This window comes from Panicum virgatum, chromosome 3K, assembly GCF_016808335.1.
Source record: "Panicum virgatum strain AP13 chromosome 3K, P.virgatum_v5, whole genome shotgun sequence".
NCBI classification, from domain to species: Eukaryota; Viridiplantae; Streptophyta; class Magnoliopsida; order Poales; family Poaceae; genus Panicum; species Panicum virgatum.
The window spans coordinates 45,742,164-45,812,816 of NC_053138.1; the positions used below are offsets into that span (position 1 = coordinate 45,742,164).

The window sequence follows — 70,653 nt, forward strand, 5'->3', positions numbered from 1 at the left end:
TAAAAAAGAAAAAATGTCCGCCAGACGCGCGGCCGACGAGTAGCGCCTTCGGCCCGCAGCCTTCGGCTCAACCGGCGGCGGGATTTCAGACTGCGAAGCAGCGAGCGGCACAGCTTCGGTCCAACGCCGAAACCTTGGCCCGGACGTGCGCGGACTACTTCGGTCGAAGCAGCCCGCGGCCCAGCGGCCGCCACCTTCGGCCTATGATGAGCAGGCGGCCCGTCTACGACTCGTTCTGCGGCCTCCAGTACGACCAGCGGCGGCCTTCGCCCGCAACACGCAGCTACGGCCACGACGAACCCCGCGCCTGGCTTCGGTCCGTGGCAGCAATGCAAAGCGCCAGCCCACAACAAACTCCAGCCCAGCAAGGTGGCACTTCGGCACACGTACTTCGGCACATCATGCTTCAGAGTCAAGGTACATCATGCACGAATAACAGGCTTTTGCAAACAAATTAATCTCATAATGTTATGGACCAAATCGGAGAATTCATGGTCTTCACTTCCTGTCAAGATTGGTCTTCGTTCGAGAAACCAGGCTTCTCTTCGGTAATGAACCGACAATGGCTATATTGGGCTTCGGCATTCAGCCTTGGGAGTGCTTATTTATTGGACTTCGTCCATACCATCTTATCATTTATATTTTATTTTGAAAGCATGCTTGTGTATCGCTTCGGCGTTCGTATCATCTTATCACTTGTATTTTATTTTTATTTATGTCAAAGTCCATACAGAACTAAGCATGCAGAGAGCTTCGGTTATCGTGGGATTTCTTCTGCAGTTCTAGCTTCTCTACGTGATCGAGTAATTTATTATTCCAACATTGGTGAGCTTCGGTCAGAACGACATAAATTCAAGATCAGTGATTGGGCTTCGAGGGGCTATACGACCCTCCCTTCCAGACAATCCTATCAAAGCTCTTGGTCAAGAATATCACCTTCAAACTATTGATCTTCACCCCGAAGAGAACTATATATGGGGCTTCAGTTATCCGAACTTTACGCAAAATTCTCCTTCGGGCTATCGATTTTCACCCCGAAGCAAGCTAAGTTATAGGTGGAATGGCTATGCCAGGTTCTCACAGAGGTTCAATTGGCCTTTGGTACTGCTTAATTGCAGCCAACCAATGGGATTTCTATCAGATAATAGTGGGACTCACCCCCAAAGGTTAAGGGCTTGATTATGAGGCCAACCCTTCGCTCTTTACTTATTGCAATAGCATCTTATTTACCTCGTACTGCAATCTGTGCATCACATAGCATTGCATTGCACTACAGCGGGGAGCCAAAGATGCTCACGCTGAAACAAGAAGTCCTTCGGTGTGAAATGCCGAGGGCAAGGAAAGTCCTATCGTGCAAAAAGCCAAAGGCATAGAAGTCCTTCGGCGCGAAATACCGAGGGCAAGGAAAGCCCTGTCGTGCGAAAAGCCAAAGGCAGAGAAGTCATTCGGCGCGAAATGCCGAGGGCAAGGAAAGTGCTGTCGTGCGAAAAGCCGAAGGCAGAGAAGTCCTTCGGCGCGAAATGCCGAGGGCGAGGAAAGTTCTTCGGTGCGAAACACCAAGGGCATTGTAATAAATATGAAACATTATGACAAGTTTTTGCAGGTCAATTAAGAGTCAGCTTCAGAGCAGGAAAATTCTATCTTCGGTTACCATATCTCTTGTCAAATATAAATAAAGCCTCCAGAAAGAGTATCTCGTCAAAACGTGTATGCACCGAAGCTCTATCCCTCTTCGTCGAGCGAAAAGGGGAGTCATCGGCGCGTACCAAGCGAAGACGCTTGAAAGAAGTAAGCACGGCTCAAACGTTCTGAATGGGTCCCGCTCCCCTTAGCTTCACTTCCAGTATATTAAAGTCCTCCCATGCGCAACGCCGAAGGCAGGAAGGACCTGTCGCGCGAAACTACAGAGGTTTGGGCTGACACCTTCTGAGTTCTCGGGATGTCCGAACTATTTTGCTGGCTCCGTGCCTGTGTCGACATGTTGAACTCAGATTTTCGTTTAAAATGGGCTTCATCACTTCCATGCTGCCTCCACCACGAACTCCGGAAAAGAGGGGCTATAGGGGGGCCAGGGGACCAGCACCTTCTAGTGAATAAGTCTTGTCCGGTGCTCGTCGTTTCGGCTTCGACGACGACTTCGGCTTCACCCTCGTCGATAGAGTTCGGTTCGAGGGGCTCGCCTTCTACTTCGGCGAGCGCGACTTCGGCTTCACCCTCATCGATAGAGTTCGGCTCGAGGGGCTCCCCTTCTACTTCGGCATGCGCGACTTCGGCTTCACCCTCGTCGACAGAGTTCGGCTCGAGGGGCTCGCCGTCTACTTCAGCGAGCGCGACTTCGCCTTCACCGTCGTCGATAGAGTTCGGCTCGAGAGGCTCGCCTTCTACTTCGGCGAGCGTGACTTTGGCTTCACCCTCGTCGATAGAGTTCGGCTCGAGGGGCTCACCTTCTACTTTGGCGAGCGGGACTTCGGCTTCACCCTCGTCGATAGAGTTCGGCTTGAGGGGCTCGCTGTTCTACTTCGGCGAGCGCAACTTCGGCTTCACCCTCGTCAACAGAGTTCGGCTCGAGGGGCTCGCCGTCTACTTTGGCGACTGCGACTTCGGCTTCGCCATCGTCGATAGAGTTCGGCTCGAGGGGCTCGTCGTCTACTTCGGCAACCGCGACTTCGGCTTCACCCTCGTCGACAGAGTTCAGCTTGAGGGGCTCGCTGTCTGCCTTCGGCGAGCGACGACTTCGGCCTTCACCCGCGTCGGCAGAGCTCGACCCGAGGGGCTCGCCTTCTACTTCGGCGACGATGACGTCGGCCTTCGCCTGCGTCGGCAGAGCTCGACCCGAGAGGCTCACATTCGACTTCCGCGATGGCGACTCCGGCTCACCTTTTTACTTTGGCGACGACGAAAAGTGATCCGAAGATGCGACGAGACTCATCCGGCGCGAAGGGTGAGAGCGCCCGGGAACCAAGACTCTGAAGTCATATATGGGTTGGGCCACTCCTTGTAAATTCAGCTACTGTGCTTTGTTGTACCCATCAAACCAAAGTAGCTGAGGGGCTACTGTTGGGGGAATGGCCCAACCCATATTGTAAATGAGCCTCATGTGATAGCCCAAGAGCTTATTTGTAAATATTGTATTCATCAAGGGGCCGGAGGCAAATTGCCCCCTCCTCCCTTCCTATATATATAGCTGACTCAAGGGGTCAAAGGGGCTCCTCTCTTTTGAGCTCTCTCCTCACTTGTTTTTGTTTCTACTGCTTGGCGGACTCACATCCCCAACACCTAGTTCTATCTGCCTGCTTGCTCCCTTTGCCACTAGCTGGCTTGCTTGGTCACGCCGCTGGACCTCATGCCATTGAATAACCCATCAGAAGGCAGCCATGACTTCTTGCTTGGTGGCCAACCTGCATGCGAGAAAGAGAAACAGAGAAGGCAGCCATGATCAGGACAGGCGACTGCTGCTCCTTTTGACTATATACTCCTTTTGCTGAGGTGTGTATACTAGTTCAAGCCTTGATTCTTTCCAGTTCGAATTCGAACCCAGGACCCCATGACACGCTATTCTGTGCAAAGTCTTCTCTCCTTAAAGTACCACAGGATTAACATACTACCCACTACTACAAAAACAGCCTTTTGTCCCGGTTCCATATGGCCATTTGTCCCGGTTTTGGAACCGGGATTCGGCCGCCGGGACAAAAGCGCTGGAGGCTTTTGTCCCGGGTGGTAGAACCGGGACAAAATGTCCCTCGCGCTAAAAAATATTTGCGCCCTGTGGGATTGGAACCCAAGACCTATTGCCTAGCGCATGGCCTGCTTGCCAACTCACCTAAGTAGTACATGTGACTCAGTAAAGAATAACTCCCTTTTGAACTATCACGTGGAGGGGCCTTTTGTCCCGGTTGGTGGCTCCACCCGGGACAAAAAGGGCCTTTTGTCCCGGTTGGTACCACCAACCGGGATAAAAGGGTCACCCTTTTGTCCGGGTTGGTGTTACCAACCGGGATAAAAAGGGTTGGACCTTTTGTCCCGGGTGGAGCCACCAACCGGGACAAAAGGGGGGCCTTTTGTCCCGGTTGGTGGCTCCACCCGGGACAAAAGGCCCCTGTCCCCCCTGCTCCTTTGGACCCGGGACAAAAGCCACCTTTTGTCCCGGGTCCAAAGGTAACCGGGACAAATGACCTGGAACAAAGGCCTATTCTGTAGTAGTGACCTGTTGTTGAATCGATGGATGCCATTGTCAACTTGTTTGTTATTCGGATAAGACATTGCCTTCCTTGGTGCTCCATCGTTGCTTTAGCAAGTAGAATTCACTGTCAAAGCTATTCGTCAGCTCAGCACACTAGAATGCAGCTATGGAGTTGCTTCACAGTCAAGTAGCCTTGAGTTTTCAAAGCTGGCCAGCTGCCTTTGCCATTAAATGACTTAATTAAATTTTAATTTTTTTTGTTTGGCCAAATGCACCTTGGCCCTACTACTTTCGGTCGATTAGACCAATCTCAGTGGGAGTGTCATAAGAGTGTCATGACATTAAATTTGCTAACATGTACCAATAATATGATGAGAGAGAAAAGAGGAGTGTCATGAAACGTGAGAGGAGTGTCATAATGATGGCACTCCACTGGCACAATTCTTAAGATTTCAGTCTAAGTAACTGTGTCGATGACACTCCCACTGATACTGGCCTTAAAACCTACTGTCCTTTGGCTTGCTCCCCACATCGCACGCATAAAAGTGGACGCGTGTCGCACAGCACAGCACGGTTCGACAGAGGATGAGCGCACGTGCTGCGTAAAGGACCCACCATCCTCTCTCCGCTCGACGACCGGGCGCAGCAAGCTTGGGCGGAGGAGGGTCGCGGGCAGCCAGGCACGACGAGTTCGGAGGAGCAGCGGCGCCGCCAGACATGGCGAGCTCTTTCCGCCCGCGTGGAGGCCGGGGCAGGGGGGCGCTGGGGGCGGACCTTGGCCGTCGCTGCTGGCGAGCCGCCGGGGGCGAAACTCGGCCTTGGCACTGGAGTTCGGTGCAGTCGACCGCGTCGCGGGTAGATGGCAGCGGGCGGAGCGCGGCCTCGGCGCGGGGCGAGGCAGCGCTGGGCGCAGCCATCGGCATCGGGTGAGGTGGCCAGGCGGGCAGCAGCAACTGGCGGAGGCGGAGCCGAGGCGAGCAGCCGGCGCGGGCACACGAGCGGGTATGAGCCGCAGGCACGGAGCTCAATTGTTAATTTTCAGATGTTTGAAAATGTAAGACACCTTATTACTATATTATCAAGTATCTTTGATGCATTCTATACTTGTATAGTATGCTATATTTGCCGTGATGAAATTTTATATCAAGTTGGACTGTCCTAACCTAAAATTCTAGATACACCATTGGGGCCGAGAGAGATGGGGGGCGAGAGCAGGCGGTCCGCTTGGGTATAAGGGCGAGGACGGCACGGATGCCCTAGGTTGGTTGAAAAAGTGGGGACCCGTCCCTGGGCGGTTGGCGCACAGTGGTGTAGTGTAGCTGTGGTGTGGTGGTGCTCCACCGTGGGCGCAGCTCCTGTCATTTCGAATGGGGCGGCAGGCAATCAATGAATAGTCCAGCTCGTGGCAATGGTGTGCACTTGTCAGCAGCGATGCCCAACGCGTGGCATTCCACGATGCGTGCGACATGCGAGCCACCCGACCGAGTCACAAACAGAAGAGCCGAAAAAAAGAGCTGAGTGAGAACGAGGTGACCTGAATGAATTAAGCCAAACCAAGGATTCAAATTCAAGTAATAAAATTTGTTTAAGTTTTTTGAATTCAAACTTTAATTTTCAATTACAAAACTATAGAATGTAGGAGAGAGACAGCTTAGCGAGCAACGAGCCGCGGGGTAGAGGCGGAGTGAGCAGCTGAGGATCCACGGAGGCAGAGCGGGCAGCCGGCAGCGAGGATAAGAAGCGGAGCAGGTGTGAAGACGAGTAGTCGGTGTGAAAGGTTGGGCGGCCGAGTTGGCTAGCCCGGCCTGGTAGCGTCGCTCCCACGAGGTCATGAGTTCGAATTCTAGTTGGGACGAATTTCCGCTCGTGGGTAAAAAAATCCCCTCGCTGTGCTCGCCGCAAGGCTTGGCCCTCTCGGCCATGGGCCAGGGTTCAGGGGTTTTTTCAAACAAAATCTCTCGCTGTGCTCGCCACAAGGGTTCGGAGGTTTTTCCATGCCGAAATCGCTTCCTTTTAATGAAAAACGGTGGGGTCCGTTCAACCCCACTGTTTTTCTTTTAAGACGAGTAGGTGGTGTGCACGATGGCCACCAAGGCGTGGCGGGCGGAAGGAATGTACGAGGAGAGAGGAGAGAAGATGATTAGATTAAAATATTAAACAAATACTAACATGCTAACCCATATTAATTAGAAACTTATCTTACCGTACCACGACACTGTTGAAGAAATAGTGCTTACTGTATCCAACAAATAAAATTGTGGGACGAATAGTGCCTACTATATTCTACTGACGTAGCGATTTCGTATTGATTCATCTTATATCATAGTTTATCAATTTTTATTATCTTATTATTACTTACATTTGATTGTTCAAATGATAGGGCGCGCATCGCGAGCTGAATGTTCTAGTTATATTAAAAGCAACCTGGGGTTATTAGCTTACAGATTTTACGAATCAGGTAGCTTGCCTTCCATGATCGACCATGACTCTATCCACAAGGACTAGACACCACACTAAGCCGATCAAGGATAAGTTTGTCTGGACTGTGAGCTATGTAAAAGCAGCTGAGCTGTTGGAAAAGTTTAGATGAGTGCATTTGGATGCTCAAGCAAGCTCTTCTCTCTTTTCAGCCTCAAAAACTTCGTTTTCATGTGTCTGTCAGACTAAATTATCTGCCATTGAGTAAGAATGCTGCTATTGATGTTTTGTTCAGATCAGGGGCTGATCCACCGGTCCCACAAGATCTGGCGGCCACCAGACCTGCCTGCCGGCGAGCTTCCTGGCTGTTGGCGCATCTATATATCTTATATAAGTGCAACCCACTAAGAGTTATTAATAGCTATTTCTCTCACATATGGTGAAGCCACATCATCATTTTATTTCCACCATTAAATCTGAATGAAAGCTCATATCCTAGCCTTTCACAAACCCACTAATAGTTCTTACCTTTTTTACTTGGTTTTATTATTGCCATATGAATAATTTTTTTGACAGAATTAGAAACAAAACGTCAAAAAAATAATGTAAGGGCTAACATCCCTTATTCATTTTTATCACACCCATTCCTAGCATCCTATTATACTACAGTAATGCAGATCACCATAGTGGAGAATCCATAACCAATCCAAAATATTTACATTTGTCCAATGAAACATAGGCACTAAAATCAATAAACAAAATATATTCTTTCCAATTATCAATGCTTCACGCAACTGTGTTGCTCACACTTAATTTTTTTAAAACAAATTGCAGAAACTTCACTTATCGAAGGGGGTCCATACAAAGTCCAATCTCTTGCTTCACAAAATGATGTAGACATTTTCATTTCCTCCCAGAATAAAATTAAAGCATCCTTATCATAACTATTATGGTTCCTCTTTTTATCAGTTTCAGCAACTAGAACTTCTTATATGTACATCGACTTTAGTATTTAAGCATTTCTTATATACAACCATGCCATATATCTCTAATGCTAAAATTGGCGGCAACTTCATAACTCCATATTTTCAGCACACTCAACTTCAACATTTTTGCCCTGAAATTCCGCAGCAACGCGCGGGGTATTCAACTAGTTGAAGATAAAGCTGTTGCCGTCAAATCGCAGCGAAGCAGAGTTCTGATACCCTGTTTGGGAGGGCTTCAGCTCTGTGACATCCGGCTCAATTTGGATGTGGCCTAGTTGTGGTCTATGCGTGCTGCGTGCACATATTTAGCACCACCTTGCTAGTTGAGTAAGGGTGGAGCCAACTTATAAGCATTTGTCCTCCAGCCATAGCACTTTCGGGTTAACCCTTTTACGCGAAGCGAGGACGAAAGCGTAAGTGAGGTGCTATGTATAAGCGGGCTCGCCCCTCGGAAGGGCTGGCGGTGGAGGATGCGGGAGAAGGGAGAAAGAATAAGGGGAGAGAAGAAAAGGAAAGAAAAATAAATAAGAAGAATGAAAAATAAAAGAGTAAATTGCACCGCAAATCCCTAAACTTGTAGCGAAGTTCTAGTTAGGTTCCTAATTAGTGCGAACAGGTTCATCTACGATCCCTAACCCGCCAGCGCAGCGCTCTTTGTCGAGGGTTCCAATCTGGTGAGTGGTGGTCATCTCCCGCTCATCTGGTGCACGGAATGCAGAGGAACCAAAAGTCGTTCAGCGCAGGTCGTGGAAGGAGTGGAGCAAGGGGCGAATCTTCTTTTGCTGCCCATTCTACAAGGTGAGTGATTCTTCCTCGGTAATTAAAGTTTGTGGTTGATGCTTTGCTGATTGATTTCATCCATGTAGATGGATGGCTCAGGCTGTCTTTTTTGGTTCTGGGAAGAGGATTACGTGAAGTTGCTTCAGACAAGGGGCGTTCTCGGTGGTCGTGGCAGCAGCATGCATGCTGAAGCTCAAGCTGGTGGCATAGGTGCGGCTCGGAATGGATTGCCAATGGAAGGAAGTGAAGTTGGGAAAGAAATAGTGATCTTGCTGAAGATTCTGTGCTCTGTTAGTGCTTGTATGCTGTTTGTGATGGTGCTGAACCTGTTGTTGGTCCTCATGAAGTGAAACAAAGATGAGCATTATCCTTGTATCCTAGTATTGTACTGTTTGTGATGAATGAACTTTGTACTAAGTATCCTAGTGTGCACCTATGTATGCTCTTGAATGGTATGAACTATTATGTTCCAAGTAATGAAAGGCCTCTGTAATGTCATTCTTTGGAGAACTCCATTTTTTGTATAATGAAGTGAGAGTACATATATAGCCACATGACCATCCATTCATTATACCATGCAATGTGTCACAGTTTTCAGACTTGAGTACAATAAGTTGAGCACAGAACATTTCAACCATACTGTGAGTGTTTTATCAGCAAAAGACTGAATAGGGGCATATCCTCTTCTAGCAATCCCATATGAACTACACAAAAGACAACTCTGTGCTATACAAAAGCTTCATAGATGTTTTGACAAAAGCATTCATCATAACTGTACAAAAGCGGTAGGCAACAAGTGCCTAATCCTTCTTTGTAGCTGCTGGATTTTTCTTCCTTCCTGATGGTGCTGCCTTCTTGTTTGCTAGCGCTGGCTTTAGCTTCTTCTCTGGTGCAGGGTTCTTTCTTGGCTTCTTGGTCATCGTAGCTCTGCATTCTTTGGTTGCTGTGGTTGGTGCCGCTGGTCTTGCTGCAGGTAGATTGGACTGGATAAAGACATAATCAAGAAGTGGTTCTGCCTTTTCCCCAACTCTGTTTGTTGATATTGGCTGAAAAAAATGGATATGTGTAAGATAACTTCAAAGAAACTGAAAGTTTGATGTGCTAGAGCAGTTACCATACCAGGTGACTCATCTGAGCTGCTATTGGGTTGGGACTTGTTCTTGAATTGGTGGGATACCCTTGTTCCAGAGGAGTATTTTTTCTGCAGCATAAAAAATAGATGTGCCTCAAATATACATATAGGTTTGCATAATATGACAAAGAATTGCTTGGAGTTTCATAATGCCTGAATGAGCACATGTTCTTCAGCAGCAGCATCTGACTGTGGTTGTGTTGCCTTCCTCTTAAGCCATAACTTTTTCATTGAACATCCAGCACAGTTGTGGCCAGCTTCCTTGCAATGTGAACAATGCATCTCCACTCCATGCCTTGTCATCTTGGACCCTTCCTGCTCTGTAACCTCATGTGGTTGCTTTCTCCTTGATTTTTTTGGCCTTCCAACCTTCTTCTCATAGACTGGGGGTAGAACTTTTGGGCAATCAACAACTCTTGCCTATTCAGTCTTATCTGCACATGGCCATATACTGAAACCATAAGCAATACTAAATGCCTCAATAGTGTAGCAATTGGGCACAACTGACTCTGTGGGTATCCTTTCATGCCTCAAGCAAGAAATTGCATGACTGCAGGGTAATCCTGTCAAATCCCACCTTCTGCAGTCACAGTGCCTCCAATAATGTCCACATTGTACTGAAAGTCTCCATATTGGACTTGGAAAATTCACTTACCAACTGGAACTGCATAGCAAGTATTGGCATACTCTGCATTCTTCAGCAGCTTCTTCCTTATTTTGGGACATACATTAGCAGAGGCATTCCATTGCTCAAGCATCTCTTTCTCCTTATTGTAGTGCCTTGTCATAATCTATCCCTTAATCCTTTGCAGCATAATATGGATTGGCAACTCTCCAGTATCTAAGGTATACTTGTTGAACACTTCACATTTATTGTTCAAGAGAATGTCACACTTTGGATACTCACTGAAGAAAGCCCTCACCCAAGTATTAGGTGCCCGTTTTTCCAACCGTTCATATGCATCTTTATCCTGAGTTTTCATGGCATCCATGTTCCTGTTCCACTTTCTGACAAAGCTGGATCTTCCACATGCCCAAAGTTGGTTCTTCAGATTTTCTCCTTTGAAATGCATCTGAAAGTTCTGGTATAGGTGCCTCACACAAAATCTATGCTTAGACTATGGAAATACTTGCTGGACTGCAGGAATTAAACCCTTTTGTTTGTCTGTCATTATTGTCCAAGGATATGTGTTATCTATGCCCAGGTCTTCCTTCAATGTCTGCAAGAACCATTTCCAGGTTGCCAAGCACTCCACCTCAACCACAGCAATTGATATTGGGTATATGCAATCATTTGGGTCCATTCCAACTGCAGTCAGGAGCTGTCCACCAAACTTAGTCTTTATATGTGACACCCATCCAAGCAAATCAGTGGCCTACAAGCACTTAGAAACCCCCTCTTGCATGCATCCAATAACATATAACATGTACTGAAATGTCCATTACTTAGGTTCAGGCAAAAACTTCTTCCAAGATTACTCCTTCTCAACTCACATGCATAATCCCATAGTTCATTGTACTGTTCTATCTCATCACCATAAATTTTCGTTAGTGCCAAGCTCCTAGCTCTCCATAGCTTGGTCCTTGAAGGAGTCAAATTACAATCTTTCTGCACAGTTTTGACAAAATTTGTCAAAGACATCTTCTCATCTGATCTGAAGGTCTCCACATACTTCTCTGCAAGCCATCTAGAAGTGCATCTCTTCAAAACCCACTCTTTTTTATAGTTATGGGTGCCAGAATAGGTCTTCACCATGAAAGCATTGGCCCTGCTATCAAAGAATGCGAACATGTTCCATGGACAACCTTCTGCACAATGTGCTCTAACCCTCCTCTGGTCATTCCTTGACAACTTTATTTTTACTCTTTCCTTCAAACTGTATTCTGTGATAGCTTTCCTCAACATCTCAACAGAAGGAAATAACATCCTCACCTTAAAAATTAGATTGCTCAGGTCTTCTTTCTTAAAGATTTTGAATTTCAGCCATTTCCCCTCAGTTGTTTCTAGCAACTCGAGGTCATCATCTGTTGAAGCATAATCATTATCTATATCATAGCCCATCAAATATGTATTGCCTTTCTTCTTCCACTTTGATGCACCCTTAACTACATCCTCCTCCTCTATAGTGATGTCCACATACAGGTCAATATCATTATTTTCTACCTCATAGTCACTATCCACAAAGTCAGAGTCTTCCTCATCATCACTTTCAGTCTCACCCCCTGAAACCTTTTCATAAGCTTCATCCTTTGGGCACTTCAGATTGCTGTAAAATTCTGGCAGTTCCTCACCCTCCTTCACAATGTGAGCTACTTTACTAGGACTCAACACCTTGGGCAACACAACAATTGGGTCTAGCACAACATCATCTGAGTTCTTGGCAACATGATTGTGGTGATCAAAATACAGTACAAAGTTTTTAACCTTATGAGTTATCTGCTTCATCACTACTATTTCTTCATCTGAACTAACAATCCTTAAGCTAGCAGATAAAGACATGCCTGGAAGTAACCAATAGATAAAGACATGCCTGGAAGTAACCAATAGACATTGCTTCATCACAGTAATCTCTTCAATCCAGAAAAAAGACCAACTTCCTGATTCACAGTGGTCAAACCAAGAAACAATTCCATCAACATAGGTACGGTTACCACCAACTCCACAGAAGAACCCAGAATGATGAACCTCTATTGAGAACTCTGTTGATTCAGGGCCTACAACGACAATGAACACCCCAGAGCTTAGCAGAACAAATGAATCTACTCACAAATTGAAGCAAAATCAGCCATTCAAACCCTAACACGACCTTCTTAAGTATTTCAGCCATCGAATCAGAGCATTGCACCCAACAAGGTGACCCTATCCCACCGAACCCTAGTTTCAACCACGGCAAAGGAACTCACCGTACTCAGGCGCCAGTTCCCCTTTTGCGTGCAGAATCGGAGTCATGGAGCTCCTTGCCGGCTCCAATGGGCCCTTGCGCGCGCCTCCCGGCCGAATCCCGCCGTCGTGCCCGCCGAACCCCCAATCCCTCGCCATCGCGGCCGAACCCCATTGCTGTCGCGCTCGCCGCCGAACCTGCCGCCTATCACCTCTCCTCCCCTGCCGACGCGACCCAGGAGGCGAAGGGGTAGGTTATGAGGGCACCAAAGGGACATGGACCTATTTGCTAAAGCGCCATCCCACGTGGCCTGCCACGTCGCCAAAGAGCATTGCGCTGGCGGGTTAGGGATCATAGATGAACCTGGTCGCACTGTTTGGGGACCCAGATGAGTGTTTTCAGAGTTTAGGGACCTAACTGGAACTTCGCTACAAGTTTAGGGACCTGCGGTGCAATTTACTCAATAAAAAAGAAGGGCGTTGTGGTCATTTCATATTTTATCAATATATGAACAGCTAGATGAAGCCATTTTGTCAAACATTTTTTCAAAATGGCTCCAACTTCATCAGAGAAGCCGCTCTACCAAAGTAGCTAGAGCCAAAGCTATTTTTGGAGGAGCTAGAGTTCTGCCAAATAGGCCCTGAGTGTGTAAGCTGTTGTAGTGCTCTGATCAAGTATCAGAATTGAAAGAGTCATCCCGCTAACTTGGGCTGGGGAGGGAGGGGAGGCCGAAGTTTACGAGTTTGATTCAAATTGTAAAAAGGAAACTTAACAAAACATTAAACTACACATTGTTCTTGGTAATAAAGTTAGCTTTAGTTCAGATTGTAAAAAATCAGAGTTTCCCATAAAAAACAGAGTTTGCCTTTTTATTCATTGGATTATTTTATTTTGTAGAACCTTATAGTCAATGGAACATTTTATGTAGTCGAAAATTTATTTTTATTATATCTATGCTCACAAATAGAGTAAATTGCATTCACCGTACAACGGGTTGCTCAATTTAATACAAAAGGATAAATTAGTACATCTATGGTCCAGATGTGTTTAGCTTAGCAAAATATGTATTGGCGTGTTAAGCTCTAGGGTAAATGCATTGTTTAACGCTACAAATATGTATTTCGAGCGGCTTATAATGTTCAATTTATTATTCGTGTTCCTATCATCATATTAAAAAATTATGAAAAAAATGCATTCTATATTTTGAGACAAAAGTATAACGAAAGCCAGCCCAGCATCCTTGCTCGGCCGAAACCGAAAAGGAAGTGTAAGTCAAAATGAGATGAAGGTACAAAACCAAACCCGTCTAAGGCATCGTTCGGTTGCTCCAAATCCGGCCCGGAACGGCCTCCAATCCGGCCGGAATGAAATGGCCCGGTTTGAAACCAAGTCTGGGCCGGAATCGTTGTTCGTTTGGGTGGCTCGGATCGGAAATAGGCCCGGTTCGGCCTCCTTCCACCCCATTCCGGCCCGGTTTCAATCCCCACCTCCCACCCTCCGGATCCAATCCGGATCGACGCGGAGAGGGGAGGGCGACGGGGCACGGGGCGCAGCTGGCGGCGCGCGGAGAGGGGCGGGTGACGGCGCCGCGCACCGGCGGCGAGCTTGTCCTCTGCCGCCTTCTCACCAGTAAGCCGCCGCCCTCGTCTTCCTTGCCTTCTTCTCTCCCCAGTGCTAGGTTCTTGCTTGGGTTCCCGGTGAGGAGCATCCCAACGAAGGGGGGCGACGAGGCCGAGAGGCGCGGTGGCAGCGGCAGCGCCGGCGCCGTGCTCCCACCCTCCACTGCCATTGGTGATGGCCTCTGACGATTTGGGGAGTGTTCTTGGGGTGGATCTAATGGGACTGGGATTGAGGACTGGATCTCTGACGATGCAGTGGCCTTTGTTTGCTATGGCTGACGCGCAGTTTAGGTTCCTGCCATCTTTGGTTGCAGTGATTGTTGTCAGCCTCCTCCCGAGGGTCGCCATTTGTATTGTGTAAGCAAAAGTTTCAAGGGTATTGTTTAATCATGCTACCAAATACACTAATGTCTTGTTGCCTGATGCCTATCAGATGAAATAAAGGTACTATCATACTCTCTTCAATTGAAGAACCACAAGAACCACAGTGCATTTTTCCTCTTCGCAATGCATTACTGATCCCTTTCTGAGTTGGAACTCCATTTTCAGAAATAAACAAGGAAGCTATAGTACTACTGCATCACAGTTCATTGGTTAAACTGATTGGAACATCACTTATCATTGGAGTATCTATAACACACTTGAGAAATCTGTGCAGACCGTCTACAATAATACAGTTACTTAGTTATGGTTCAGAGACTTCATCAGATCAAATTCACATGTAAATAGCAGCCTTAAAGTTGGGACCATCTAAGTAGCAGCCTTATACCTTGTAAGAAAACTTTTAAGTAACAGCCTATGGAAATTTGAATGTGTAGCTGAAAGTTGGGACTTTTGAACTTTGATGTCCCATTACTCTTCAGAATTTTAGCAAAGTATATTCCTGTTAATCAAACCTGAAGCTACTACTAGGAGTTAACTAGATCTCCGTATGTCTACCCGATGCTTGCTGATTACCTGGCATATTTTGTGGTGTGCATTTAATTGTTTGCCTTTGTACAAAACAATGTGGCAACTGATGCTAGGATTTAGCTAATTAGGTCTGCTGTGTCATGCTAAAAATTAATGTATTAGCACTGTTCTCCGGTTCTGTGTCTTTAGAAGTTCAATTTGAAATTGCTTTTGGCAATGCATATTCCTTTTGAAGACATCCATGTCTCACTCTCAAGATGCCATGATACCTGTATGTTGAGTCGGATCATACCTATATGGTACTGACATTCTGAGTGTTGTGTCTTCAGGATGAGAAATATTCATAATACAACATTAACAATACTAAATGCGAATACATCTTAAACCGATGAACATCATATGTTATAGATCATGGCATGAAATCATCTAGGTCGTCATCCCAGTTGACAGATGGTGGTGCTGCAGGTGGTGTAGTATGGCTCGACGAACCTCTTGGCTTTCCCTTTCTCTCTTTTCTGGATCTACGTTCATGTACAGGGGGAGGAACATCATGTGTTGGAGGCCATGGTTTGGGGGGCATGAAGTCATTCATGTCGTCATCCCAGTTAACACAAGTTTGTACTGCAGGTGGTGCAACATGACTTGACGAACCTCTTGCCTTTCCCTTTGTCTCCTTTCTGATTCTAGGTTCATGTACAGGGGGAGAAACATCATGTGTTGGAGGCCATGGTTTGGGGGGCATGAAGTCATCCATGTCGTCATTCCAGTTAACACAAGTTGGTGGTTGAGGTGCTGAAGCATGACTCGACGAACCTCTGGGCATCTGTTCTTGCGCAGGCCAAGTACTATCACCCGAAGATTTTATCCGCCTCCTTCGTCTAGTTTGCGGCATAAGTCCACCGAAGATACATACCAATTTACGGAAATTTGGTATCGTTTTGTTAATCAACTCCATGTCCTCGGGGTAATCCTAGCATATAATTAAAAAACAATGTTACTGTTTCATAAATATGGATTCGAAATGACGGACGGGATTAGAACTGAATGAGAGTTACCTTAATGTGCATCTCATACACCTCTGGCCGCATCCATATCTTACAAGAACTTTGTAAGAATCCAATGATATTAGAATGGTTTGCTAGTTCACATACTCTCATGTATATCTTCCGACGTTCTAGCAGGTGTCCATTTACATCTTGCGTCGTAATACCTCGAAATAATGTGAAATCTTTAAACTCTACTACTTTGGACAACACCATCTCTATCGTACCATCCGCTAACGGATCTAACTTCTTACTGATAACAAGATGGGTCATGATATCAAGTATTATACTAGATTTTTCTTCGGTCCATGAAAATCCTCCACAATTTAAGGAAGCCATTGCCTTATGCTGCAATATCAATAAGATACTGTCATAATTCTATTCTAATGTATAATTATTTTAGTTGAAAAAGTCTGTAATAGTACTCAAATTGTAATACTAAACCAGTGTTCTAAAGCACCAAATCTAATTCAGCTAATCCACTAATTAAATTAAATTGTTATACAATATCAATGGATTCATACGGAAGTTACCTGTAAATCAGGAGTACGCAATTCGGCAGAGCTTCGCCGCTTTTCTTCTCCTCACTCCTATCTTTTTTCTTGAATTTTTAGGCTCAAATGACAAAGGGAATGGCGGCGAATGGCGGCTAGGGCTTAAATAGAGGGGAAGGCTCCTGTCGCCCCCCAAACGGGCGACAGGCCCCTGTCGCCCACCCCGGCGACAGGGTTCTGTCGCCCGTGGGGGGGGGGCGACAGGCCCCCTCTTTTTTTTCTCGAGGGACTTTGTTGAAAATTTGAAGAAGAAAAAAATTACATTTGAGCCCTGTCGCCCCCCATAGGGCGATCGGGGTATATTTTTGAAATTTTCCAAAACGGACATATATTTTTGAAATTTTAATTTTTTTTTAAATATAAAAAAGAAAAAACCGCCTACAAAACTGGGCTGCCGAACGAGCCCTAAATCAGCCCAGCCCACCAAAAGGCCCATCCCAAGTAGCTGAAAACGCCCATCCTCCTGCGTCCCCCCCGTCCTCGCGTGTGATGATGTCATCTTCCGTGGCCTCCCAGCAACCCCCGCGGCGGCGGCGGCGGTTGCCGCCGACGGCGCAACCCCAATCCCCCACCGTCACCACCATTCACGCCCTCGGCGACGACCTCCTCCTCGACATCTTCCTCCGCCTCCCCTCGCTCCCAAGCCTCGTCCGCGCCGCGCTCGCCTGCCGCTCCTTCCTCGCCGCCGTCCGCTCCTCCCCGGCCTTCCGCCGCCGCTTCCGCGCGCTCCACCCGCCCCCTCTCGTCGGGTTCTTCTTCGAAACCGTCGGCCGCGACCTCCCCTCCTTCTCGCCCGTCCGCCGCCGCTCCGACCCGGATCTCGCCGCGGCCGTCCGCGGCGCCGACGTCTTCCTCACCCGCCTGCCCTACCACGAAGACGCCTACCCGGGGTGGGACATCAAGGACTGCCACGGCGGATGCCTCCTCCTCCTCAACAGAGAGACCGCGCAGATCGCCGCCTACAACCCCCTCACGCGGGCCCTGCATCTCCTCCCCACTCCGCCCAACGAGATCTCCAAAGGTCGCCGCGGCAAGTTCGAACGCCTGAATTTCTTCCTCTTGTTATCCGAAGAGAACCCTGGCTCGTTCCGGGTGATCACCTTATGCCACGACAAGTCGCGGGTGCGCGCGGTCGTCTACTCGTCGGGTGCTAGGGAGTGGCGAATTCTCCCCTGGTCGGAGGCCGCGCCGGCACAGCCGTCAGGCAAGAAGCGCTGGCTTCTCTCGGGCACGCGGGCAAATGGGAACCTGTACTGGGCGCACAGGAAAGAGGACTACATGCTAGTGCTGGACACCACAGCGCTACAATTCTCCTTCATTGATCTGCCGGTTTTCTTGAAGGGGCAAGGCCCCATCTACGCCATTGGAGAGACCAAGGATGGGAAGCTGTGCATGGTCTTCATAATGGAATTCATGCTGTTCATTTCGTTCTGGAGAGTAGATACTGATGGTGTTGAGAGGTGGATAATTGATGATGGGTTCTCGCTGGAGGAAGAGATTCTTCAGGCTACCGAGGGCACACGGAATGATGATGATAAGCTCATACTTTTAGTGTATTCAGTTATGGACGGCATTGTTTATCTGTCGCCTTTCCTTTGTCGAGGTAATCCCAATTTACCTTGTTGGTTCTTATCATTCTGCCTGGAGACAAGGAAACTGGAGAAGTTATTTCATAGGACATCTGACAACAATCTATTTCCCTACATCATGGCATGGCCTCCTTCTTTGGTAGGCACTGATGTGAGCCCTTGATCCTAGAGGAGGTGCTTTATAAACTGTGGAATTGGGTATAATAAACATAGGAGGAAGGTGGAAAGTAGAACTGGTACACCTATATATTGTCCTATTATCTTAGGTTATCGGCCATTGTTTTTGCTTTATCTATATTGATGCAGTCCTGTTTGAATTTTTGAATAATATAAGTATACCAAGGTATATTTTAGAAGTGGTTGTTCATTCATGTCTTTGAATATATCAGTTATGCAAATTTACTCTGCATATTGGAACTGTTACATAGTTTCTCAAACGCTCGTAAGAGCACTTGGTCGTAGAGTTCCTTTTATGGCAAGAAATTGCGGAAAGTATAACATTTCGAGAAGCTTTAACTTCAGGATTATAAGGGACATCAATATTGAGCTAAGTAACTTAAGCCGCCCTTCTGGGCACTTATACTTTTCAAATCAACCCTAAAATCCTATTATGTCTGAGGGGCCAGAAGAAAACTGTAATCCTGAATCTGTGGAGTGTATGCTTTAATCCTTTTTTGAAAGATTTGTATGCTTTAATCCTGAATCTGTGGAGTGTATGCTTTACCGTGTGCCCTTACTTGGTACGTGATGCAATCCTGCTACTGTTAAGATTAAGATGACTTGTTTTATCTTGCAACTGGTACTTTGCGTACAGATCAGTCAGATCCTCTGCTAAATTCAAGTATTGCAAACCTCCTGCACAAGCATTTTTTCTGCAAAAGAGTTTTTTTGTGGTCACCACCACCTTGTATGTTATGAGAAAGGCACAATTGATCTTACAGATAGTTAAACTCAGATTTTGGACTTCTGTTATTTGAATAAGAATTCTTGAATATAGGTGACCAGCACTCTAGCATGATTAAAATATGTAACATGTAAGACATTTGTTGAGTTGTTTTAGGTCGATTTATTTGAAATCTAAGTCACTTTTAGTGACCATTTATCACTTGCGGCCTTCAAGGTTTAGTAACATTGAATGAGTTCCTAGGCCCTAGTAATGTTATTGAATGAGCTCATCCAATATGTATTACCATCAACTGTGGTCTCCCTGAATGGCAGTCAATGGTAATAAAGGGTTGCTCTTGTAATACTTTTCAAAATAAAGGTATACAAATAGAACTTACTGTCTTTAGTGTCGAAATAACTCTCTTAAGTTTCTTAACCACTACAGACCCAAAAGAGAAGGTGTTGAGCATTTTCATTGTTGTTTTGGTTTCGGTTTTATCATGTCTTTGTGTTCCAATAGTAGGCCTTGTCAGGAAGCATGTGCCCTATGTTGTATATCATCCCATTGAACTTGCAGGATGTAGGTAACACCTTCTAAAGTGCAAAAAAGGGAAAATCTATGTCCTGACAGCCAGAAACAGGTACTCTTTTATCTTCACAAATTCACAACGAAACAGGGACAGCACATGCACATGTAGTTGCTTCTCATGTGTCCAGGGATCCTCCCAGAATTCCTGACTTTGCAATTAAGTTGCTCTATACCTCATGCAAATGCTATTCACGTTTTCCAGATCTCTCCAATGGGTAGAATTAACAGTCACCCTGATTCAGTTCTGACTTTGCAGAAGAGGATTTGCAGATTTGGTCCTCATTTGTAGATGAGTCATGAGTGTTGTTTGAACTTTGAACTTTGAAGCTTGAGCAAACCTTTTCGTTTTCGGTCTCAGTGCTTTGATTCGTCTCTCTTATAGACTCGAGGACATGATTTCTGCATCCTTCGATTAGCTGAATTTTTTTTGGTCTTGTTACTTTGGGAGTTCCTTGCTTTCAATTGCATCATGATGCTTGTGTTTTTATATGATTTTTTTTTTGTTCAGTGCATTATATTGGCCGTTATTGGGCGATGGTAGTGACTAGTTATCCACCTGTAGTAGTATAGAAGATTATCAGGTGGAGGGAACCTGACTAGTTATCCACTTTAAGTTGTATAGGTATAGCACACAGAAAATGCACTTGTTGTCTATGCGTAGGGCAATATGTGCACGAACCAAGTTTGCTAAAATTTGGTGCACTTATTACCGCCTCCGGTCACATATACTGATATACAGTTATGTTTGGACAACAATATGGTGATCAACGCTCGCCCTGTACATGGTCCGGTTCCAACCCACCGAAATTATAGAACCGGCCCGGTTCGGTTTGGATTCTGCCGCTTAACCCGGTGACAGATAAAGTTGTCTTCAACCTCCGTGTCGGTGTCTGCCTTGGCGCGGGACGTCTTGTCCGCGTGATGGTCTCCAGTAGGGCGTTGAGGGAGACCTCAAACAGCCGCCGCTTCAGCTCGACCCTTGCGCCGCTGCCGGGGGCGGCCGCGGCGAACCAGCACATCCTCTGTGCCATCGCGCGCACCTCGGCGCCGCCAAAGGAGACGAGCAGCAGCGAGGGGAAGCGCGGGCGGTTCACGAAGCGCACGTTGTGCTCGAAGAAGCACTCCCCTACGCATGCAGGCGGCGGAGGACACCACCACGGCCTCACGCTAGCCGAACTGGAGGGAGAACACCGGCCCGTAGCGCTCGGCGAGGAGCGCGATCCCAGTGTGAATCGGCTTCCGAAGGAGGTAGAGGCGGCCGAGGACTGAGGACAGCGAGAAGAAGAGCATGATTGGCTGCCTTGCCGGCACTCCATGGAGGAACAACATGCAGTCAGATTTGGTGAGAGATCTTGTTAGCATGAGGCCAGCGAGCAGCGATGGTCTCCATTACGAACACAGTGCCTCTCCTCGCTGGCTACATCCACCTTGCCGACACTCCATGGCGGCCTCCACCGCTCGCCGGCCAGGCTGCTCATGGCTGTGTGGCGCCTCCGCTCCGCCCACGGCAGCCGCAGCCGCCAAGCCCAGCGTGTCTGCGCCGCTCCTGTCGGGCGCTCCCGCCCGCCCAGCTCGCAGCGGCATGTCACCTCCGCTCCGCCCGCAGCGGCGGTGGCCGCCGAACTCGGCGCCACTGCTCCGGTGAACTTCACGACGCTATTACTCATGTGCTTCAGGACTGCGCCAATTATGCACGGTGAACCCGTCGAAACCCGTCTAGCCCGTTGGTCTCAAACCGCTCAACTGGTCTCCGTTACGGTCTAGGCGGGTTGGTTCAAAAACCCGCTAAACCCGGACCATGAACAGGGCGAATCAACGCTGTGTACAACAGCTTTCAAAATATAGCATTCAATACCTTTTTTCTGTTTTGTTTACATTTGTACAATGTGATATAGTTATGGACATCAACGGATCAATTAGGGTGCGGGTTGCGTCAAAACCTGACAACATCACATTACTTAACGTGTGAAATACAGCATTGCTGGCACCATGTCCCCCCCCCCCCCCCCCCCGGTCTTTTTTACATCAACTGACGTTATAATTCAACACGTCACTAAAGTCTAATGACCACCGATTCCATGCAGCGTAGCTGATCCTATCTAAGCCATTAACTATGTTTTAAGTACGATAGACGTGGATTCCTGTTTGTGGAGGAAAAGTGTATTGCCATAATTTGGGAACATCATGTGTGAGCATGGAATGTCTTCCATGAGCATCGAGCTGCTAAATTCAATACAGCATTTTATTTGTTTTGTTTAATTCTAAATTTATTCAGTAATTTCCACGTGCATGTGGAACTACAGACACAAACTGGGGTGCCTTGCTCTGCTACAGTGTTTCTCTTTGCATCTTCAGATACTTGCATATATTAATATATGTTTCAGATTTGCGTTGGATTAGTTCAAAGATGGATTGGCTGTGATATCAGATTGTAGCATGCCAAAATATTAGTTCAATTGAACTAAAAGCTCTATTTTTAAATATATGATACTATTAACTTTTTTTTCATTCATTTGACTATTTGTCTTTTCTACGAATATTTTTGTAAATAGGTAAATCTAAAAGTTAAAGTTAAAGTGCTTTTGATAATAGACATAGTTATACTTATTTTACTTATTTAACAAATTTTTAAATAAATATTGTTGGTCAAAGTTTGAAAAAAAAATCAACAGTGTTATAATATAAGAGCGGAGTGACATAATTTTTTCTAAAATTCCTTTCAAAATTTTATCCACTCAATGTCAATTCCGTCTATGAGGTTTCATGTTATTGTTAAGTATCCATAGAAAAGACACGTTTGCCCTCTCTAAATGGAATGAAGAAAATTTGGCCTTTTCCTTTGCTTCCATAGTACCGTTTGCATTTTTATCATGGAAAGATGCCATTTTTAAACTGGAAAACACGGATACATACATTTAGAGTAGGGAACATATCGGGTGGAAATTAAATTTTTATGAAAACTCGTGCAAACCACGACAAAAAAATCATCTAAATTCATGAAAAAATCACACATGTAGATGATATGATGATACACAATTTTGTAAAATATCTTGTTCAAATTCAACTTCGTTTATGAGATAAAAAAATAACAATTTTTTAACAAATTATCTGGACAGCTTGTTGGCTTGAAATTTATTATTTTTATATCTCACAAACGAAGTCGAGTCTGGACAGGATATTTTACAAGGTTGTGTATCATCATATCATCTACATGTGTGATTTTTTTGTGAATTTAGATGACTTTTTTGTCGTGATTTGTACGAGTTTTCACGAAGCCCGTGGTTTCCACCAGATACGTTCCCTTTAGAGTAATGCACATTGTGTTAATTGGAGGCGACACAACGTTTGTTATACACCTTCTGCATTAAAGATGCAGCTCTTTTCCTTAAAAATCTCACGGATATAACTTCACAACCGTTCAAATTTATCTTGTCCAAGAAAAGTGACTGTACGGTGGTGTACGTGCACATGCAACTTCACTAGCTAAATTTTCACAAAAAAAAAGCTTCAATAGCTAAACATATACTTGAACTTCAGTGGTTAGTATGCTAATAAGTCATCTATGGATCGGACTTGTATAACCTTCGGGTATCTCCTCACATTTACTTATTCATATTTTTCTAATTTAAGAACCCAATTACTGTAGCACAAAAATTGCGTTACAATATAGGGCAGCTCCAGGCTGGTCAGACCTCGCTCCCAAACCATCTCCTCATTGGCATCCTGCGAGACCTTGAGCTCCATGAAGCATTTGTATCTGCAGCAGTCTAAACTTAGGATAGTGGTGGAATGTCACTCATCTACAGTAGAAATCTAGCACATAATTATCTCCCTCGTATAGCCAACAATAGTATACATATTTATTCCGTATATAATCATGTTAGCTTAATAGATTTGTGTCTAAATTATAATTATTAAAATAAAATTCAATTCCATAGTTCCAAACAGGACCTTAGTATCACATAAATAAATATTTTCTCAAATTCACTTTGTGCCACGGTGATAAAATAAAATATTATCTCCCCAATACTAATTTTGTTAGATTTTAACAAAATGTCGTTGGAAGGGGCTGAAGCGCATGAGGGGAAATATCTCTGCGCCCCTATCTTACTGACCTGCTAGTCATGTCGCCTGTCCCACGAAATTAGCCATGATCTGGGACGAAGAGGGAGAAGGATCAGCCCACACTTTGCGCCACCACCTGTAGACAGCTGCATATATAACCCTATGAATTTAGGATAGGTTTATATCTAAACTTTAAAAAGTGGTGGAATGTCAAATTCGAAGCCAAATAGTCTGGCTTAAGTAGAGTTCAATTCCTCCAAAATAAGAGGATCCAAGCAGCCCCTAATGGAATTGGATCACATATGCTTAGGTGGGGTGGGATATTCTTCAATTTATGTAGTCGTGTTTCTATCCACCTAGAAAATATTCTTGTTAGTTACAAATATTTGATGTCTTAATAAAGATCCATTAAATAATTTGAAACTTGGCAGTCAATTGATTTATTAACTAGTTCCGTCCTGAGGGGGGTTGCATTAGGATCATATATGAGGAATTATGAGTAAAAAAATTCATGACACGGACATCACGTAGACGCCAATAAGAAAATTCAACACTGATCAGATGCTGTGGACCTAGTGAACCATATACACAAAATTATAGTTTAGAGACATAGCTAACAACAAAAACAAGTTTAAATGATCCTTTTAAAAAATATTTTTTAGTTTGAAAACACAAAAGTCACATGAAGATTTGTCTCGAAACACTTAATAATCTCCAATTGTTTTAATTTGTGAGTAATAAAAAACGTGATCAAAGTTGCCACAAAAAAACAAAAGAAGTCTGCTGAACGGCAGTTGCTCGCCCCCCACGCGCCACTACGACGCCGGCCGCGGCGCATTCTGTAACCACCGCATCCACGATGCGGCGCTCCTGTTCGTCGCCCGCGCCAATGGCTCCATGCAGAAGGCTCGCTCGCCTCCGGAAGACTCGCTCGCCGTGCGCGCTTCGCGCCCACGCAAGCCTTGATTGACTCACCCATTGTACGCTATATATGTAACCATATGTGAATGAATATGGTGGTTGTTGATCCAATCTCTCCTCTACATGGTATCAGTGACCGAGTTTTCAACTCTGGAGAACCCGTTCGCATCTGCTTCCGCTACTCCCTCCATGGCTTCCCCTGTTCACTCTTCCTCCTCCTCCTCCGACGATGGCGAGCCCCTTCTTAATCCTGCGCCTGCCACCGTCGTCCAAACCCTCTGCATCCGCTCGCATGTGCCGGTCGTGCTCGACCTGGCCGAATCCAACTACAGCCAATGGCGGTCCGTCTTCGACTCCACCCTCGGCAAGTTCGGCCTCACCGCGCACGTTACTTCTCCGGCGCCGATCGCTCACCGCGACGCCGAGTGGGTGATGCTCGACCACACCGTGGTCAACTGGATCTACAACACCATGTCGAGGACCGTCTTCGACATTGTCTACTAGCCGCGCGCCTACGCGTTCTCCATCTGGTCCGATGTCGAGGGCCTCTTCCGACAACGAACTCCAGCGCGCTGTCCTCCTCGAGGCGGAGTTCCGCAACCTGCAACAAGGCGACATGTCCATGATGGATTACACCACCAAGCTCAAGAAGCTCGCCGACAATCTTCGTGATGTCGGCCAACCCGTCCCCGAGTGGAGCCAGGTGCTGAACATGCTACGCGGCCTCAACCCCAAGTACCGCTACGTCAAGCCCATCGTCGCCGGCAGGTCGCCGCCCCACACCTTCCGCACCGCGTGCTCCTTCCTTCTCTTGGAGGAGCTCAACGCCGACAACGATGCCAAGATGGACGCCAGCCAGGCACTCTTCGCCGAGCACTCCGCTGGCACCTCCCCCAACAACTCCTCCATCGGGACCGACTCCGGCGGGTCTCGCTCCAAGCCCCGGAACCAGAAGCGACGCGGCAAAGGCGGCGGCAGCGGCGCAGGCGGCTCCGTCTCCTCCGGATCTCGCCCAACCGGCAACAACTCCAACCCTCAGTTGCCGTGGGCCTCCGGTTACAACCCATGGACAGGACTCGTGCAGGCGTGGCCCATGCCCTTCCGGGCCCCCGGCGCTGGTGTTATGGGCCCTCGTCCGCCCGTCCAAGCCCAGCAGGCCATGACGGCCCAGCACCAACTGCAACTGCCTGGTCCATCCGCCTCTTCTTCTGCCTGGGACAACACCGCCCTGCTGGCGGCACTCCAGACCGCCGGCTTCGGCGCCGCCGCTCCTCCGAGCTCCAATGACGGGTTCCTGGACACCGGCACCTCAACTCATATGTCCTATGCGCTGGTAACTTTACTAATCCCACTCCCTCTTCTATCCCTTCATCACCGTCGGAAACGGCGCCCGGCTGCCTGTTTCACATTCGGCCGCCGCCTCAATTCCTACAAATTCTTCCCCCCTCCTCTTGAATAATGTTTTGATTTCGCCGTCTCTTGTCTCGAACCTCATTTCTGTTCGTAAACTCACTCGTGACAACAATGTTTCAATTGAATTTGACCCTTGTGGCTTTTCTATCAAGGATCTTCCAACTCATCAGGTGAAGCTCCGATGTGAAAGCTCCGGGGATCTTTACCCGCTCCGGCTACCTACTCAGTTCGCCCTCAGCGCTTCATCATCCGTCGAGCTGTGGCATCAACGACTCGGGCATCCCGGCAATAAAACTTTGTCCACGATTTTGAGTTCATTCGATTTTGATTTCAATAAGTCCAATATGCATACTTGCCATTCTTGTCAGCTTGGGAAGTATGTTCGTCTGCCTTTCTCCACTTCTGAGTCCAGGACTTATTTTCCTTTTCAATTAGTACATGCAGACGTCTGGACATCCCCTGTGCTTAGCTTTTCAGGTTTCAAATACTATCTTGTGTTGCTTGATGATTACACTCACTATGCTTGGACATTTCCAATTCACTTGAAATCTGAAGTGTTGCCGCTCATTCATTCTTTCCATGCCTACGTAAACACCCAGTTCCGTCTCCCCCTCGTTGCTCTCCAAACGTTGCTCTCCAAACGGACAACGGAAAAGAATTCGACTCCAACGCCATGCGCACGTTCCTCTCCACGCACGGCGTTGCTTTCCGCCTCTCCTACCCCTATACCTCACAGCAAAACAGAAAAGCAGAACGGATTCTTCGTACGCTTAACGATTGTGTGCGAACACTTTTGCTCCATAGTGCAGCACCGACGGCGTTCTGGGCGGAGGCCCTCTCCACGGCGACGTTCCTGATCTACCGGCGGCCATGTACATCGACCGGCGCCACCACTCCATGCCAGCTGCTGTTCGGCACTCAGCCCGACTACAGCCACCCACGCGTCTTCGGATCGTTGTGCTACCCAAACACCACGGCGACGACGGCCCACAAACTGTGTCCACGTTCGACGGCGTGCGTCTTCATCGGGTACCCCACCGACCACCACGGCTACCGCTGCTACGACCTCGACACCAGACGCGTCCTCACCTCCAGGCATGTGACTTTCGACGAGTCCACGTTCCCGTTCAGATCGTCCTCCAGCAGCTCTTCCTCCGCTGCTCCTGCTGCCGCGACGCCCGACGATGAACATCCAGTCGTACACCTCCGCCCGGCACCCGTACCACGACTGCGCCCAACCATTCCGGCTTCTCCCGCGTCGTCAACACCGGCTGCCGGACCTGCCTCGCCGCCCTCTCATTCGGCGCCACTGCCGGCATCGACGTCTTCGCCGCCCACCCGCGCGTGTTCTGCATCGCCGTGCCCACGCTCTCCAACGCCGCCCACGTGCTCGACCACGCCGCGCTAGCACTCGCCATCCACGCTCCCGCGTTCCCATTCGCCACAACCGGCCCCGCGCTCGCCTCCGCCGCCCCAACAATCGCCACCAGCTCAGCCGCGTCACCACATGATCACACGCGCCAAGGCCGGCATTCGCTGCCCGAACCCCATATATGCCTTGGCCGCCACCGCGCCGCCTGCCGTGTCCACTGCGCCCGCTCTTTCACCCATCCCTACCTCTGCCCGCTCAGCTCTGCGCGACGCTAACTGGGTAGCCGCCATGCAATCTGAGTTCGACGCCCTGCAACGCAACAACACCTGGACGCTGGTCGACCGTCCTCCCGGCGTGCGCGTCATCACCGGCAAATGGGTGTACAAGTACAAGCTCCGAGCAGATGGCTCGCTCGAGCGCTATAAAGCATGCTGGGTCGTCCGGGGCGACACCCAGCGCCCTGGCATCGACTTTGGAGAGACGTTCACGCCCGTCATGAAGCCCGCCACCATTCGTACCGTCCTGACCCTCGTCGCCAGCAAGAAGTGGCCGGCTCACCAACTCGACGTTTCCAATGCGTTCCTCCATGGCCACCTGCAGGAGAAGGTATACTGCCAACAACCCGTCGGGTTCGTCGATCCCGAACGCCCAGACGCGGTCTGCCTCCTCAACCGGTCCCTCTACGGCTTCCGACGGGCGCCTCGCACTTGGTTCACCAGCTTCACCGACTTCGTCAAGAGCATCGGCTTCGTCCAGACGCGATCAGACTCGTCCCTGTTCGTCCTTCGCGGTTCTTCGGGTGCCGTCGTCGCATATCTACTTCTGTACGTCGACGACATGGTCCTCGCTGCGTCGTCACCTGCCCTTCTCCGCGACATCATCAACAAGCTCAAGTCTGCATTCGCTATCAAGGACATGGGACCCCTCGCCTACTTCCTCGGTGTTGATGTGCATCGCACCGGTGACGGCTTCTTCCTGTCTCAGGCTAGTACGTCGACGACATCCTCGAGCACGCCGGCATGCTCAACTGCAAACCCGTCGCCACGCCGGCCGACACCAAGCCAAAGCAGTCCATCTCCGACGGGAAGCCAGTCAGCCCGTCCGACGCGTCGTTCTTCCGCAGCATTGCCGGCGCCCTGCAGTACTTGATGCTGACAAGACCGGATATTGCGTACGCCGTCCAGCAGCTCTGCCTCCACATGCATTCTCCGCACGACATCCACGTCGCCATGCTGAAGCTGGTGCTTCGCTACATCAAGAATACACCGTCGATTGGCATCCAGCTCCGCGCGATGACCTCGCCGACTCTCACGGCCTACACCGACGCCGACTGGGCCGGCTGCCCGGACACCCGGCGCTCGACTTCCGGCTTCTGCATCTTCCTCGGCGACGCCCTCGTCTCATGGTCCTCCAAGCGGCAAACAACGGTTTCCGATCAAGCGCCAAAGCCGAGTATCGCGGCGTCGCCAACACCGTGGCCGAGTTCTCGTGGCTCCGGTCTCTCCTCGGCGAACTTGGGAGCCCCCTCGACGCCTCGACCATCGTGTTCTGCGACAACGTCTCCACCATCTACATGAGCCGGAACCCAGTGCACCACAAGCGGACCAAGCACATCGAGCTCGATATACACTTCGTCAGGGACAAGGTGTCGCTTGGCGAGGTCCGCGTTCTGCACGTTCCAAGCTCCCGACAGTTCGCCGACGTGTTCACAAAGGGACTGCCATCTACACTCTTCATGGACTTCCGGGACCGCCTCTGCGCCCACAACACTGACGCTGAGTCTGCGGTGCGGGGGGGGGGGGGGGGTGGGTTGAACGGCAGTTGCTCGCCCACGACGCGCCACTACGACGCCGGCCGCGGCGCGTTCCGCAACCACCGCATCCACGATGTGGCGCTCCCGTTCGTCGCCAGCGCCAACGGCTCCATGTAGAAGGCTCGCTCGTCGCGCGCGCTTCGCGCCCATGCAAGCCTTGATTAGCTCACCCATTGTACGCTATATATGTAACCATATGTGAATGAATACAGTGGTTGTTGATCCAATCTCTCTTCTACAAAGTCAAACGCAACAAATATTTGCTCTCAAACACTGCCTTTTTGCAGCAAAAAAGCATCAAATCACATAGTACTATTTTATTGGAGGGTACTGTACGGATATACTGTCGAGTTCATGTTTGGCCGATTGGGTCCGTCCGAATTTTCAGTTTTCACCCCCAGGCCCTTATTTCAACCTCCTCCTGAAGTTGATCCAAAAAAAAAAACCCTCCTGAAAAGACAAAAAAGAAGACAAGGAGAAAAAAGAAAAAAAAACACCTAAGGCTCCGACGAACACATCATCTGAAACTACTGAAGCCTCCTACCACGCCACCTCGACTTCCTCTCCCTCAGGTCGCAGCCGTCTACCTCGCCCATTCCCAATCCCAAACCGCCCCCCCCCCCCCCCCCCCGCTTGTACTGCTGGAAGCCCGGATCCATCCGGCCTCGGATCGACTGTTCCTCCTCTTGGTTACGAAGGCCTAGCTTGCTTTGCTTGGGTCAATTTCGTCTGCCCCGATCTGCAGGCTGCAGCCGCGAGCGGAGATGAACTGCGTGACCTGTCAGCTGAAGGAGCTGGTCCGATTTCGATTTCCCTATCTCGTTTTCACTACGGTTCTTTTGGTTCCTTTATTGTCGCCGATTTTGACGAATCCCTTTTCTTGGGCCGCAGGAGCTGGAACTGACGGAGATTAGAGATGTCCTGCGATGTGAGTCGTTAGTTTCCTCATCCCTTCCCATCTCCACTTCATCGTTAAAAAGGTTTCCTTTAACAGCTCTCTAACATGACACTGAAACCATAATGCACTAGATTCATTCACATGCGTATTTGTTGTTTTGGGTTCGTAATTTGTGAAATTGAGTTGAGTAATTTGAAGTTAGGAAATCATAATGAATATGAACTAGTGGAGTACTAGGCTAGGTTCCGCCCATGGAATGAAATAAAAATCGTATGGATATATTGTGGAAACTCAACAAGAATAGCATATTATTGATTAAATAGCGCAGTAAGGATTTTACTCTTCGTTTCGGGTCATATTATGACACTACATCGGTGCCGGAGTTGCGAGTTATTGACATTTTCTATGTGCTTGGGCTCCTGTTCGACGAACTGAATTTTCATATTTGGGCCTCGGTATTAGATCTATAGAGTTCTGGAATGCATTCATCACATAGATTGACTTTTGAGATTTCTCAGAGGATGCCTCTCTTTTGCTTAACTTCGTATCGTGCTGTTCATAATAAGAGATTGGAGTATTTCTGTCCATCCTCTATACTACGTAGTGCCTGCTAATGGACACGCTAAATATGATTATACTGCAGGCATTTTGCACACCATATTCTTCCATAGAACCCTCAGCCTTGTTCGCCCCAAAGATGTTGACTGTGATTTCCTTGAGATCACTTACGTGAGTATTTCCCTCCATTGAGATCCGGGTTTATTTCATTTGCTCAAAGCATGTGGTACTGTTGTGCTGCAAATTATGATATTCATGTTACTACTTCCATTCGAAATTATCAATGCTTTCACTTTTCGAAGTCTCTGAGATGCACTTTCACTGCTACTTATTTCACAATATTGTGTAAGCCAAAATATTTTCCTAGGGTGAATGTAATCTATATTCTTCAAAGACATAAATTTTCCGAAGCTCTGATTGTGGAGTAGTCTAAAGTTAGTAAGTTACAAGGTTTTTTGACTTGAGAGTTGAGATTAGTTCAGAACATGTCTGGACTCTGGAACACATCTGTGGTTAGAATGTTTACTGGCATTTCACATATTCTTCGATTGGGAAGCAAAATACAAGAATGCATGCCTTCTACTGCTTGTCAGCTTCCTAGTATTCTTATGGACAGTCTTATCGATTGGCATAATGCTTCTGTTAGCTGTAGACCATGTTCAATGCTGCCAGTAACTCTGAGATCTGGTTTTTGGTAAACTGGAATCAAAATAGGAGCTAACTGGTGTTTATGTAGCTTTAAAATTAATAGTTTAGGTATGGTAATGGTACCATATTTGGAATGATGGAATTGGAATCAACAGAGACAAGTGATCAACTGGTTCATATGTGCTGCAAACAGCAAGTCCATGTTTTGTGCTAGAACTTGGAAATAATCTATAACTTCTAAATTTAGTTTTTTCTGTAGAACATAGCAAATGTCTTTTTTATTTTATCAATTTCCAACTTAGGGTGTGTTTAGTTCCACCCCGTAAACGCAAAAAAGCCGTAAACGCATTAAAGTGAAAAGGAATCTTGCTAATTTGAAGTACTAAATGAAGTCTATTTATAAAACTTTTTGCATGGATGGGCTGTAAATCGCGAGACGAATCTAGTGAGCCTACTTAATCCATGATTTGCAACAGTGATGCTACAGTAACCATCCGCTAATTATTGATTAATCATGGATTAATTAGCATCATTAGATTCGTCTCGCGATTTACAACACATCTGTGCAAAAAGTTTTGTAAATAGACTTCATTTAGTGCTTCAAATTGGGAAGATTCGAAACGCAAAATTTTTTTGCGTTTACACCCTACCGAACTAAACACGGCCTTAACCATGTTACCAGACGTACATCCAAATACAAGAACACATGCGTTCTCCTGATTACTAGTATTCTTATGGCCAATCTCAGTGCGTCATCGAATTCTTGAGTTAGCTGTAGACCCTGAACTACTATTCAGTATTACTGCTAGTAAGTAGTAACACTGAGATTTCTGTATTAGTAAATAGGAACTTACTACCTGTGAATTTTGAGAGTTTAATTAGGTATGATACCATATTTCATATTTGGATTCAATAGACAAGTGATGTACTGATTCATGTTTTATGTGTTAAAACTGGTAACTTTTGAATCTAGTTTTCACTGTATAACACTTGAACAGGCATTTGAGCAAGTAACTAACTTGTTTTTCATGTCAACTTTCAACTTAAATTATGTTGCCAGATGTGCGTCCAAATATAAATTGCATATTGTGCTGTGTTTTGTAGTCTAGTAACTTTTTTTATTTAATTATGATCGCACATCTTTGTGCATTTTGTCTGCCACTGCACACTGTTTACTTTCATGTTCTCATGTGTTTAGGTACAATGTGGTCTACCAGAACTAGAAAAGGAAGTTGATGAAAAGATAGACCTGTTCATTGCTTGGGTGGAAAAGCACCCAAATCGCAGAAGCCAGGTCTGACCTTCTACAATTAGTCAATGTAACATTTTTCTGCAGTTTATTACTTTCTTTGCTGCTGTTCTTCAGATTAAAAATATTGTTTGCCTGAATATCTCAGGTCTGCCTATCCTTCTTCGATGAGAAACACAAACACCCAGGTTGGTTTGTCAACAAAACTGAGCGTATTTATTGGGAACAATGGTTCATCAATTTACACGTCATGAGCCCAAAAAGATATAGCAAATCAAACAGCTCCAAAGGGCTTTCAAACATTGGAGGTAATTTAGTTAACTATACTTTTATCACCTCCATGAAGCTATCAGTCTTACAGAATGTAACACTAACACTATGCAATAGAGAATGCCTTGGAGGAGACCAGCTTAAGGCGTGCTGCATTGGAGTCTTCAATTAATGAAGTGCTATTCCAGATCATAAATTTTGCCAATGAGAAAAAGGACCACATTCCTGCCATCCCTGACAGAATATTCAATCATGAGATCATGATCCCAAGGTGAGTGCCATATTTGGTATTAATCAATCTGAGATAAGCCTATCCTTACCCAAAAAAAAAATTTGTTGAGATTCTCAACATATATCTGGATTGCCAGGTGACCCCTTTTTCCTTTGACGTGTTGACAGCTCATCAGATTCTGTGTTTGGATGGAACACCGACGCCTTTCGGAGAGTGCTGAATAGTGGGCACCCGTACTCACTTTAGCTGAAGACGACCGTGCCGCCATCCAGTGTGGAAGGTGCTTTGCTAACCGTCATGGTCTAGCCATATTATATGCTTAGGCAGAACTTACTTCTGTTTGCATAATTGTGTGTGATGCCAGAGAGCATGCTCATTTGGCTTGTAAAAATTATGCGTGAATCTTGTTTTTATTCTGGCCATATTATATGCTCATCTGGCTTGCAAATAGTTACATGGTGGAATTGTGTTTCCAAGGGCTCAACGATCTGTGGGTGTACCCGGGGCTTTTTCAGGGCGATATGTCTTTGATCTTGAAGGATGGTTGCAATGTTCTCACGGCGCTGCGGCGACTCGTGGCGACCTACCCCCCTCACAACGCCTAGGCGTATAAGGCGCGCGGCGAGGTGACGCCATAGAGGTATCCTAAATATACTATGACAGCAAAAAATTTAGTAGCATATACATACCTTTGTTGAGCTGTTGTACCATAGATTCTTCCCTTCCCAAGTGCTCCTGCCATCCTTTCTCTTCTCCCAAGCAGCAAGCTACATAAAGAATGAGTAAGAAATCAATCAGAATCAGCAAGACCAACAACAAACCTAATTAAGTGAAATCTGGACATTAGCAACATAAATACATGGGAATAACAATATAACTAATATCATTAGTTCAGTACTTCAGTCCACAAGCTTAGAATCTAGTGGGCATGATTAATATGTCCCCGTCCACAGTTTTGGACCACATTACAGAATAAAAGATAATAAGTAGGGTACAAGGCAAAAGCAGCATGCATTAGTCTAAATCTCTCAACTCCCATCTCTCAGCTCTCAATATCCATCATCAAATTCATTGGAGTTAGCAGCATCTCTGTTTTCTTCAGCATCATTGGAGGGAGAATTCTCATCATCGGTGACATCTACATCATCATATGGATCTTGAAGCTCTTCCTCTTCTTCATTCTCTGAACCCATGTGTTCATCTTCATCATCTTCAACAATTGTAGCAGAACTTCTTGCACGTTTCCTGTAAGTGATTGGCTCACCATGGTTGTATCTATGAGCTGTCCTAGGAAGATTGCGACCACGAAGTGCTTCTGATGCTCCAACAACTTCATCAACAAGATTCCATGTGAGACCATCATCTAACTCGCAGCCACGATGACCTTGAGGAGGTACATGCAACGAATCAGCCCATTCATTGTCCCAATCAAAATGTGAAATGACCAAAGGATCAATGTTTTTCTTCTTCTGACGCAACATTTGAAATCTAGTTTTCATCTTGCGGTTGTATGAAATGAAGACAATGGCATTCAATCTCTTATGTAGCAGCCGGTTCCTTTTCTTTGTATGGATCTGGAAAGATCATGGATTAGTAATTATATATTTTGCTGAAAAACAGCAAACAAACTACATAGTACAGTAACTCACTTGTTCAAAGGTACTCCAATTTCGCTCGCAGCCAGCTGAGGAAGCACATAGACCAACAACACGCCTAGCAAACCTTTGCAAGTCAATGGCCAAGCCACCATAGGAACGCCACCAATCAACTAGAATGGCAAATTCAAGCATAGCACACATTAAGAGTAATGAAATGAATTTATCTAGCTGTAATAAATGGCTGAAATTAACAGCACTTACGAGGGCTCTTTGATTCAATGTTTTCTATAGCCATTTCATCTGAAAATGCATCTCCTCTTTGACACTCATAGTCCATGGCTTGATCATTGATCTTGTTCCGAATTTCCCTCTCCGGTACCATTCTTCGAAGCACTTTAAGGAAGCAAGCCCTTAGCTGCCCAACAGTTTCATCATCATCAGCTTTTATGAGGGGAAACAATTTTCCTGGATTCAAATACAGCGCAGCCCCATACAATGGATGATCCATTTGGTTCAACCAACGTTTCTCAATAATTCCCATGATTTTTTTGAGCAGCCCTGACTTGTTTTGAGTGGCAAAGCTTAGCTTTATCTTTTCCTTTGCTTCAGCCATTAGTGCAGCAACCTCCGGCATTGCCGGCTTCTCATCACCATCAGCAGCCCTTAGCACAATAAGCAGTGGGGCTGAAGCTCTAAGGCAATCTTCAACTGAGTTCCAGAATTCAGTAGAGAGCATAGTGTCATGTGTTTTTTTCCCAGCATTAGTTTTTGCTAACTTGCTGGTAGTCCATATGTCACAAACAAATAAGGCCTTCAATGGATCCTTGAGCGTATACAAGCTCTTCAAAGAGAGATATGCAGTGGCAAATCGAGTGGCACCAGGTCTCACAATTTCTTTACCATTTGTCTTCTCCCTCATTGCACTAAGAATTCTCCCATGCCTATAAATGAAATTGGCGACCCCCCTAGCACGTGTAATAGTCTTCTTAAATTCCTTCAAATTCCATATGTCCTCCAACATAAGATCCAGGCAATGTGTAGCACAAGGACTCCAAAACAGTGTAGGAATCCTATCCATTAGAAGCTTGCCTGCTGCCTTGTAGTTAGCACCATTATCAGTGACAACTTGAACCACCTTGTCTTTTCCAATCTGCTCAATTCTCTCCTCCAATAGATCAGCTAGCAAATAGGCATCATGTACTTCACCAGATGCATCAATTGACTCCAAAAAATAAGTCCCCTCTGGGCTATTCACAAGAAAGTTGATCAAGTGACTGCCCTCTCTTGTCGGTCCAACCATCTGACATAAGTGTGCAGCCATAATGCTTCCATGCTCGTTCATGGTCAATCCTCATGTTACTTGTCAGCTTGACACACTCCCAAAGCAATGGCTCTCTGAGCATGTGTTCAGAAGGAGGCACATATCCAGAACCATATTGTGCTGTGGCCTCAAGTGCAACCTCAAACTGTCTTGCAGCAGCTGCATGGATTGCTATGCCCACCTCATAGAAAAACATAGCCCATTGCAGATCCACATAATGCTTCTCCTCCTTAGTCCTCATGCTGTTTTGGATGGTCTTTTGGAACCTCCCTGAATGCCTTTCATCAACAATCTCTTCAGGAGATCTTCTAAACATAGCAGCAACTGACTTCTTATTCTCATTTGGCTTTGTCTTGCCTTTGCTTGCTGTTGCAGGCTTGAATTGAAGGGTTGATTGCCTTCTTTTAGCTGCAGTTCCTGAACTTGGCACCTTGGTGACCTGGGAATTTGCAGTGGCAACCCCTGAAGCCTCTTCTTGTACCACCTCCACCACATCTTCATCTTCCTCTCCACTATTCTCAGCATTCTCTTCATCATCCAAGTACACTGGTCTCCTCCTCTTGTTGCCATCCAAGTATGCTTTCATCTTTTTCCTTAATTCAGTGTTGGTCTGTGGACATATAACAACATCTCCATAACCACCAGCAAGATGTTGCTTAAACCTTTTAATTCCTCCTGGAATCTTCTTGTTACACAACTTGCATGCCACCTTATCTCGATCCTTAGGGTCTTCCCAGTAGCCAAACTCCCATCCTGGATCTTTTGAGTTTGCTGGTCTTCTCTTTGGATCAGTCTTAGGATCGTACTCGGCTGCCACTGAAGCTGGACTCGCTGCTGTATTGTTTCCCTGTTGGCTGTGCATAAAGAACAAAAGCATTGTTCAGTATAGTGTATACTAGTCGTAGATGACAGACCATAGCATTTGTATATTGATTAGCTAGCCCATAGCACAAAGCAGCATCACATGGCACAAAGAGTAAACAAAAGAGGCACAGATGAGTTGATTTTAAATGGCAGAGCAGAGCCACACACTAGTATTTAAGCAAGCAGTAGAGGGCTAGAGGCAAAAAGCAGAGCAAGCAGCAGAGCCAGGCAGCCAGCACTAGCAGCAAAGCAAGCAGCAGAGCCAGGCAGCCAGCACTAGCAGCAAAGCAAGCAGCAGAGCCAGCGCGAGCAGCAGAGCAAGCAAGAGCAGCGAAGCAAGAGCAGCAGAGCAAGCAATAGCAGCAGAGCAAGCAAGCACAAGCAAAGGGAAGAGGAGCTGAAAAGCATAGCAGAGGAAAGGAAGACCGGACTACCGGAGAGCAGCAGACCAGCAGAGAAGAGGGAAGGAATTACCTGGCCATTGCGGTCTTGCAGGGGTCGCACAAGGCCGCGGAGGACCAGCAGAGGAGGCGCACGGAGGCGGGGCCGCACGGGGCTGTGGACCAGCAGAGGCGGCGCCGCGCGGTGGCGAAGAGGAGGCGGTGCCGCGCGGGCGGCGGAGATGCCCAGGGCCGCGCGGGTCCTCGCGGACCGGCAGAGATGCGCAGGGCCGCGCGGTTCCTCGCGGACGGGGAGATGCGCGAGGCTGCGGGGTCGCCGTCGCCGCCTCGCCGAGATCTGCCCCGCCAGGTGAGATCTCCCGCTTCTCTGTTTCCCTCTCTTCCTTCCCTCTCTTCTTCATTTGCCGCTCAGACGACTTTTGCCGCTCAATATCGTGCCCTATCCCTGCCCTCCCTCTGTTTCCCGCTCGGCTTCCCGCGCTGCCCGCCATGCCCGCTCGATTTCCCGCGCGTACCAAGGATGGCGGCCGCCGCATCCTCCATGGCGTCCAGAGGACGCCTTTGGACGCCTAGGCGGACGCCTTGCTCCTGAGGCGGACGCCTTACGCCTCCTGGCAAGGCGAGGGGGACGTCTACCACCCCGAGGGCGCCTTGACGCCTAGTCGTCGCCTAGGCGACGCCTTAAGAACATTGGATGGTTGAGCTCAGATGTGTTTCTCAGTGTTCAGGCTTTTGATCTCGAAAGACACTTGAGCTCAGATATGTTTCTCAGTGTTTAGGGTGCGTTTAGTTCCCAAAAACAAAAATTTTTGGGTGTCCCATCAATGTTTGACCAGATATCGGGAGGGCTTTTCGAACACTAATTAAAAAAACTAATTTCAGAACTCACTTGGAAACCGCAAGACGAATTTTTTGAGGCCTTTGACCGCATCATTAGCACATGTGGGGTTACTGTAGCACTTATGGCTAATCATGCCCTAATTAGGCTCAAAAGATTCGTCTCGTCGTGTACATCCAAACTGTGTAATTAGTTTTATTATTTAATTACATTTAGTGCTTCATACATGTATTTCAAAGGGGAGGTGAAAATTTTTGGGAACTAAACGGCCCCTTAGGCTGTGGGTATGAGACATTTTTTTTTATTTTTGCAGAACAAGTACGTGTTTTTGTAAGCCGGGCGTATATCCCTGTCTTGTACTCAGAAAACACTGATGACATGCGCCTAGACCGACACTTTGTACCTGCATCCTTGGACTCGAAGCAACGTAAAGGAATATGCCTCGGCTTTCTGTGGCAATGTAGAATATTCTACTGCAGCACACTGGGTCACTAGTAGCTGCTTGCTTAGCACGTGAGAAACGACGCATGCTTCAGACTTGTGCCTTCTTTATATTCCAAAATTTTTTTGGTATGGTAACTTCAAACGTTTGACTATTAATTAGGAGTATTAAATGTAGATAACTGATAAAATTTATTCTATAACCCCTCGAGTGTAATTGTAAGACGAATCTTTTAAACCTAATTGGATCATGATTAGATAATGTTGTGCTAGTAAACAACCTCTAATGATAAATTAATTAAGATTAATACATTCGTCTCCTGATTTTCTATCCATTAGTGTAATTAGTTTTATAATTAGATCATGTTTAATCCTTCTAATCTTTAGTTGAAAATTGCTGTAGTGAATTTCGTCCAAAATTTTACAGCATTCTATATCTAGCTTGAAGAGAAGTGGCGATTCGTATTCTGATGCTTTTGGCTGCTCAATGACTTCACGAACATCTGAACTGTACATTCACCAACAGAGGAAAGACACGTTAGCGCCACGCAGATTGTTGGAGTAGAAAACAAACTAGATGGCGGATGAAAATAGGTGCTAGAGGACCTGTACCTTGCGTTGTACACCTATTGGTGAATGCATAGTTTTGTAATTCATAATTGTTCAGTCAGGCATCTGTGAGGAAACTTGAAGAACTTATGCACTTGAAGAACTTATGCATTGCATTGTTTAGCTCATCACAATCACCGGAAGAACTTAAGCATCTGTGAGGAAACACTGACAATAGCCTCTCGACCGACCCCTCCACGTTGCTCCCAAGGGCGACCAGAGGGGCGACTCCAGCAGCGCCAAAACTCCACAGCCAGCCATCCCTGGCCGCCGCCGCCGACGACCGACGACCGACGTGATGGCAACGGCCCGCGGCGGCGCTGAAGTCGGCCTCGCTGCAGCCTCATTCCTCCTAGGGCTAGATCTGGCCCTACCCACAACAAATCTGATGCCCCTGAGACTCGAGGCCTGCTAGCAGTGAAGAGGCGGTGCAGCAGCCCGGGTCGGAGCTGCTTGGGCTGCATGCCTCGTGTGGTGCCGTGCTGCTCATGGGAGCCGCCAGGGGCTCAAGCAGAACATTGCCGGCGCTACGGCGGGTGGCCGCAGTGGTCACGTAATATTGGGACTCCAATTCTTATAGCGGTTGCTCAGACGGTTGCACCGGCTTCCTCCATCGCATTGGGCAATTCCGGCCAGGAGCTCAGCAAGGCAACAAGCTTCCCTCCCCGCTGCACCTTGCTGCTCGTGCACGCCGCCAAGGGCTCAAGCAGCAAGGCGCGGTCGTGTGAGCATTGGCTCGTGCGCTGCAAAGGTGCAGATGGTCCGACGTGGTATGGCATGTGCGGCTGCAGGGATTCAGAGAGCTCTAGGCGAAAGCTGTGTCAGATGGTTATCGGGCTGATGACGGCGATGCCCTCGGGCACCATTCACCTCCTTGGAGGCATCATCATAATGGTCTCCTCCCCTTGGCAATCGTAGGTTTCTTGGGATGAAAATCTAGTTCTAGTTCAACCAGATCGGCTATGGTGGCATCGTTGATGTACTGTCCTATTTGTAGGCATCGTCGTGGAGGCACCTCACCGTTCAACACTAAGTGCTTTACAAGGTCATTCTTTAAATCCCTCATGTGATGGTTGCACGAATTGTTTGTTGCATGAGTATTTGCCACCAATGGTTGTGCCTTGGCTGTCATCCATGTTCCTTGTTTGCATCATCCCACCAAATGCCGGGTTGCAAGACCATGATCCCATCTCTTGGATCTTCTTGCTCTCCCACCGTCAGTCCTCCCCCTTTGGGGATTCCTCCCCTCGAATGGCATTGGTGGGCTGTGTTGGATCTCGTATGTGCTCCACAGATGATGAAAAACACGACTGTCATCTGTCATACTTGACTCAGAGCTTTATAGTCGCCTTGGAATGGAGATTGCTGGAGTATCGTCATCGAGTAGTAGCATTGTTTAACAAACAACGACATGCTCTCGTTGTAGGGGACCAACTCCTTTGGTATTGTAGCAATGTTCTTCTCCCTATTGATATGTTTAGTTGGAGTGTGCTTTCATGATGTTGTTGGTGGTGGTGTTCCTCTCATCTTCCCATAAGTGTATTCCCTTGACCTTCCAAGATCGATCATGTAATTGATGCCAAGGATCCGTTACCAGCTTGCCAGAATCTGTGGTAAATCAATTCAGGTGGAGCCCCTCGTCCCTCCGGTGAGCTCTTAAAAGAAAGGAGACACGGACCTAATCCAATCCATTCAACCTGCACAAATCTACAAGAGTTCACAACCATTCAAAACCAAATGAGAGCAAAACGACAAGTGATGTATAGAAATCCCGAGATAAAATTGACCACCAGGAGTGCTTTTTTTTATAGATTAAGGAAATAGTTCCGGCCTTGATCATTCGCTCAAGCGAACTACTACAGCCAAAAGAGTTACTAGAGTTCTTAGACTCTGGACCTCAAATGAGGGATTTCACAAATATAAGAATAAAAAACAATAAAACAAAGAAAGAAATCTAGAAGACTAAGCTTCAATCTTCTTCTTTGTTCTCGTTTCAATCTTGCAATGTTTTCATGCGGTCTCAATCCATCACATCACTCGCCTGCTTAGAAGCTTGATGTCCGGATGATCCGTTGTTTGCCCTTTTTAATCCATATACTTGCACATGAGAGCCAAAACACTTCGCTTGAGCTGATTTCCACCGGGATGATGTGCGAACTCCAAAGCGACACCACCAGCGAGGTTACGACGCTTCACGCCGCCGTCGCCCGCCTAGATTATCCAAGCAGAGTTTCCTCCGGAGAATCCACATGGTGGAGAGGTGGCACCTTCGATGACACTTCCAACAAAGGTTGCGGCACCCGAGGGTGTCGCCGTCATCGGCTCCAACAGACGTTGGCCGAGGCTTTCGCCCAGCGCCGCCAAATTCACCCCTGCATATCACCCTAGGTAGCGACCAGCACTGCGAAAACTAAGGAGCACCATGACCGCCAGCCGCGACGCCGAGGGGGGCGACGGCCCAGCGCCGTCGAGACCCCTCTAGCGAGCTCCGAAGATGGCAGTGCAGTCTGCAGCCAGCGGAGGTGAACGATCTCGAGATGCTACGCCGCCGGCCACCCCTACGGGAGCCGTGCTGCAGGCCGCCGGGACCTCCCACGGGAAGCCACGTTAGTGCCGCCGCCGCCGTAGGTGCTGCGTCGCAGGCCACCTGCTGCCGGCCATTAGGCCCGCCACAGAGTGCCCCGGCCGTAGGATGTCGCACCCCACCACGGGGATCCGCCACCCACACCATAAGCGCCACGCCGCCGGCCGTCGGCCCTCCGCCACGAATGGCCTCGCCGGGCGCAGGAAGGGAGACACGGCCGCCGGCAAGGAGGCACGGGCCGCAGCGCAGCAAGCCGCTGATGTCCCCGCCACGCGCCGCAGTTGCCGCACACGCTGCCGCCGCCGTCCCTCACGAAACCCGATCTAGATCTGGGAGCGGGAGGACAGAGGAGGCCTCGCCGCTGTTGTCCTCGCGTCCGCACGGACTTCTGGCAGCATGCTCAAGCAGCAGCGAGGTCAGGAGGGGGGGGTGGTCGAGGGGACGGCAGAGTGCGGCGGCGGGGATCCGCCCGAGCGGGACGACGCGGGTGCATCACCAAATAGCAAAAAGAATTTTACTATGGATCCTTCGACAATTTCTACATTATTCTCACTAGGTTCTTGAACTTCCATAATAGTCATCTTAGTCATCAACACAATACTGTGGAGGTCCCCGCGCGTCCATGATAGCTTGTTGTTGCGCCTTTGTGCCTACGTGGAGCGATGGGAGTTCCGACACAATCCGAAGTCCGAAGATTAGAGGTTTTACAGCTTCGCTCTAAAATTTGTTCTTTTTTCAAGCTCTGCATATCCTCGAGTTCTACGACAAGGAGAGGTGGAGGCGTCGAGCAGACCTTGGAGCACGTGGCAGGTGCATCTGCGAGCATGAACTGTAACGAGGGGTGCAGGTTAGCTTTCGCCTTCCTATGATGCCAAAGCAAAAGAGATGGAGTCGAGACTTGAGAGCATCGTCATGGTGGATTTTCGCTAGCAACGGTGGAACTTTTTATTCGAAACAAGTTCAGTGATATATGAAGAGATACTGCAGTGGCAAACTAGAGCAAATTGAATAAATGTGTACGAGTGTTGTGGGTGCATGAAGTTGAGTTGTGAATGTGCATATATGATGAAAAAATGAACGTAATCAGTGTTTTTTGCAAATTTTCATAGATGCATATCGGCACCCGCTCATCATAACCTACCTTTATTTGCCCCTGACTACGTACGTACAATAATCGAGAGGGTATGAGATGAGGCTGCACAACTTCCTTGCGTCTTCTCGAAAAAAAAAAAACTTCCTTACCTCGGTGTCATGCTCAGCAGTGGCCTGATGGTGGTGGATGTACGCGGGACGACGAGATCGACGCGTATGGTGGTGAGCACGAGTTAAGTACTCTCGGCGTCTGGTACGGTGTGACCAGGGTTTACCTTTTCGTTTTTTTTTACAAATCCCGGCGATCACCGGAAACGGAATTCCGGACGAAATTCCGCCGAAAACCACATTTTCCGAACCGAAGGTGAATTCAAATTTAAAAAACGGAATTCCGCTACTTTCTGGTGGAAAATGTCATTTTTTTACTACAAATGCTCCAAACATATGAAGAATTAAATAATTTGATAGAATATTTTTTATATCTATTGTATATTGCAATGTACAATGCATATTAAATATATTACACACAAATTATTCATAACAAAAGCATATTGTCACATGAAATCACAAATAAAATGCATGAAAACTAAATTTATCACAATAACTTAAGTACATAGTTACAATCCATAGACCATAATATAAGTTTACAATACATAAATTGCATAGTCCATATAAAAGCCCAAGTTCAATCCAATAAACAATGTTTATGTATATCACGTAGTACTTAATAAGTAATGAAGATATGATGAAAGTGCAAGGATAAATAAAGGAGACCTCTCATTCCATTCAAAAGGTATATTCTTTTAACCCATTGATAGTACGGATATTAAAAAGCTATAAATCCTACCTCATTAGACTACAAATAACCTTGTTTTTCAACTAAAATGCAATTTTAGCCTAGCAAATGATCTTAGATTTGAGTGTGTTCTAGTCCTATTTGCTTAGAAAAACACCCAGTTTTTTATCATATTTTTTCCAATTTTTTACAAATTTTTTTGAATTTTTCAAATTCAAAACGGAAAATACCGAAAATTTCCGAAATTCCATTTCCCGGCTACTAGCGGAAACGGAATTTTTTCCGGTTTTCCGGCGGTATACCATCGGAAAGTTTTTCCCTGGGTGTGACACAGCTCGTGAGCCACACGAGCGCCAAATGCACACCTCGTGGCTCGTGCCACCTAATAATCGTCCTCCGGATCTCACCGCGGCCGCGCGCCATGCTTTGTGTCATTGTGTGGACAACTGGACATCATCCCCACGAACTCCTTTGTGAGCTTAGCGCCATCCATGCAAAAACGCAACTACGCGAGTAGCAGGCCGGCGTTTTCGAACGACCTTGCATGCCCATGCTCATGTAGCAATAGCATTTCTTCTAGCGTTCGGAAACGACGAAGCCATTAGAAGGGAAAATGAGAGGGGAAAACTTCGCTCCAGGAAGCGTTGGCAACGTTGCTAGAGGGGTTGACGCTGCTTGCGGAGGAGTTTGGGCGCCACACGGTTTCGATGGCAAGCGGCGGCGTATCGCTGCAGAGGGGATAGCCGAAGGAGAAGATGTTAAGTGCGGCCGATTGCCTCGAGGATAAGAGAATGAGAAATGAGACGTATGACGTTTTCTGCATTATTGTTGCCCATATAATCTGCGTTCGGGTACCTTGCCGGACTCAAGCTGTTCATGGTTTGGATGGAAACTTATTGCGGCGGTTTGGATTTTGCATTGATCTTACCTCAATTTGTTGCAAAATAGTTGATCTAGCAATCAGTCCGGTTAGGGTTGGTTTGGTTTGGTTTGGTTTCACAATAGAAACAGTTTGACTTGATTCGAGAATTGAAACACAGTGGCGGACCCATAAATTTTGTAGAGCCCGGACCAATATCACAACAGACCCTGATCAACAGCAAGTCTAATGCCACCCGCAAAACTACTCGGCAGCAGTGTCTGCCGAAAGCTGTACAACAATGCAAGGAATAGGGGAGGTGATATTAAGTACTCCGCAACATGCTTTGTGTCTTTGTCCTTAACTCTGCTCACACTGTTTCTTTTTTTCGTCTTAACTGAGCTTGCACATGCATGTGGACTTCTGCTGGTGGAGTCCGGGCGGTGCCCAGGGTCGCCAGGCTCTGAGTCCGCCCATGTTGGGACACTAATAACATCGAATTGCTGCTGTGCACGTCCTCCTCCATGCTTAACTAGTTGTGCGTCTTAGCCATCGGTAGTGCATCACAATTAAAAGTAGGAAAAAGTTCACTTTTGGCCCCTCAACTCTTGGCAAAATCTAATTTTGCCCCCCAACTCCTAAACCGTCTAAAATAGGTACCTCAACTCTCCAAACCAGTGAAGTTCATACCCTGGACCTGATTTTGGTAGTTTTCATCTTACATGTCACATGTTGACCGATATTTACTCGATGAGGTGGACAGAGAGGGCCACGTCAGCCGGCATCTTGGCTTCTCCTCCGGCGCCGCCATTGCCTGGGGAGGCCACTTCCCATGGCTCCCTCTCCATTCCCTTCCGCCGGCGTAGCCTTCCCTCCAGCCTCCGCATCCGACCCCACGCCTTGCCATGCCATACAAGCTGCAACGATAGCGACACACACGCCCTGCCATACGGGCTCGCCAAGCTCACGACGGCGGTGGCGGCCTGCCATACGTGCTGCAGCGAGGTGGAAGTGAACGCGCCCAGGCGAAGGTTTGGATCGGGGAAGAGGAGCGTGTCGTAGATCCAGTGGTAGGCCGGGGTGTCGGCGCCACTGCTCGAGTAGAGCGCGGCATAGGCGGGCGGCCGAGCGGAGGAGAACCAGTTAGATGAAACGGGGTGAACGTATTTGACCACTAATTGCTATAATAATCATATGCTAATTGTGCATTAATTAAATTTAATAGATTCATTTAGAGCTCTAATTGCAACTTATATAATTAGTTTTATATTAAATTGGTATCTGATCATTAGAATTGACATTCGAACATTTGATGTGATAGTAACTTGAAAAATCAAACGAAACCTAAGAACTCACCGTGAAACTCACTCATATCGAAATCTGTGTTGCATTCCCATGCCAAGCGCATTCCCATGCCAAGCCTAGCCCAGCACAGCCCAGATGTTGCACGGCACGGCGCCTTTTTTTCATTTTTATATTTAAAAAATTAAAATTTCAAAAATATATGGCTGTTCCAAGAAATTTCAAAAATGAGCCCCTGTCGCCGAGGCAGGGGGCGACAGGCCTTTTTTTTTGTAAAAAAAATTTACAAACCGGTCCTCGGTCAACGCGGCGTGGGGGCTCGGCGGCGCAGGGGGGGGTCGCCCCCCAACGGGTGCCAGGGGGGTCTGTCGCCCCCCCCCCCTCGGGCGACAGGGTCCCCTCCTCTATATAAGCCCCCACCCCCATTCCCTCCTTATTTGAGCCTAAAAATTCCACCAAAAATCCAGAAAAAAAAGAGGAACTTCCACTAAAAATCCTGAAAAAAAAAGAGAGGGGTGAGGAGAAGGGAAGCGGCGAAGCCCTGCCGGATTACACACTTGTCATCTGCAGGTAATTATATTTGAATCCATTGATATTGTATAGCAATTTAATATAATTAGTGCTATAGTAGAACAATTTAAGTACGAGTTCGAGGATAGAATTAATTTTTGGATAGTGAAATATAGAATTGTAAATTTATAATGGCAGTACCTTATTGATATTATAGCATAAGACAATGGCTGCCTCTAATTCTGGATGATTTTCATAGACCGAAGAAAAATCTAGTATAATACTTGATATCATGACACATCTTTTAATCAGTAAGAAGTTGGATCCATTAGCGGATGGTACGATAGAGATGGTGTTGTCCAAAATAGTAGAATTTAAAGATTTCACAATGTTTCGAGGTATTACAATGCAAGATATAAAGGGACACCTGCTAGAACGTCGGAATATATACATGAGAGTATGTGACACTACTAGAGAATCGCACATCGATGACGAAACATTTTCGTCACAAATGATTCATAATTCGTCATAAAATATATTTTATGACGAACTTATGACGAATTTGGGTTCGTCGTAGACGGAGCGTCATATTTGACACACGGTGATGAATCATCATTTTTCGTCACAAATGTCTAATTCTCCCTTGACGATTCGTTGTTAGTCATATAACATGACTTTTTTCTTGACAAGAGTAAATCATCGCTGTTTTTGTCATGAAACCAACATGCCACGTGTTGTCGTCCGTGCTGGCATATGACATGGCAAGCGATGACGTGGTAGCCATGTGGCATCATCTACGCTGGCAGATGACATGGCATCGTCCACATAGGCAGATGACATGGCATCGTCCATCGATGACATGAACATTGACGTGGCATCTGACATGGCGGGTGACGTGGCGGCTGACATGGCAGGTCAAGTCTGCCTCACAGCCTAGTTTTGAAAGGGCCCAATTCATAGTGGGCCTAATTTCAACCCAACATTAATTATTAGCTAACCAGATTCAGTCTTATACACAGCCCATATAGACAAAACAGCCCACCAGTTTTTCCATCCCACTTATTAAAACAAAAGTTCCATTCTAGAAATCACAATAAGCAATTATAACCCATTTTCAGAATTACAACACCAATTTTCACAAGATACAAGACTATGCAGTAGACATTTCATCATAAATTAGAAGGTAACAAAAATTAATGGATCAGCCCCTTAGTTGCCATCTTCAAATTTTCAATCTCTTGCAATGGCTTGTTTCCAAGCATCTCATTCTCTACCAATCTTTTCTAACACTTTGTTCCTTGCTGCATCTCATCCACAACCTAAAGAGAGCACATTGCCAAACAATTATCAGCACGCAATATTTGCAATGGGAATTATTGGCCAAATATCTACTGAAACTACAAGCATAAAATTCAGAGAAACATTAGAGCTATATTACTTTCACAACAAAAGTAATGATTGAAACATATTTGCATTTAAGTGTTAATGTATTAACTTCAACATTACTTTCAGAAAAAAAGGCATTACTTTCATTATGATAGAGTTGACAATATCTATCAAGAGAAAAGGCATTACAGTTTTCATAGTTCCCAATATCTAGCAAGCCAAGTACTTATCTGATCTCGTGTAGCTACTCTCTAGTACTCCATACACACACAAATGAACAATATTCAACTAAAAAATGACAGAACAAAAGGCATTACAGTTTGATGTATTGACATTTAAGCAACCAAAGAGGAAAATCAGCTACTCTTCCTACTTAGACAGACGACCAGCCCCTGTTCAACATGAAGCGACACTGAAATTTACCAATTGACATGGACATGTGCTTAGAATTAACATAACAATCACCATTGACATGGACGCACATCATACAAACAGAGATAATATAATATCATTGTCAAGCTTACTCAAATATATACCCGCAAAAAAAGGTTACTCAAATATAACAAAATATCATCACAAGCAAGGGCATGTGCTCAGATATAAGACTATATCATTCCCATCATTCTTATAATTAAACAAAAATAATATCATAGGCATGGGCAAATGCTCAGAACAAAAAGAAAGCACAGATTTGGGAAACCAACCGCATTGTATTGCATTCACTGTTAGACAGGTAAGAAAATAGCAACAAGTACAACTGGATATCATTGGAACCATGCAGAGGGGTTACAAGAAGGGGGGCACTCATGGTTTTACCGCAGCAGCAGGCAAGGAATCCGCACAGCATAAGGGAAGCAAGTGAGGACAAGCAGATCCATCGATTCCTTCACATATCAAATGAGAAAGTGAGAAATCTCATGAGATTTACATGTAATCCTATGGAATCAGATGCTGAAAAGGAAGAAATTGAGAGGGGTATAGAAATTACTTGCCTTTGCACCATCAGATCCGCGAAAATTGATGCTACAAATCAAAAAATAGGAAAGGGGAAGGGGATTAGGGTCTGCCCGAAATCAACGAGAACCAGACAAAGGAGAGGATCGCTTGAGGATTGACGCTGCAGGGCGCCGCCGGCAAGCCGCGTGCCCGCGCAGGCGAGGGAGCAAGGTGCTCAGTGCCCCAGGCCCTATCCCCTCAACTGCCGCGGAGCATCTGCAGGGCTGCACGGCAACGCGGAAGAGACATCGGCTAGACCACGCGCAGCAGCGGCCCGCCCGACGAGGCCATGCATGGTAGCAGCTCGGATCCGTCGACCGCGCCCCCGGATCCATCGATTACGGCAGCAGCTCGGCGTCGTACCTGCTCCAAGCGGCACCCGCGCGCTGCCTCCTCGCCAGGCTCGGATCTTCGTGGGGCAGGGGCGACGTCGCTGAAGTCGTGGAAGGGGGCGCCGCCGGTGGCTTGGGCTGGCCATGAAGACGAAGGGAGGTGAGGGGTCGGCGCATCTGAGGTGAGGCGGGCAAGGGGAGGAGAATAAGGGGAGGTGAGGGGGCGGCGGATCTGAGGTGAGGCTGGAGAGGGAGGAGAAGAAGGGGAGGTAGGGTTTGGACGTGGAGAAGGGAATATTTATTTGATGATTGATGCACCATAGGCGTTGGATCGGAGATGGACGATACAAAATGATTGGGCTATTTGGGCTGCAACAAGCCTTGTGTCATTTCTGTATGCTTAACGTTTTTCTTTTTTCTTTTTATTTTATTGCACAATTATAAAGTAGCACATAAAAATAATTGGCTTATATACACCAACTAATTTTTTATATGTATAGTAATGCATATAAATGGTACCATAGAAGTTTTAATAATTTTCTAACTCATATACTATTTGTAATATTTTAAATGAATTTCGGTGTGCTTATGGAAAAAAATTACAATTTGAACTACATGTGCCACCAGAATGATTTAAAAAAAATTATAAAATTCATATTTAGCTGTATTTCATGTATTGTAGCCCATTTCCCCTGTAGATATGAAAAATTGTAACTTTCTTCTAGAGATAACTCAAACTTATATCCCCAAATCATTATTCAATAATTGTAGTAATATTTAAATTTTCTCCAAAAAATCTGAATTTTGGCATGGAACCATTTTATGGATAGAAAAGCTTAACCAAAAAGTTTCACACGATTTCACGACTTTTCAACACACATTGTTCACAAAAAGGACGCGTGTACACGATGTTTCATACTCTTCAACTTAAACTTTGAAGTTTGCATATCATAGTACATTTCCTTCTTCAGATACACTTCAATTTCCAATATAGCCTTTCATTTTCTATACCAATGATATTTGTGCATTTACACTGCAACCTTATATGCAAAAAACTTATTTTTCTATTAACATACAAACAAAAGTCACAAAAAGGACGCGTGTACACATAGCAATTAACATACAAACAAAAGTCACAAAATAAAAGATCCTTATTTTAGAAAAATTTAGAAAAAAGAATGATTAAATTTGGGGTTCTTATGAGGAATAAACACCAATTATAAAATTTAATTCCGGATTAAAAAGAAAAAGATGAACCACACATCTTTTCTTCATAAGAGGGCCACTTTACGAAAGATTAGTATAGAAGTATTTATTAATCAGCACCATCACAAACCAAATGCTTGGTGTAGAGGTAGTGCGCAGCAGTCATATCTCCGTGACCCAGGTTCGAAGCCTCGTTGCGGCTTATTTTTTTCTCCGAATTCAAACACGGTATACATGAATATAAAATTGATAATACCAATTAAAACCACAAAAAATGGTGTAGCGCAGTGGAAAAGTGGGTCCCCCATATCATTAGGAACAGGGATCGAATCCCTCCCTCTCCTCTGTTTCTATTGCATATTTTTCCATTTGCTAGTTGCTACTCCAGGCGCTCAGGCACGTCAGTGTTTCACTCTTTTTTTTACCACAGGTGGGCCCGCTCGCCAGCGACGCAAGCAGCGTGGGCTCCAAGGGCTTGTTCCCTGGTTTTTCTTTTCACTTTTTCTTTTCAATAAAGCTAAAAATATAAGCTATAAGTTAAAAATGCTCAAACTTAGTGCAAAGAAGTAGGTAGTATAGTTGTAAAACTTTTGACTCGTTAAGGGAGTTAGAGGTTCAATTCCCGCACTTCATGATGTTTTCGTACAAAATATTCTCATGCAAAAAATATTATTGTGATTTGAGTATGATATTAAATCCGTAACGATTCCTACTTTCACTCTGTGACGTTTTGAGATGTTTGTCATAGAAACTGGGCCCAAATTAGAGCCCATATGAATTATTTGCAAATCTGTGACGAACATTCATAAATTGTCATAGATCATATCTGTTTATGACGGTTTTCATAAACGTCACCCAAAATTCGTCATAGATTAAAGGATTTCTTGTAGTGTGAACTAGCGAATCATACTAATATCATTGGATTCTTACAAAGTTCTTTTAAGATATGGATGCGTACAGAGGTGTATGAGATGCACATTAAGGTAACTCTCATTCAGTTCTAATTCCGTCCGTCATTTGAAATCTATATTTATAAAATAGTAAAATTATTGTTTAATTATATGCTAGGATTACCCCGAGGACACGGAGTTGATTAACAAATCGATACCAAATTTCCGTAAATTGGTATGTATCTTCGGTGGACTTATGCCGCAAACTAGGCGAAGGAGGTGGAGAAGATCTTCGGGTGATAGTATTTGGCCTCCACAAGAACAGATGACCGGAGGTTCGTCAAGTCATGCTGCAGCACCTCAAGCACTAAGTTGTGTTAACTGGGATGATGACATTGATGACTTCATGCCCCCAAACCATGGCCTCCAACACATGATGTTCCTCCCCCTTACATGAACCTAGATCCAGAAAAGAGAGAAAGGGAAAGGGAAGAGGTTCGTCAAGTCATGCTGCAGCACCTCAAGCACCAACTAGTGTTAACTGGGATGATGACATTGATGACTTTATGCCCCCCAAACCATGGCCTCCAACACATGATGTTCCTCTCCCTGTACATGAATCTAGATCCAGAAAAGATAGAAAAGGAAAGGCAAGAGGTTCATCGAGCCATACTACACCACCTGCAGCACCACCATCTGTCAACTGGGATGACGACCTAGATGACTTCATGCCATGATCTATAACATATGATGTTCATCGGTTTAAGATGTATTCGCATTTAGTATTGTTAATGTTGTATTATGCTTGTATGTATGTCTCGTACCTAACTTGCATTCACTGGACATGTACATAATGTCGAGTTTGAATCGTAGTTAGTCCTAATGGAGCATCGAAGCATAAACATACCATCTATCGTATGTAATGGAAAATACGAGAGTGATCAGAGGCGAACGTTGAAGTGTACAAATAAGAGGTCCACAACTATCTCATTACAAATAAACATCAGAGATACAAAAATCGGATATATCTAACCACTCCTAAGGTGTCGGACCCTCTTAGCCCTCTGCTGGGCACGGACATTGCCCTCGTAGTAGGTGTGACGATCCGGAGACCTCACCTGTCGCTCAGGACGCAAAATGAGCTGCGGTGTCTGCTGCCAAGAGATCCTAAGTGGTGCTCCTCCTAGCTGTGAATACCCCAAGACATCGGGGTCACCGTGCGCGCCAGGTGAGTTTGGAGTCAACCTGTCGAGTTCGTCTAAGGTGACACCCTCGTTATCTGGAACGAACGTACTCGAAACAAACCCTGCGTAACATATAAACGTAAATCAACATATATTGCGTGGTAAATTAGTGAGTGTATTGTGAGAGTGTTTTGTACCAGGTCGAAAGGAGGAAGAAGGTCCGGCGCCCGCATCGGGGTAGAATCCTACGCATAAAATGCGGATGTTAGCGTACGCTCGTGTCTTTCGTCATGACATGTAGAAACCGAAATACGAAACATAAACTAACCTGTGTAGGCCGGTATCCATGGCCCCGAAATATGTAGCAACACTTGATATAATTTTAAAGAGATATCTACGTTACCTGCAGTTTTGTAGTACTGAGACGTCGGCTGGTTCGCGGTCGCCGGTCACGGGAACGACGACGAGGCCTGAGACGCCCCATGGCTGTCTTCATACTGCACACGGCTTCCCAAGTTGTGCAGTACTGAACGCAACTGGTCACGCTGCCTCGACCATGCCTCTGTCTGCTCAAACTGGGTCATTGGGGATCCGGCACGTACCCTTGTCAGGTAAGTCGAGCAGTCCGTCTCCATCATGTTGCAAAGGCGAAACTGCATCCATTGAGTAAAGGAACAGTTAGTAACACATGAATTATCTTATGAATATTAATATATAAGCAAATATGATCAAGAGACTCACCGCGCCAACTAGTGCCTCCACGTGGTGCCAGGCATAGCCATCCTGAGGCCTCGCCTGGTGTGCCTGCGGGTGAGTGTCAACATAAACCAGATGAGCCCGAGTCCGGGGTAAGTACCACGTGAGGTAAGCCCTAAAGGAGCTGTCTGTGTGTGGTCTTGTTGGATGGACCAAGTGCTCATCTGCCTGTTCCCATTGGTCCACCCACGGCTGAATCTTGGTGAGCCAATCAGCTGAGCACGGCAAGCCACTCCTTGACAACCTACAAAAGTGGACGACGAAGAATCGTTAGATTCGACACGAATGTATGAGCCAAGTTCATTCATAATTACCTGTGGTCCTGGCGACTGATACGCTCCAACGCGGTGGGCACCGGAAACTCCTAGCGCTGCCCAAACTGTCTCATGACTCTCCAGGGGCAATATGCCTCAACCGCGATGTCATAAACCAGGACGGCTGTAGTAAGCCACAGACTCGCATTCGCGGAGAAGTGCGAAGACAGGCCTGCTGGTGCACGGATAGCCACAGCCTCTGGGCTGGAAGGCTCCCAAACAACGTCCTCAGGCGTCAGCATGTCGAGCTCCGAAACAAACTCAGGATATACACGTCTAACCTGCGCATGCGCCCAGGACCTCTGCAGTCCGAATAAGTAAAATTAAAAGTGCGCTAATGCATCGTGTAACACTGAATAACAAAATTAGATTTGTTGCGAACGTACCTGACGCCAGTTCCAGAGAGTTCCCATAGTGGGCCTGTCGTCCTCCTCGTCGCCGTACATGGCCTCATGGTAAGGCTCGTGGCTGACGATGGGCCGACCAACGGCTAGCCTCTCGTACGACCAAAGTTGCAGCAGTAGTGGGCACCCCGCCAGGATAGCGTTCCCATGTGTCTTCGTGCAGCCGTCGCAGAGTCCACGGTAAGTGACTGCAAGTACCGCCTCACCCCAGCAGTAGGGCGGTACGTCCTCGTCCCCATCCGCAATCTCCCGTGCATACGGAAGGAGAATCTTATCGACCGAGTTGCCATGAGTGTTGTTTAACATAATGTAACCAAACAACCAAAGCAGGTACGCCTCCAGCGATCTGGTCACACTGTACTCGTCGGCATCCGCAGGCAACAAGGTAGGCTGCATAAATAATTAAGATTAATGGTTTCAACTGACAATGCAACATGTGAATTGTAACAATTAAACTTAAATATGCAATGAATACGTACTGTAAACTGTAGGAACCAGGTCTTCGAAGGACCTACTGCTCGCGGGTGCGGGTTGATCGGACCTGCTTCTTCCACGCGGTGAACCAGGGCAAAACGGGCCTCCAGGTCATCCTTCCACGAGACCGCCACCACACGTGGACCTACAGCCTCCCCGACGATAGGGAGGTCGAGGAGGTAGGCCACGTTCTACAGCATAGGAGTCATCTCCCCACACGGGAGGTGGAATGTGTGTGTCTCCGGCCTCCATCTGTCAACGAGCGCCGTCAGGAGGGATCGGTCGAGCTGAACAAGCCCACCCTCGACAAGACGGCCCAGAGTCAGTAGACCGGACTCATGTAACCTACAATAAACAAAATTGTCGAAATAAAGGAATACCAATGAATACATAAGTGATAAACAATAATATTTCATTACATACCTGTCAACCCAATCGTGATGTATAGAGATCTGCTCCCCAGGTGGACGAGGACGTAGCACCTCTAGGGCTCGGTGCTCAACTGCTGCAAAGAAAGACCTGTGGCTCGAGTCGATAACTGGGTCTAGCAAGGAGTCCATCTCCATACCCACATTCAAAAATATATGAGAACACATAGGTACATATATGTTCCATACAAACTGGATGTACGATATTTATACATTACAGATAGCTTCGATACAAACTGGACGCATGATTGATACATAGGTAAATATATGTTCCATACAAACTGGACGCATGATTGATACATAGGTACATATATGTTCCATACAAACTGGACGCACGATTACTATATATTACAGATAGGTTCGATACAAACTCCACGCACGATTAGTATATAGGTACAAACTGCACACTGGTGGATCATGACACCAAGTGCCTTCCACGAGCAATTCTCGCCGATGGTCGTCTGAACGTAGGAGGTGCTCCATCTCTGGGATTTTCGGAAGGTCCGGCGTCAGCAACATTGTGAAGTGCATTCTGAGGACACTTCTTATAGTTGTGACCCAATGCTCCACATTGGCTGCAACGCTTTTTTGCCTTACTTGCCTCGGACTCGTCCATACCATTCCGAATACGACGTGTCTGACGGCGGCCTTTGCCTTTCTTAGTGGCTGGATCAGGAATAAACATCTTATCCTCATTATCCTGAATGAAATGTCCCACTATTCCAATCCCGTATAACTCATGTCCCCAGGTGGATACAGCTGCTTCCTTGCTGAAGTAAGGTGAAACAAATACTCCTGGCTGCAACCCAGACTCTGCACATGCCGCAATGAGATGCGAGCATGGCAAATGCAATAACTTAGGCTTCATGCAGGAGCAGAAGGCTTTGCCATCTACTGTAATCAAACTCTCCTGTATCACCCTATCTCTACGGATACAACAACCAGTTCTATCCTTGCATAGAACCTCAAATCTATGCTCCATTGTACCTGTCGATATGAAGCGGTATAGTTTGACTTTTTCTATTTTCTGTTGTATATATTGTGTCACTCTTGTACAAAACTGAATTTGAGGGTTGCTAATGTTTATGCTTACAGCCATGTAACGCTCTCTGAAATACTTCATGCACCCATACATGATGAACTCAACAATTCCCACAAGAGGAAAGACACGACAACGCCGCATAACCATATTGAAACACTCTGCATGGTTCGTTGTCTGAATACCATACCGCATTCCGTTAGTATCATAAAGGAATGACCATTTCTCCTTAGGTGCACCTCGAATCCAGTGTGAAACTGGCTTCTCAATTGAATTCCTAGCCTCTGCAGCCTGACTCGTGCTGGTTCTTGATGCCCTTACCTTCACTTGCTCTGCAGTCAACTGATCAAGCATCTGCCATAAAGCATTGAATTTACTCTGTTGATTTTGGATGCACAACATCTTAAACATATTCTTAAGATCCTTGTTCTTGAAGTGGTCATAGAAGTTTGCACCCATATGCCTAATGCACCACCTGTTGTGGACATCGGACCATAATAGAGGCGTTGTTGCAGTTCCGCGTTGCAATTTCATTATTGATTGTAACAGACCTGCATGCCTATCACTAATAAGGCACACATCTGGACGTGCAGCAACAACATGAACCTTCACTCGTTCAAGGAACCAATACCAACTGTCTAAGTTCTCATTCTCAACAAATGCAAATGCAAATGAAACTATTTGGTTGTTGCAATCTATCCCGATTGCGGTGAGCATCTAACCTTTATACCTTCTAGTCAGAAATGTGCCATCAATACAGATCGCCGGAAGACAACACTGAAATGCCTTAACATAGGCACCTAGGCAAAAGAAAGCTCGTTGCAGAATGCTTTGCCCCATAGTCACGGCTGGTACGAGGTATGTGTCATAAAAGCTTTTAGGATTTCTAGCAGCAACATGGGATAACATACGAGTTAGGTTATCATATGATGGCTCGTATGTGCCGAACCGCATCTCGAACACCTTTTGTTTAGCCCGCCATGCCTTCAATTAACTAATGGTGTACTGGTAAGTCTGCTCAATGTGTCGAACAATCATTTTTGGCTCATAATTTAGGTTGTCCATAATCAATCCATATATTTGCTTTGCAACAAAATCGCATGATATATTGTGATGCGATGGCTGAACTTCTGACAGCAAACAAGTGTGCTCTGTCACAATGGAACATTTCCAGTTCGACTTCCATTTTCCCTTGAATGCATGTACTCGCCATGGACATCCATCATTCACACACTTTACCTCATATTCTTTACTGCCAGACTTCACGACTCTAAATTCTCGCTTCAATGATATTGCCCATACTCTCACAGCATCTTTTACGGCTTCAATGTTTGGATATGTTGCACCTTGCACTACCTCATTCCCTCTGTACTCCCACTCCTGATTTCGTACGTCTTCTACGACATGATTGTCAAAACCATGCTCCTTCCACTCTTTTGGCAATGCGTACTGCTCGTCATCAGATGAGCCCTCATATTCTTCCATCTCCATTGCGGCTTGGTCTTCTGCCTCCATCTCGTCCACGATGCTATGTATCCTCTCTCCCTCATCAGCAAAGCCCTGTGGTCCGATGTTTTGGTTCTCTATCTCTTCTGACTCATCTTGCTCAACATAGTTGGCCTCTCTTCGAATACTCGGAGTTGCTTGATCTGCACCATGTTGGATTTCATTTTGTGTCTTCTCCCGAGTTTGAACAAGAATGGCCAGAGGCCACCCACGCTCTAGAGCTGCTTGCATGTACTTCTTCCAGTCATCAGTGCTGTGTATCATCATCAAATTCCATAAATCACTTTCAATTTCTCAATTAACATGAGAATGGACAGTCATCACATGTGTCTCCGGATCAACACGGAACCCACGCTGCAGCCACTTATATATGGAACCAAAACTCCTCTCCAGAGGTTTATCTATGACGCTAGATGTGCACTTAAAGGCAGAAATGTCTACTCCATTTGGCCCATACAAAACATTGTAGTCACCAAAAAATACTTGAAACTACATCTTACTTGACATATCTGTATATCACAGAATACTTATCGAGTTATACTCTTTACTTCACTACCTTATTCAATAATCCATAAAAACTAAGTATGGATTTTAACTACACATTTAAGTATTCATAACTACGTGATGACACTCAAATTCTATACTGCATATGCGAAATTCTATTCTAAATCATAATTAATTTATAAACACGTCTCTAATAGTACTGCAATTGTAATAATAAACGCGTAGTCTTAATTTCCTAAACTAATAATAAACGCATATCCTTAAACTCCTACTTAAATTGGTTCTACTATAGCACTAATTAAATTTAATTACTCTACAATATCAATGGAAAAATACATAAGTTAAATATAAATAATTGCAGATCACAAGTGCGGAATCCGGCAGGGCTTCGCCGCTTCCTTTGTCCTCACCCCTCTCTTTTTTTTCTGGATTTTTGGTGGAATTTTTGGGCTCAAATGAGGAGGGAATGAGAGTGAATGGCTTATATAGAGGGGGACCCTGTCGCCCGTTTGGGGGCGACCCCCCCGAGCCCACGCGCCGCGTTGACCGAGGACCGGTTTATAATTTTTTTTTTAAAAAAAAGCCTATCGCCCCCTGCCTGGGTGACAGGGGCCTGTCGCCCTCCCCATGGGCGACAGGAGTCCATTTTTAAAATTTCTTGAAACGACCATATATTTTTAAAATTTTAATTTTTTTAAATATAAAAATGAAAAAAAGGCCGGCACCGCAGCGAACGAACCCACACGACCTTCCGAGCCTCCCTCCCCCCGAAGGAAAACCAAAGAAGACTCCTGAACCCTGGAAACTGCCCAACCCTTCCGGCCTTGCCGTCAAGGCGGCAACCCATCCAACCGACCAATGCCCAACCCTTCCGGCCTTCCCGTCAAGGCGGCAACCCATCCAACCGATCCAATCCAAGCCAGCCCAGGCCCCCCGGCCCTCCAGCGCGCCGTCCGTCACGCGCCGGGCCCGTGACCTACCGTGCAGCGCCGGTGCGCCTCCTTTCCCTTCCTCAGAAAAAGCGAGGCGACCCCCAACCCCAACCCTCCTCCAAGTTTCCTCCCCTCTTCCTCTTCACACCCCCCAAACACCAAACACCGCACACCCCTCTCTCTCTCCTCTCCCCCCTCACGTCGCCGCCTCTGAATCCCCCAGCCCCCCCTTTCTCCGCCGCCGGCCTCCCCCGCGGCCGATGTGTGTGCCTCGCCGCGCCAAAACCCTAGAGGTACGCGCGCGCTCCCCCTCCCCTACCCCCGCCGCCGTGCCGCCATCGCTGTTCCCCGGCCCCGGGCGGGCGGCGATCGGGCCCCGGGCGGGCTAGGGTTTTCGTGGGATTTCGAGTGGGGGTTTTTGATCCTCTACTTCCGCTGATTGTTTCCCCGCGGTGGGGTTTTTTTTGGTTCTCCGCAGGTGACGCGCGGGTGAGGGGTCCCGATCGGAGATGGCGGCGGCCATGGCCGCGCACAGGGCCAGCTTCCCGCTGCGCCTGCAGCAGATCCTGGCCGGGAGCCGCGCCGTCTCGCCCGCGATCAAGGTCGAGTCCGAGCCGGTGAGTCCGCTTATCCCCCCCCCCCCCCACTCCGGGGCTGCTTTGTTTCCCGTCCTTCGTTCTAGGGTTTTGATCGGGGGCGGGCGCGTGTGGATGTGCCGTGGCGTTGCCGATTCTGGTAAAATCGTCGTCTCTGGGTATAGCGGGCTAGGGTTTAGTTGCTCGGGTGGAGGGTCTCGCTTGTGAATTGTGATGGCTCCTAAGGTGGGCTGGTGGTGGGTAGTTAGTGCTATTTGAAGAGGTGCCATGTTTGTTTGGATGTTAGAATCTGTAGTGTTTCAGTTCTTCTATGAAGTCTTTTCTCCTGTAGGCGTTGTGATGATGCTCTAGTCTCAGTGTTATACTCCGTGGTTTCAGCTTTCTTATTAAGTGAGGTGTCTGTCTCCCTATGTACTTCATTTGCTGCTATACTAGGTTTAAGGAGTTTTAGTATTGCAATTCTCACTGAGTGCTATGGGGGCTGTTGTACTTTGGGCACACCTTATTGCTCTTAGTCAATTATTTGTCCCGACCTAAAGTTTACGAGCCAGGACAGATGTCATACCTTGCAACTTTATGGTTGATGGCATTACGAACCTGCTTGAGGCCAGTAGTCATTGTAAATTTGTGGTGCAATCGTAAAGCATATCAATGTTTGATGTTTCCATGGTGATAATGATCATTTTCTCCCACATGTTCTTATGGGTGGTTTTTAGCCAATGTGGTTGTGTATGCTTGTGGTTTGGCCACCTATTCTTTGCAATGATCAGTGTTATGTCTATAATATACTGAATACAACGTTCCATACCGTTATTGTTTGTACTTCACCTAATTTTGTAGTTGTTTGTGAGGAAACTTGCTTGATACCACAGTTCTACCTACTTTTAGCACTTATTTTGGGAGTTTCTGCTTTTAGTTCCACATTCTTATAGTTACTGCCAACTTTGGTTCTTGTTGTACTGACTTTTGAAAGGTAAAATATGGAAACACGCATCATCGTTAATATTATATCTGACTTTCAGCTATAAGGATCACATTTTGTAGAGTGAACTTTGGTTGTTTGAGGGATACTTGTTTTGTCACTGACAAGCTAGGTGTTTCCCCTTGCAAGCGCATAGTCACTGGTTTCACCAAACTTCCATGTTTTGTTCACTTCAACGAGCTTGCATAGCCACTGCATCGCATAAATGCACACATACAATGTACTGTATTGTAAAATATATGTGTAGTCTACACATTAGTTTCTATGCATCTGTTTCTTACCATCTGTCATAACTTGCAAAATTTCTTAAAGATCCTTGGCACACCTTTGGAAACAACCTTTTGCTGATAAATTGTTCTGCATTTATGCATTGCAGCCTGCAAACGTCAAAGAGTTTATTGATCGAGTAATCAATATTCCACTACATGACATTGCCATACCACTATCAGGCTTCCGTTGGGAGTTCAATAAGGTGACTTTCTCTAAAGATACTGCCTATTTTATATTTTCATTTGCTTTCTCTTGTGCAGTTGCTTACTTTTGGGTACCTGGTTACAGGGAAATTTCCACCACTGGAAGCCTTTATTTATGCATTTCGACACATATTTCAAGACATACATTTCTTCTAGGAAGGATCTTCTTTTATCTGATGATATGGTCGAGGCTGATCCATTGCCAAAGAATACCATCTTGAAAATTTTAAGAGTAATGCAGATTGTTTTGGAGAATTGCCAGAATAAAAGTTCTTTTACTGGGCTTGAGGTGAGCGTTTGTTTGTGCTGTTACCTCCTGTTCTTTAGAAGATTCCAGTTATAACCACCCATGTTTTTTTTATTCGCATCATGTTAACTTGTTTCTCGTTTTTTTATCAGCATTTTAAGCTTCTCCTGGCATCGTCAGACCCTGAGATAGTTGTAGCAGCTTTGGAAACGCTTGCTGCTTTGGTTAAAATAAATCCTTCAAAGTTGCATATGAATGGAAAGCTAATCAGCTGCGGAGCTATAAACACCCATCTTCTATCATTGGCCCAAGGATGGGGCAGCAAGGAGGAAGGTCTAGGCTTGTATTCTTGTGTTGTGGCAAATGAAGGAACTCAGCAGGAGGGCTTAACCTTATTCCCAGCAGATTTGGAGAACACATATGATGGCGCACAGCATCGTCTTGGTTCGACTCTTCATTTTGAGTATAATTTGGGTCCTGCCCAAGATCCTGACCAAACTAGCGACAAGAGCAAGTCATCGAATTTATGTGTGATACATATTCCGGACATGCATCTTCAGAAAGAGGATGACTTGAGCATACTGAAGCAATGTGTGGACAAGTTCAATGTGCCCCCAGAGCACAGGTTTGCATTGCTTACAAGGATAAGATATGCCCGTGCTTTCAATTCTGCAAGGACTTGTAGGCTGTATAGTCGCATAAGCCTTCTTTCCTTCATTGTCCTGGTGCAATCCAGTGATGCTCATGATGAACTCACATCTTTCTTTACAAATGAGCCAGAGTACATAAATGAGTTAATCAGGCTTGTTCGGTCAGAAGATTTTGTTCCTGGGCCCATCCGTGCACTGGCTATGCTAGCGTTGGGAGCACAACTAGCAGCATATGCATCATCTCATGAGCGTGCCAGGATATTGAGTGGGTCAAGTATCATCTCTGCTGGTGGAAATCGTATGGTGCTGCTCAGTGTCCTGCAGAAAGCAATATCATCACTCAATAGCCCGAATGATACCTCAGCTCCTCTAATTGTGGATGCCCTTCTTCAATTTTTTCTGCTGCATGTACTGTCTTCATCAAGTTCCGGGACTACAGTCAGAGGCTCAGGGATGGTTCCTCCTCTCTTGCCTCTCCTGCAAGATAATGATCCTTCTCATATGCATCTTGTCTGTTTGGCAGTGAAGACTCTCCAAAAGCTGATGGAGTACAGCAGCCCTGCTGTTTCTCTATTCAAGGACTTGGGTGGTGTAGAGCTCTTGTCTCAGAGGTTACATGTGGAAGTGCAGCGTGTTATTGGTACTGTTGATGGTCATAATTCAATGGTTACTGATGCTGTGAAATCAGAAGAGGATCACCTGTACTCCCAGAAGCGATTGATTAAAGCTTTGCTAAAGGCTCTGGGTTCTGCTACGTACTCTCCTGGCAATCCTGCTCGTTCTCAAAACTCCCAAGATAATTCATTGCCTGTCTCTCTTTCCCTTGTATTTCAGAATGTTGAGAAGTTTGGGGGTGACATTTATTTTTCAGCAGTTACTGTAATGAGCGAAATAATTCATAAAGATCCTACATGCTTTCCTGCTTTGAAGGAACTTGGTCTTCCAGATGCTTTTCTGTCATCAGTGACTGCTGGGGTAGTGCCATCATGTAAAGCTCTTATCTGTGTTCCTAATGGCTTGGGGGCAATCTGCCTCAATAACCAAGGACTTGAGGCTGTCAGGGAAACTTCAGCACTACGTTTTCTTGTAGACACCTTCACTAGCAGGAAATACTTGATGCCAATGAATGAGGGTGTGGTCCTTCTAGCTAATGCAGTGGAGGAGCTTCTTCGTCATGTGCAATCCCTAAGAAGTACTGGTGTTGACATCATCATTGAAATAATCAACAAACTCTGTTCATCTCAGGAAGATAGAAGCAATGAACCAGTCATCTCCGAAGAAGAAAAAACAGATATGGAAACTGATGTTGAAGGCCGTGATTTGGTCAGTGCTATGGATTCCAGTGCAGAGGCAATGAATGATGAACAGTTTTCTCATTTGAGCATTTTCCATGTGATGGTACTGGTGCATCGGACAATGGAGAACTCTGAAACCTGCCGGTTATTTGTGGAAAAGGGAGGTCTCCAGGCTCTTTTGACACTCCTTTTGAGGCCTAGCATTACACAGTCATCTGGAGGGATGCCTATTGCTTTGCATAGCACGATGGTGTTCAAGGGCTTTACTCAGCATCACTCTACTCCACTTGCACGTGCATTTTGCTCATCTTTAAGGGAGCATTTGAAGAGCGCATTGGTGGAACTTAATAAAGTTTCTAGTTCAATTGAGGTGTCCAAGTTAGAAAAAGGAGCGATCCCATCTCTATTTGTTGTTGAATTTCTGCTATTCCTAGCTGCTTCAAAAGATAATCGTTGGATGAATGCTTTGCTCTCAGAATTTGGAGATGCCAGCAGGGAGGTCCTGGAAGATATTGGACGAATGCACCGGGAAGTGCTTTGCAAAATTGCGCTTTTTGAAGAAAACAAGATCGATTCTGAAGCCAGTAAACCTTCTTCGGCATCTGAAGCCCAGCAGCCTGACTCATCTGCCGGCGACATTGATGATAGCAGATACACTTCTTTCAGGCAATATCTTGATCCACTTTTAAGGCGAAGGGGCTCTGGGTGGAACATAGAGTCTCAGGTGTCTGACCTCATTAATATCTACCGTGACATTGGCCGGGCTGGTAGTGACTCTCAGAGAGTTGGTTCTGATAGATATTCTAGCCAGGGATTGCCCTCAAGTTCCCAGGACCAGTCTTCCAGTTCATCTGATGCAAATGCCAGTGCAAGATCAGAAGAGGATAAGAAAAAATCTGAGCATTCCTCCTGCTGTGACATGATGAGGTCTCTCTCGTACCATATTAACCATCTTTTTATGGAGCTCGGGAAAGCAATGCTGCTGACATCTCGTCGAGAAAACAGTCCTGTTAATTTATCTCCATCTGTTATATCTGTTGCTGGGAATATTGCTTCGATTGTGTTGGAGCACCTCAATTTTGAAGGGCACTCAGTAAGTTCTGAGAAAGAGATCACTGTTACCACAAAGTGCCGATATCTTGGAAAGGTGGTTGAGTTCATTGATGGAATATTAATGGACCGGCCAGAATCCTGTAATCCAATTATGGTGAATTCGTTTTATTGTCGTGGTGTAATTCAGGCAATCCTGACCACATTTCAAGCTACCAGTGAGTTGCTCTTCACGATGAGCAGGCCACCATCTTCACCTATGGACACAGATAGTAAAACTGGAAAGGATGGAAAGGAGACAGATTTTTCTTGGATTTATGGTCCCCTCTCCAGCTATGGGGCAGTTATGGACCATCTTGTGACCTCATCATTTATTCTCTCCTCATCTACTAGACAATTACTTGAGCAGCCTATCTTTAATGGATCTGTCAGGTTTCCACAAGATGCTGAGAGGTTTATGAAGTTGCTTCAGTCAAAGGTGTTGAAGACAGTTCTTCCCATCTGGGCCCACCCCCAGTTTCCAGAATGCAACATTGAGTTGATCAGTTCAGTCACATCCATCATGAGGCATGTTTGCACTGGGGTGGAAGTGAAAAACACTGTTGGCAATGGTAGTGCTCGTTTAGCTGGTCCACCCCCTGATGAGAATGCAATTTCACTGATTGTAGAGATGGGGTTCTCTCGTGCCAGGGCTGAAGAAGCATTGAGACAGGTTGGAACGAACAGTGTTGAAATCGCAACTGATTGGTTATTCTCACACCCAGAGGAACCACAAGAGGAGGATGATGAACTAGCTCGGGCGCTTGCAATGTCTCTTGGGAATTCTGATTCATCTGCACAAGAGGAAGATAGTACGTCCAATGATCTTGAGCTGGAAGAAGAAACAGTTCAGCTGCCTCCCATAGATGAAATATTATATTCATGTCTTCGACTTCTTCAGACAAAGGAAGCCTTAGCTTTCCCTGTCAGGGATATGCTTGTCACCATCAGCTCTCAGAATGATGGCCAAAACCGAGTGAAGGTGCTAACATATTTGATTGATAATCTGAAACAGTGTGTGATGGCATCTGAGTCTTTAAAGGATACTACATTGTCTGCTCTTTTTCATGTTCTTGCTTTGATTCTCCATGGAGATACTGCTGCCCGTGAAGTTGCCTCAAAGGCAGGTCTTGTGAAGGTTGCTTTGGATCTGCTTAGTAGCTGGGAGTTGGGACCTAGGGAAAGTGAGGTGGCTGAGGTTCCAAATTGGGTGACTTCATGTTTTCTTTCTGTTGATCGAATGCTCCAGGTGGAACCGAAGTTGCCAGATGTTACAGAGCTAGATGTCCTGAAAAAGGAAAATTCTAACATGAAAACATCACTTGTGATTGATGACAACAAGAAAAAGGATTCAGAATCTTTGTCAAGTGTTGGGCTGCTGGACCTGGAAGACCAAAAGAAACTTTTGAAGATCTGTGGCAAGTGCATTGAAAAACAGTTGCCTTCTGCTTCTATGCATGCTATTCTTCAGCTCTGTGCTACACTGACAAAAGTCCATGCAGCTGCAATTTGTTTTCTTGAGTCTGGTGGTCTGAATGCCTTGCTGTCATTGCCGACAAGTAGCTTGTTTTCTGGATTCAACAATGTGGCTTCTACAATCATTCGTCATATTTTGGAGGATCCTCACACACTTCAGCAAGCAATGGAATTAGAGATACGTCACAGTCTTGTCACAGCTGCTAATAGGCATGCAAATCCCAGGGTTACTCCACGCAATTTTGTACAGAATTTGGCATTTGTTGTATATCGGGACCCAGTGATATTTATGAAAGCGGCCCAAGCTGTGTGCCAGATTGAGATGGTTGGAGACAGACCATATGTTGTTCTTTTGAAGGATCGTGAGAAAGAAAGGAGCAAGGAGAAAGATAAGGACAAGGATAAGCCAGCTGATAAGGATAAAGCAACAGGTGCAGCCACGAAGGTAACATCAGGGGACATAGCTGCAGGATCACCTGCAAGTGCTCAAGGGAAACAGCCTGATTTGAATGCAAGGAATGTGAAACCTCACCGCAAGCCACCACAAAGCTTTGTCACTGTTATAGAGCATCTCTTAGATTTGGTTATGTCCTTTGTTCCACCACCCCGATCAGAGGATCAAGCTGATGTTGTTTCTGGTACTGCCTCATCGTCAGACATGGATATTGACTGCAGTTCTGCAAAAGGGAAAGGGAAAGCTGTGGCTGTTGCATCTGAAGAGAGCAAGCATGCTGTCCAAGAGGCTACTGCATCCCTTGCCAAGAGTGCATTTGTCCTTAAGCTGCTGACAGATGTATTGTTAACTTATGCGTCATCCATTCAAGTTGTTCTTCGTCATGATGCTGACCTGAGCAATATGCATGGTCCTAATCGACCAGGTGCTGGTCTAATCAGTGGTGGTATCTTTACCCATATCTTGCAGCACTTCCTTCCTCATGCTGTAAAGCAAAAGAAAGATAGGAAAACTGATGGAGATTGGAGGTATAAATTGGCAATGAGGGCTAATCAATTTTTGGTGGCTTCATCTATTCGTTCTGCTGAGGGCCGGAAAAGGATATTTTCTGAAATCTGTAGTATATTTCTTGATTTCACTGACTCTTCTACGGCTTACAAAGCTCCTGTATCAAGGCTGAATGCGTATGTTGATTTGCTCAATGATATTCTGTCAGCCCGCTCACCAACTGGCTCCTCGTTATCAGCAGAATCCGCAGTTACATTTGTTGAAGTTGGTCTTGTTCAATCGTTATCGAGAACCCTTCAAGTTCTTGATTTGGATCACCCTGATTCAGCGAAGATTGTTACTGCAATTGTGAAGGCCCTGGAAGTGGTCACTAAGGAACATGTCCATTCAGCAGATCTTAATGCAAAAGGAGAGAATTCATCAAAGATAACCTCTGACAGCAACAATGTGGATTCATCATCTAATAGGTTTCAGGCTCTTGACACAACTTCTCAGCCCACAGAAATGGTTACTGATGACAGGGAAGCATTTAATGCAGTTCAAACTTCACAAAGTTCAGATTCAGTAGAAGATGAGATGGATCATGATCGTGATATGGATGGAGGCTTTGCTCGTGATGGTGAAGATGATTTTATGCATGAGATGGCTGAAGATGGAACTGGTAATGAATCCACAATGGAAATCAGATTTGAAATTCCACGCAACAGAGAGGATGATATGGCTGATGACGATGAAGACACTGATGAAGATATGTCAGCTGATGATGGGGATGAGGTTGATGAAGATGATGAAGATGAAGATGAGGATGAGGAGAATAACAATCTGGAGGAAGATGATGCCCATCAGATGTCTCATCCCGACACAGATCAGGATGATCGTGAAATGGATGAAGAAGAATTTGATGAGGACCTGTTAGAAGAAGATGATGATGAAGACGAGGATGAGGAAGGAGTCATCCTTCGCCTGGAGGAGGGGATTAATGGAATTAATGTGTTTGACCACATAGAAGTTTTCGGTGGGAACAACAATTTGGCTGGGGATACACTGCGTGTGATGCCTCTGGACATTTTTGGTACAAGAAGGCAAGGCCGGAGTACCTCCATATACAATCTTCTTGGCAGAGGAAGTGATCATGGCGTTCTTGATCACCCGCTTCTTGAAGAGCCTTCTTCGATTTTGAACCTTCCACATCAAGGGCAACCAGGTATCTGTTTCATCTATGAACCTACTAGATTATTATCTAAATAATTCTACTGTCCTGTTAATGCCAAGTCTGGCATACGTTGCTGATTCATATTTTTTTTCCAGAAAATCTGGTTGAGATGGCTTTCTCTGATCGGAACCATGAAAGTAGCTCCTCCCGTTTGGATGCTATATTCCGCAGCTTGCGAAGTGGACGGAATGGACACCGTTTCAATATGTGGCTGGATGACAGTCCACAACGCAGTGGATCCACTGCCCCAGCAGTACCTGAAGGCATTGAAGAATTGCTGATCTCTCATCTGAGGCGACCCACACCTGAACAGCCTGAAGTCCAGAGGACACCTGGTGCTGCTCCTCAAGAGAATGCGCAGCCCACCAATGTATCAGAAGCTGAGGCAAGGGAAGAAGCACCAGCCGAACAAAATGAGAACCATGAAAATACAGTAAACCCTGCAGATGTATCTGAAAGTGCTGAGCCTGCACCTCCTGACTGTGATGCGCTTCAAAGAGATGTGTCCAATGCAAGTGAGCATGCTACAGAGATGCAGTATGAACGCAGTGATGCTGTAGCACGTGATGTGGAAGCAGTCAGCCAAGCAAGCAGTGGCAGCGGTGCTACTTTAGGGGAGAGCCTCAGAAGCTTAGAGGTTGAAATAGGAAGTGTTGAAGGACATGATGACGGTGACCGGCATGGGGCTTCAGGTGCTTCAGATCGGCTACCTTTGGGTGATATGCAAGCAACTGCTCGGCCACGAAGGCCATCGGGTAGCGCTGTCCCAGTAGGCAGCAGAGATATATCTTTGGAGAGTGTTAGTGAGGTTCCTCAAAATCCAAACCAAGAACCTGATCAGAATGCTAATGAGGGCAATCAGGAGCCTGCTAGAGCAGCAGATGCTGACTCAATTGATCCTACATTTTTGGAGGCTCTTCCTGAGGACTTGCGAGCTGAAGTTCTTTCTTCCCGTCAAAATCAGGTGGCTCAGACTTCTAATGACCAACCTCAGAATGATGGAGATATTGATCCCGAATTCCTTGCTGCACTTCCCCCTGATATACGGGAAGAGGTGCTAGCTCAACAACGTGCCCAAAGGTTACAACAACAATCACAAGAATTAGAAGGGCAGCCAGTTGAAATGGATGCTGTTTCAATTATTGCGACATTCCCCTCAGAAATTCGTGAAGAGGTATAGTTAGTTTCATTATCGGTCCCAATATGAACATTTTGCTCTAACGGGTTTCTCATGGTCTCTTTACATATTCTAATTGCAGGTGCTTTTGACATCTCCGGACACACTACTAGCTACACTCACACCTGCACTTGTTGCCGAAGCAAACATGTTAAGGGAGAGATTTGCTCATCGGTATCACAGTAGCTCCCTTTTTGGTATGAACTCCAGGAACAGGAGAGGTGAATCCTCTCGGCGTGAAATAATGGCAGCAGGCCTTGACAGAAATGGTGATCCCTCCAGATCAACTAGCAAGCCAATTGAGACTGAAGGTGCTCCTCTTGTTGATGAGGATGCCCTTAAAGCTCTTATTCGGTTGCTTCGAGTTGTTCAGGTAATATTAATGTTTCTTCTATGAGATCTGCTTTGTTATGTAATACTGATGTAATTGTCTCTTATAATTTACAGCCTCTATACAAGGGTCAACTGCAGCGGCTTCTCCTGAACCTTTGTGCTCACAGGGACAGCAGAAAGTCCTTGGTTCAAATTCTGGTCGACATGCTTATGCTTGATCTGCAGGGTACTTCAAAGAAATCAATAGATGGAACTGAGCCGCCATTTAGGTTATATGGATGCCATGCAAATATCACATATTCACGTCCTCAATCTTCAGATGGTAATTTAGTCTTCACCTTTCTTTGCTTTTTTTGGCAAGTGCCTAATTTTCCGTGCTTGAAGTTGCAGTGTATATGAATGCATTACCTTTGTTGCTATAAACAGGTGTGCCTCCATTAGTCTCGCGTCGTGTGCTCGAAACGTTGACATACTTGGCAAGAAGTCATCCAAATGTTGCTAAACTCCTAATCTTTCTTGAATTCCCATCCCCATCAAGATGCCGCACTGAAGCACTTGATCAGAGGCGTGGCAAGGCTGTTGTAGAAGATAGTGAAGAACAGAAAGCTTTTGCACCTGTTCTGCTGTTAACTCTGTTGAACCAGCCCCTTTATATGAGAAGTGTAGCTCATCTTGAACAGGTGAATGATTTTTCCTTGTTTCTTTTATTGCGGGCATATCTATTTTAACCTTTCCCCAATTTACTTAGCCTTTGGCAACATGTGCAGCTACTAAACCTTCTTGAAGTTGTCATGCTGAACGCTGAGAATCAAATTAATCAAGCTAGATTGGAAGCGTCATCTGAGAAGCCTTCTGGACCAGAGAATGCAGTACCAGATGGTCAAGATAATACCAATGTTTCTGAATCATCTGGATCAAAGTCAAATACTGAGGATACTAGCAAAACTTCTGCTGTTGATAATGAAAATAACCTGCAAGCTGTTTTGCAAAGTCTTCCTCAACCAGAGCTTCGGTTGCTATGTTCATTACTTGCGCATGATGGGTATGATCTTAGTTCTTACGTGAATCTCTTCAGTGATACATGCAACAAGTTATTTATCTTATTGGCTACTATATTATCGTAATTAGCCTAATGTTGAATACTTTTTGAACCTACCTTTTCATTGGTTGATCTGTTTCTTTTTCTTATTTGCTGTTATAACATGCACCATACTTCCTTCGTTTTTCATGTTAAAACATGTGACGTACACTTATTATGTTCTTTGGACCTGTTTTTGTTTGTTGACCATTTACTGTATCAAATATCTTGCACCTGTTTTTTGTTTCCCTGTAATCTGTTTTATTACCTAACGTGGTTGTGTATCATCCTTTGTCATTTCAGATTGTCAGACAACGCCTATCTCCTTGTAGCGGAAGTGTTGAAAAAGATTGTGGCCCTGGCCCCTTTCTTCTGTTGCCACTTCATAAACGAGCTTGCACGTTCAATGCAAAATTTGACACTTTGTGCAATGAAGGAGCTTCGCTTGTATGAGAATTCTGAAAAGGCTCTTCTTAGCTCTTCATCAGCCAATGGAACTGCAATTCTTA

At 46.1% G+C, this 70,653-nt stretch overlaps 4 protein-coding genes and 1 long non-coding RNA gene across 8 annotated transcripts in view; 4 read left to right on the forward strand and 1 right to left on the reverse strand.

Annotated features, from left to right (window-relative positions):
* The first annotated feature begins 16,977 nt into the window (after positions 1–16,977).
* LOC120699338 lies at positions 16,978–18,504 on the forward strand. Its single transcript, XM_039983300.1, has one exon. It carries the CDS (start codon positions 16,996–16,998, stop codon positions 18,256–18,258), a length of 1,263 nt encoding a protein of 420 aa, XP_039839234.1. The 5' UTR covers positions 16,978–16,995; the 3' UTR covers positions 18,259–18,504.
* An 11,182-nt stretch (positions 18,505–29,686) lies between these two features.
* Positions 29,687–33,530, forward strand: LOC120699340 (autophagy-related protein 101-like). 3 transcript variants are annotated; one of them, XM_039983305.1, is made up of 7 exons: positions 29,687–29,950; positions 30,045–30,081; positions 30,695–30,780; positions 32,456–32,551; positions 32,655–32,814; positions 32,894–33,047; positions 33,145–33,530. In XM_039983305.1, exons 1-7 carry the CDS (start codon positions 29,918–29,920, stop codon positions 33,146–33,148), a joined length of 570 nt encoding a protein of 189 aa, XP_039839239.1. In that variant the 5' UTR covers positions 29,687–29,917; the 3' UTR covers positions 33,149–33,530. The 3 variants fall into 3 exon arrangements, with proteins under 3 accessions (XP_039839239.1, XP_039839237.1, XP_039839238.1); XM_039983303.1 differs by having other exon boundaries at positions 29,688–29,950; positions 33,176–33,530; XM_039983304.1 differs by lacking the exon at positions 29,687–29,950 and having other exon boundaries at positions 30,055–30,088; positions 33,176–33,530.
* A 27-nt stretch (positions 33,531–33,557) lies between these two features.
* On the forward strand, positions 33,558–34,639 carry LOC120699342. The gene is made up of 2 exons (XR_005685373.1): positions 33,558–33,648; positions 34,111–34,639. It is a non-coding gene; the product is annotated as an uncharacterized LOC120699342 (long non-coding RNA).
* Positions 33,877–37,879, reverse strand: LOC120699339. 2 transcript variants are annotated; one of them, XM_039983302.1, is made up of 4 exons: positions 37,266–37,879; positions 34,868–36,781; positions 34,658–34,776; positions 33,907–34,582 (listed from the first exon to the last, which is right to left on the reverse strand). In XM_039983302.1, the coding sequence occupies exons 2-4, from the start codon at positions 35,946–35,948 to the stop codon at positions 34,058–34,060; spliced, it is 1,725 nt and encodes a 574-aa protein (XP_039839236.1). In that variant the 5' UTR covers positions 35,949–36,781; positions 37,266–37,879; the 3' UTR covers positions 33,907–34,057. The 2 variants fall into 2 exon arrangements, with proteins under 2 accessions (XP_039839235.1, XP_039839236.1); XM_039983301.1 differs by lacking the exon at positions 37,266–37,879 and having other exon boundaries at positions 33,877–34,582; positions 34,868–37,017.
* Positions 37,880–58,692: 20,813 nt separating this feature from the next.
* LOC120699343 (E3 ubiquitin-protein ligase UPL1-like) overlaps positions 58,693–70,653 on the forward strand; it is a 14,703-nt gene continuing 2,742 nt past the window's right edge. The window contains exons 1-11 of the mRNA XM_039983306.1: positions 58,693–58,867; positions 59,053–59,191; positions 60,529–60,624; positions 60,711–60,914; positions 61,025–67,547; positions 67,652–68,730; positions 68,816–69,106; positions 69,181–69,388; positions 69,493–69,746; positions 69,834–70,108; positions 70,448–70,653. The exon at positions 70,448–70,653 is cut by the window's right edge and continues 899 nt beyond it. Of these exons, the coding sequence (XP_039839240.1) occupies positions 59,084–59,191; positions 60,529–60,624; positions 60,711–60,914; positions 61,025–67,547; positions 67,652–68,730; positions 68,816–69,106; positions 69,181–69,388; positions 69,493–69,746; positions 69,834–70,108; positions 70,448–70,653 (9,244 nt within the window). The 5' untranslated portion in view covers positions 58,693–58,867; positions 59,053–59,083. The remainder of the gene's footprint in view (positions 58,868–59,052; positions 59,192–60,528; positions 60,625–60,710; positions 60,915–61,024; positions 67,548–67,651; positions 68,731–68,815; positions 69,107–69,180; positions 69,389–69,492; positions 69,747–69,833; positions 70,109–70,447) is intronic.

Excerpts from the sequence above, each read along its gene's own strand:
- LOC120699338 (XM_039983300.1), top strand. The coding sequence starts at position 16,996 with ATGATGTCATCTTCCGTGGCCTCCCAGCAACCCCCGCGGCGGCGGCGG.
- LOC120699340 (XM_039983303.1), top strand. The coding sequence starts at position 29,918 with ATGAACTGCGTGACCTGTCAGCTGAAGGAGCTG. Across the intron at positions 32,815-32,893 it reads AGGGCTTTCAAACATTGGAG|AGAATGCCTTGGAGGAGACC; the intron begins GTAATTTAGTTA and ends ACTATGCAATAG. Across the intron at positions 33,048-33,175 it reads CATGAGATCATGATCCCAAG|CTCATCAGATTCTGTGTTTG; the intron begins GTGAGTGCCATA and ends ACGTGTTGACAG.
- LOC120699339 (XM_039983301.1), bottom strand. The coding sequence starts at position 35,948 with ATGAACGAGCATGGAAGCATTATGGCTGCACACTTATGTCAGATGGTT. Across the intron at positions 34,777-34,867 it reads CATTGAATCAAAGAGCCCTC|TTGATTGGTGGCGTTCCTAT; the intron begins GTAAGTGCTGTT and ends TTGCCATTCTAG. Across the intron at positions 34,583-34,657 it reads ATTGGAGTACCTTTGAACAA|ATCCATACAAAGAAAAGGAA; the intron begins GTGAGTTACTGT and ends TGATCTTTCCAG.